The following is a 72089-nucleotide window of genomic DNA, read 5'->3' as shown; positions in this document are numbered from 1 at the left end:
GGAGAGCAGGCTTCCCTGGTGGCTCAGACAGGAAGGAACCTGCCTGCAGTGTGAGCGACCCGGGTCCGATCCCTGGGTGGGGAAGATCCCCTGGAGAAGGGCATGGCAACCCACTCCCGTATCCTTGCCTGGAGGATCCCATGGACAGAGGAGCCTGGCGGGCTACAGTCCACAGGGTTGCAAAAAGTAAGACAGGACTGAGTGACTAACACTTTCACTTTAGGAAAGCTGGAAGGCAGAGCAGGGCCCACTCACAGTCCGAGAGGCCCTTTCAGTGGTGGTCAGATCTGGTTTTTGTTTTGGGAACTGTAGTCCATTCTTCAGAAATGTTCTTTAGACAGAGCAGATGCAGAAGCTGTGTTTCTGATTGAAGAAGGGGGCTGCAGGAAGGAGAGGTCCTCCCCGTGGGATTCCGTCGTTTGCCCTTTGATGACCCCTCCGGGCCAACCCCAGCATTCCCGAGGGTTAGTTTGACAACCCCTGTGACCGATGCCAGCTCTCTCATCTTACAGGTGAGAGACCTACGCCAGCAGGAGCGCAGGGTTTTATCTGTGTGACACGAATCAATATTTATTTGGCAGGAACCAAGTTACTTTCATTGTCCTTTGCCAGAGGTTGCCAAACCTCTTCTGAAAAGGGCCAGATAGGAAACAAATTTTGTGGGGCATCTGGTCTGTGGGGATTCTTCATCTCTGCTGTTGTAGCGCGAAAGCAGACAGACAATACATCACCAAATGGGCTGGTTGTGCTCCGATAAAATGCTATTTATGGAAACAAATTTGCATTTTATATAATTTTCGTATGTCCCCAAATGTATTCTTATAGTCTCTTAAAAAAAAAAATCAAAGAAGTACAGATCATTTTTGACTCCTGGGGCTGTACCAGAATAGATGCCATGCTAAATTTGGCTAACAGGCCATAATTTGCCAGCCCCTGCACTATACCATCTCTTTATCCAACTTAACTGGTACTTCTCAGGCACTACCTTAAAACAGTTTAGACATTTTTTGGGTTCGTAAAGTGCCATTATTTCCCATTGATGTCTTCCATCCAACTGCTCTGAGGCCCTGATCTGGTCATCCTTTGCCTTCCCTCCTCTGCCCACATCTTACAGTCTCACCTGCGAGTTAAGAGTTTACTGAAATACTGGGATGCTCATGACTGTTTTCCCACTGAACATGTGAATGCCTATGCAATCAAAATCAAAGCCAAACTTGGTTTGACTTCCTGTCTGTATCCAGCCTCCCAGTTTCCGTGATGCTGCGTGAGGAGACCTGGCTCCCGCCCTCTCAGGCCGCGTGGGGCTATTGAAAGATGCACTGTGCTTCCTCTTCTCAGCTGTTCTCCTGAGCTAGATTCTTCTAAATTGATGAAAGTCAGTAACATCAGAAGCAGCAACATTTATAAGACTAATAAATAATAACTAACATTTTTCCAGCAGTCATTATGAGATACAAAATAATGATAGTTAACGGTGTATAATCTATTTTCAAACCTAGGATAATCCCAGCTCTGCCGCTTTGATCTGTGTGATGTTGGGCAACTTACTTAAGTTGCCTTGACTTGTTTCATCATATATAAAATGGTAATGACAATAGCAGTATGTTCCTTATAAAGTTTTAGAACCAAAAGATTTAATAAATGAAATTCTTCAAACAGTGCCTGGTAAATGTGAGGTGTTTTAAATATAGCGCCATTCAGTGAGTTAAAATCTAGACATTGTTCATATATATGATGAAAATATTAGTTAAGAATTATTGAATGCTTACCAGAGAAATCAGGCAATACTCTAAAGTCTTTCTACACACTGAATAATTTAATTTTTTTGATAATCCTCTGAGATAGATACTATTAAAATGTATTTAAAGATGAAGGAATTAAGACACAGAGAAATTACTGTAGCTAGCCCAAGGTCACATACCTGGTAAATGGTAGAGTCATTCTTAAAAGCAAAATAATTGAAAGTCAGTGCTGAACAGATGTAGGTTTAAAGTTCATATGATCCTATAACTGAAGTCCAAGTGTCAGGTGAGTCCAGGCTCTGATAGTTCCTGGAATATTAAATATAAGAGACATCTCTTGAAACCTAGAAGAGTGCGTTATAAAAAATGACAAGAAAGTACTGCTTCACACAGTGAGCAGGAAATCCAGGGAATTTATTACCTTAGGAAGCTCCAGAGGCATCTAGAAACCTGACCTAACCAGGTAGGATTGTTCTTTGGGGAGGAGGGAGAGAATATATCTCCCCTGCTGCACATATTACTTGATAGGTTAAAGAATGATGGCTTAAACAAAATATTAGATGGGTTTAGAATAGTAATCTTATATCATTCTTGCCTTAGTAAGTTTTATTTTCCATTTGTTAAAACTTTCTCCCCCGTGTGTGTGTGTCTGTGTGTGTGTTAAATCGCTTCAGTCATGTCCAAGTCTTTGTGATCCCATGGACTGTAGCCGCCAGGCTCCTCTGTCCATGGGATTCTCTAGGCAAGAATATTGGAGTGGGCTGCCATGCCCTTCTCCAGGGGATCTTCCCAACTCAGGGATCAAACCCACGTCGCTTATGCATCCTGCATTGACAGATAGGTTCTTTACCACTAGCACCACCTGGGAAGCCTTGCTTACAGTCTAATCAAGTGGGTGGCTCCAAGGGCATCAGGAGGTGGGCAGACACCTGCAGATACGCTGGATCCCAGCTCAGCAGCCTCTGTTGAATTAACCTCAGGCAGGAGCCTCTGCTCCCATGTCCCCAGTGCTTTTGATCAAGAGCCAGCCTCAGAAGATTGACAATTAACTCAGGGTCTGAAGGGATTGTTTTGAGAGCATCTACAGAAATTTGAACACCCCAATGGGACAACTACAAGCATTTTACGCAATCATGAGTTTGAAATCTGGGGGCACATCATTATGCTATTTGGCTCAAAATGTTTCCCACTATGTTTTCTTGCAGTCTGTGAAGACTGAAAGTTCAAAAGACATTAATTAATTGCTGACAGTTTTACCAGCATGCAGTGGGAGAAAATGAACAAACAAAAGATAAAACAATTTTGGCTAAATAATTGTGCTGTTGGAAAACACTTTCTTTCACCTTTAGGCAGAAAGCGTTTCATTATAGCATTTTCAGATATTCCCAAGGGTTTACACATATTTCAGGCTACAAAAGCTCAATTTTCTTATTTTCCTCTTTGCCCAATTATCTTCTCCTTTACCATTAAAGTTGGGTAAAAATAATATCTTGATGTAATAATTGGTTGTGAATTAGTCATTTCAGTGAGCTATCTTGCGCCACAAACCTGTTTTACTTTTGTGGTTCCTACTTTAATAAATAATATCACTGAAGCTAGAAACCTTAGAATCCACTCAGAATTACCCATAGTCTCCCAAACCCACACTGGCAAGTGGATCCTACTTTGGGGATATGTATCTAATACCACCACAGCCACTGAGCTTACCAATGTCTTGCAACAGATACCAATATCTATTGTTTTTTTTTTTAATTTTTCTTTCTTTATTTTTTGGCTGTGCCACACATCATGTGGGACCTTAGTTCCGCAACTAGGGATCAAAACCACACCCCCTGCACTGAAAGGGTGAAGTCATAACCGCTGCACCACCAGGGAAGTCTCTACCATAATTTTTAAAGACTGTCTCCATGCCACTTTTCAAAAACCTCCTTTAAGCCATTAAAGTAGAATTATTTACTCCTTCACTTGTACTTTTATTTTCATATAATAGCATATTAAAATATTAAAACAAAGATGTGAACAGTCATTGGAAACAGGAGTTTGAATCTTAGCTCTGTCACCTAACCAAAACAGGAGATATAACTTCTCTGAGCCTCAAAAGATATCTGTAAAATATAGACCCAGGAGGTTTTTGTAAAGATGGAATGAGCCAGCATAGTGGTAAGCATATTATCAATGATCAATAAATATTCGTTTTCTTCCCAATATTTACTGCTGCTGCTGCTGCTGCTAAGTCGCTTCAGTCGTGTCCGACTCTGTGCAACCCCCGTAGACGGCAGCCCACTAGGCCCCTCTGTCCCTGGGATTCTCCAGGCAAGAACACTGGAGCGGGTTGCCATTTCCTTCTCCAATACTTATTGCAACCTCCGTCAACTATGATATAACTGGTCACGACTGTGTGTGACTGTGTGTATATGTGTGTATTTTGTGTGAACTTCTTGAAGATAGTAAAGATAGGAGCCTTCCAGCACACAATAAGTCTCAGTAAACATTCATCATGTTGAATTAGGTCCTAGGTCTACGTCTTTCCTTCAGTTATATTAGTAACACTGTAGTCAATAAAATTATTTTTTATTTAAATGGAGAAGTTGAATGACTTTATTAATTTTTGTATTTTCCTTGTTATTTTTTTCTCCAAAAATTTGATGGGTAAATCAATATGTGATTATCTGAGTTATAGCCATTAAAATAATAAAAATGAAACCAACAAATAAAAACATTGAAAACAATATCAGTATTAGGTTTCTTTTTTTAAGTCAGGTATTTGACATCATAGAAGCTATGTATATTAATATATATGTGTGTGTGTGTAATATAAAACTACATTTTCTTAAGGACAGGTATTTCATATTTGAAAATATGGGCCTTAATGTTAAAATTATAGCTGAAAGGGCTAAGAGCCCAGATCCATTAATATTAGAAACGAGTGGTAGAATCTAATATCAGGAACTAATGGCTCCATAATATAAGGAACATATTTTAATTAAGAGTAAAATCCGCAGCCTATTTGAGATTAGTCTTTTAATGGCTGCCACCCAGGAGCAGGAGGAGGAGCAAGTGAAGAGAGCCCTTTCAGCATAACTGAACTCCTCCAGTCTAAGCCAGTGGACTTTAACAGGCCAAGCCAACTTTACTGGAAAGAAATCCCGTTTCCCAGAACGCGGACCTTCTTCCTGGGAGTGACTCTCCCTTTCTCTAGTAGCTCCCCAACAAAATACAGTTTCTGGAGGGTTAATATCATCTTCTACCGTGTGGCTTACTGCGTCTTGGCCAGGCTGCATATTTCCTGAGCTCCAACAGCTGCTTTGAAAAATCATGGTTTCTCCTCTGTGTCTTTCCGTTACTTCATCTTGACTCCGTGAACGGGCCTGTGTCTCCCGGTGCCTAGGCTTGATTAAAGCAGTATGTCTCCCTCTGATTGTCCATAGGACACCACATGGATGGCTGCATTCCTATAGGATTTCTGATTTCTGAGGAAAAGAAACCAATTTGTGTCTCTTGTAAGCAAGAGCATCTTGTGATAATTTATTATCCATTATATATTTTGGCAGCTTTTTATTTTGGTACCATTTTTCACTTGCACAAAAGTTGCGAGATTAGTAAGAGGAATTCCTATATACCTTTTCCCCAGATTCAGCAGCAGTTTTTACTTCTTGTTCTGTTAGCTCCGTCTGTGTTTACACATCTATGTAGTCAGTCATGCATCTATATCCGTATGTGTGTGTGTATCATGTATCCGTCCACAGTGGATTCTTGTTATTTTCAGTAGTTATATTTTATAACAACTCTGGCAGGAGCACTGAATTAGTGAATACTGCATATTTGACCTTAGAAGAAATACAGGATTATACTCCTCTGAATCTGTGGTCACAACTATTTTTAATCAAGTGAGCAACACATAACTTTGTATTATGCGTGTACTGTTTAAAGACAGCTTATTTGATATATAAATATTTTTATTTAAAACATTTATTGATTTATTAACAGTATAATCAATATAATCAACAATGTCGATTCATTAACATTGAACTTTTGACCAAGGGCACCATAACTCACGCCAGAAAGAAGCTCACTTAGGCACGTACTTTCTCTATAAGGCACATTATAGCCTTCTTGAATTTGGGAACGCTAAACACCACTTCTGCACTGTGACTGGAGGTCATTTTAAACATCAAAATCACCAACAAAAAGTAAAAAAATGCCCCCCAAAAGTGGCACTCGACAGAGCTGGCAAAGGACATGTGTTTACAACCTGAGGGCTGAAGCAAGGCCAAGTGTATCCTTGTTCTGCCTCCTCTGGGAACAGGCAAGTCAGGAGACTCAGAGTTTTTGCCACTTTGCCTATGCTTATGAATGATGGCTGAAGTACGGCGATCACTGATTTTTTGAGTCACAAATAAATGTAGTGAGTAAGCAAATTCATGGAACTGGATTCTGTGAATAATGGGGATTAGCTGCATATATGTTTGACCCTTATGTTTATATATTTATGTCTTTTTTTTAACCATATGAGAGAAAGTTGGAGACGTAGCTATCCACCCATGAATGAGGCATTCTCTTACAAAACCAGCGCAGTGATCAAAGTCAGAAAACTTAATGGTGATAAGATGCAGCCTATTTCCACATTCAGAGCCCATCGGCTGCCCTCGTTGTGTCCTCTACAGCTGTTTTCTGTCTCCCCGGGTCTGGGGTTCAGTACAGGAGGCAGGATGCGTCTCCTTCATTTCCACGGCGCTCTCCTCCTGTAGGACAGTTTCTTTGTGTTTGTGCCTTTTGACGTTGATATTCTTAGACAGTTGTTTTGTACCGTGTTCCTCTGTTGGGCTTGTCTGGTGTCTCCATAATGAAATCGGCATGACGCGTTTTGGTAGAGCTATCGCAGAAGTACACTCTACCCTTCCTAGGGCGCTGTCTCGAGGTGTGTGCTACCGTGGTTTAGCTCTTGGGTAAGGCGCTGTCTGCCAAGTTTTTCTACCATTTTCCCTTTGAAATTAATCAGCAATTAATGGAGAGGAAGATACTTTGAAGCCGCATAAACATCCTGGTTCTCATTAAACTTTTACACACTAGTTTAAGCATCCTATGTGTATATATATATATATGTTCTGCTCTAAGGAAGAACTTCTCGATCTATTTATGTACTCTATTTATATCTAAGTGAATGTATGGATCTTTATTTTATTCAATGGGATATACGCCATTTCAATCACTATTTAACATTCAAATGTCCTAAATTTGTCCAGTGGAATCTCTTTCAAACTGGCCTGTATTCTTTGAGTACGCCTCCCGCGTCCCTTCAGCACTTCCTTACTTTATGGTGCAGTAAGAGGTTCCAGGCTTTTCTGAAAAAAGTATCTCTGCTTTATTTCAGCAGAGAATGGTCCTTCGAGACCAAGATTTGGGGGCTGGATATATTCAGCGCTGCTGATGGACCACTGCTCCTAGGCCCTTCCTCAGAGAGCCTAGGAAGTAGATATGTACAGGCGTATGTTAGTACACACACTCACATACGCCAGACATATCAGATACATAGACATCCATATATATACACACACGCACGTACATGTGTGCGTACATATTACATACATAAAGATCTGTATTTCTCTCTCTGTGTGTATATATATATTTATTGGTTTATACGGATATCTCAGGTTCCAATCCAGCACTGCAGAGTGCATTCTGCTCACCCGTCTTTCCGTGCTTGTAACTCCCTCTCCAACAATGAGGAACCTGGCTTTCACTATCCTCAATATAGTTACACTTTCGTTCAAGCTAGAGTATATGGAATGCAGGTTTTAAGCTTCTAACTCATACCACTGTGAAAAAAAGGCAAACCCACAAACTGGAACTCAGGGTCCGTTTAGTGTTTTAGCTTGATGCACATAGAATGGAATGCATGCATCTCCATGTATAATTCAGTGAGTTGTGATGAATGTACCAATACCCCTTGCTCTTTTTGCACATAAAACTGTCATTCATATCATGGTCCCCAAGCTTTTTTCCTGACTGCTTGCACTTTGTAAGTTTAAGAGTGGTTTTCTTTGTATTCATCATTCTTATGCTTTGCTGATCTTCATCAAACTGTAAGTTTATGTTTCAACAAATTTGAGAACTTTTTTGCCACTATTTCCTCAAATATTTTTCTGTCCCCTTTTCTCTCCTTCTGTGACTCTAATGACTCATATGTTAGACTGCTTGATATTGTTCCTCTTGTCACTGAGGATAAATCCTTTTTCTCTCCTCTTCAGATTAGATGATTTCTCCAAGATTAGTGATCTGTCTCCAAGTTCACTGATCCTATGTTTTCCGTATCAAACATTCTGCTAATCTCATCCACTGATTTCATTATGATTGAGATAAAATTGACATGTAACGTAATACTGCTTTCCGGTGTGCGGCATGAGCATTCAATGTTTGTATACACTGCGAAGAAACCGCCACCGTAAGTCTGTCTGCTTACCATCTGTCACTGTCCCAAAGTTACTTTTTTTTCTTTTTGCTTGTGATGAGAACTTTTAAGGTTTACTCTCTTGGCAAATTTTAAGTATGCAATACTCCAATAGCATTGACTGTCATTTCCATGCTTACATATATCCTTGTGGCTTATTGATTTTATAACTAGGTTATAAAAGCTTGTATCTCTTGACCTCTTTTGTTCATTTCTTATACCCTCTACCCACTCCCTTTCTGGCAATCATCAGTCTGTGTTCTGTACCTTTGAAATTTGTTTTGTTTGTTCATTTGGTTGTTAGATTGTATGTATAGAGGGACCAGAGATCAAAATGCTAACATCTGCTGGATCATTGAAATAGCAAGAGAGTTCCAGAAAAACATCTATTTCTGCTTTATTGACTATGCCAAAGCCTTTGACTGTGTGGATTACAAGAAACTGTGGAAAATTCTGAAAGACATGGGAATACCACACCACCTGACCTGCCTCTTGAGAAACCTGTATGCAGGTCAGGAAGCAACAGTTAGAACTGGACATGGAACAACAGACTGGTTCCAAATAGGAAAAGGAGTACGTCCAGGCTGTATATTGTCACCCTGCTTATTTAATTTATATGCAGAATACATCATGAGAAACGCTGGGATGAAGGAAGCACATGCTGGAATCAAGATTGCTGGGAGAAACATCAAGAACCTTAGATATGCAGATAACACTACCCTTATGGCAGAAAGTGAAGAAGAACCTCTTGATAAAAGTGAAAGAGGAGAGTGAAAAAGTTGGCTTAAAGCTCAAGATTCAGAAAACAAAGATCATGGCATTAGGTCCCACCACTTCATGACAAATAGATGGGGAAACAGTGGAAACAGTGTCAGACTTTATTTTTGGGGGCTCCAAAATCACTTCAGATGGTGACTGCAGCCATGAAATAAAAAGATGCTTACTCCTTGGAAGAAAAATTATGACCAATCTAGACAGTATATTAAAAAGCAAAAGCCAACAAAGGTCCGTCTAGTCAAGGCTATGCTTTTTCCAGTGGTCATGTATGAATGTGAGAGTTGGATTATAAAAATAGTTGACTGCCAAAGAATTGATGCTTTTGAACTGCAGTGGTGGAGAAGACTCTTGAGAATCCCTTGGATGGAAAAAAGAGATCCAACCAGTCCATCATAGAGGAAATCGGTCCTGAATGTTCAATGGAAGTACTGATGCTGAAGCTGAAACTCCAATACTTTGGCCATCTGATGAGAAGAGCTGACTCATCTGATAAACACTGATGCTGGGAAAGATTGGGCAGGAGCAGAAGGGAATGACAGAGGATGAGATGGCTGGATGGCATCACTAACTCAATGGACATGAGTTTGAGTGAGTTCCAGGAGTTGGTGACGGACAGGGTGGCCTGGCGTGCTGCAGTCCATGGGGTCTCAAAGAGTCGGACACGACTGAGCGACTGAACTGAACTGATAAATGTGGTCTCATGGTATTTGTCTTCCTCCGTCTGATTTCATTTAGTGAAATACCCTCAAGATCCGTCTATTTGTCCCCAAATGGCAAGATTTCCTTTTTAATGACCAGGATTCCATTTTTAATGTGAGTCACATCTGCTGAGTGGTGCTTCGGTTGCTTCCCTATCTTGACTGCTGTAAATAATGCTGTGATGAACACAGGGGTGCCTTTACCTTTTTGAATTAATGTTTGTTCTCTTTTTTCAGATAAATACCCAAATGTGGAATTGCTAGATCATATGGGAAATCCCAGGGACGGGGGAGCCTGGTGGGCTGCCGTCTACAGGGTCGCACAGAGTCGGACACGACTGAAGCGACTTAGCAGCAGCAGCAGCAGCAGCAGCGTGGTAGTTCTATTTTCTAATTTTTTGAGGTACTTCCATTCTGTTTTTCATGGTGCCTGCACCAATTTACATTCCCTCCAGTAGTGCACAAGTGTTCCCTTTCCTCCATACCCCTGCCAACAACTGTTAGTTATTGCCATCCTAACAAGTGTGAGATGATATTTCATGGTGATTTGGATTTGTGTTTCCCTGATGATTAGTGACACTGAACATCTTTTTGTGCCTGTTGGCCATCTGTATGTTTTCTTTGGAAAGATGTCTATTTAGATACACTGCCCATGCTTTAATTGGATTGTTTGTTTGTTTTTGCTATTGAGTTGTAGGAATTCTTTTCATATTTTAGATATTAATTTCATCATAAATATGGTTTGCAAATAATTTTCTCCCATTCAGTGAGCTGCCCTTACGTTTTGTCGATGGTTTCCTTTGCTGTGTAGAAGCTTGTTAGTTTTCGGTAGTCTAACATGTTCATTTTTGCTTTCATTGCCTTTGCTTTTGGTATCAAATTTAAAAAAAAATGATTGCCAAGATCTTAAGTCAATGAGCTAACTATCAATATTTTCTTTTAGGAGATTTTTGGTTTCAGGTCTTACATTTAAGTATGTAATCCATTTTGAGTTAGTGTTTGTGTATGGTGTAAGATAGTGGCCTAGTTTCATTCTTCTGAATGTGGCTGCCTTCATCCTCTGATTTTTAAAATTTCTCATATTGTACTATTGGGTTTCCATTGTTTGCAGTTTTTATTTCTCTGGTGAAATTCTCTGTTTTTTTGCTCTGTATTTTCCTGAGTCCTCAAAAAATTTATATCTGCTTTATATTCTGACCTCCCTGTATATTTCAGTTGACATCTGATAGCCAATGTGTCACTTCATCGTGAATCATATTTTTCTATGTTTTTCTTATCTTGGAATTTTTGTTTTATAAAAAGAAAACTGTGTATAAAACATTCTAGAGAGTAATTATGTTATCTTCTCCTGGAGAATGTTTGTAATTGCTGTATCAGAGTGAATTTGTCTGGACTCAAACAAGCTTACAGTTGGCAGCAGCTAAAATCTCAGTTCGTCAGGTTTTGTAAGACAGTTAGGAGTCTGAGCTGTTTATAGATCAGAGATCAGCAAAGGGTTTGGGCGATTTTACATGCAGAATCCTGGACTTCCTCATACAATGACTCTTTTCCAGGGTTCCCTTTAATAGATTCTAGGTGCTGTGACAGTCTTGAAACCCAGCCAGTAAGACCCATGCTTTCTGCCTATGGTCCAAACATCTCACACTGTGCAGAGTGAGGACTTCGGCACACGAAACGTTTGATAAAGCTGAAGCTGCCGCGCGAACGCTTATGTTCTAAAGGCTGACTCTCTTTCAGTTTCTTTCTTGCTTCTGACCATTTCTTTTCTCTCATTTTATACAGTGTTTATAACCTTATCTGCAGGAGTTTTCATCCAATACTAACTACTCTGCCATCTCCAGAAGTAAAATTCTATTAACTTTTAATGAGATAATATTTGTTGTTTTTATTTCTTTTTGTTGTTGTTGTTAAGAAAATTTTTGTGGCTTTATTGTATCATGGGGCTTACCAGGTGGTACAGTGGTAAAGACTTTGCCTGGCAATGTAGAAGATGCTGGAGACAGAGGTTCGATCCCTGGGTTGGGAAAATCCCCTGGAGAAGGAAACGGCAACCCACTCCAGAATTCTTGCCTGGAGAATCCCATGGACAGAGGAGCCTGGAGGGTTACAGTCCACTGTGTTGTGAAGAGTTGGACATGACTGAGAATGCACGTTGTATCATGAGGCATTGAAACATCTGATCAAATCAATATCTGGGTGGGGAGGCAGATGCTTTATCCTTCACTTCTTTTGGTTCTAGAGCGACTTATCGGTAGGTTTAAAAAAAGCCCATCTTTCGCACTGCTTAAGTCTTTCCAAGGCATGTGGTGCTTGCATGCATGACGTCGCTCAGTCACGCCGGACTCTTGGCGACCCCGTGGACTGTAGTTTACAAGGCTCCTCTGTCCATGGAATAAGGCATGTGGTAGTACAACCCAAACGTCTGCCAGATGCAACTAGTCTAGCGTCCAGACCTCACGCACACTTCCTTGGTTTCAGGGGCGCTTCCTGGGGGACTAATCCTTGCTGTTTGTCCTCTGCATTTGACGTTATGGAACGGGAGTACAAAAGCGTCCTGACTACTCTAATTGCCTTATATGTCTTTCATTAATTACTTCACTGTAAATATAACTGCGTTCATGCTCAATTATCCTGTGTCATAGGGGCGCTTAGAATCTGGCTATGTATTTTACTATAATTGCTTTGAATCCTCTGAGCTCCATGGTTAATTTATGACTAGGTTCTGTTCACTTTGTTATTTATTTACTTATTTACTTTGGTTCATTTTACTTCCCCTCAGTTAGTTGCCGTTTTTTTTCCTCTTAGGGGGAGTGTACTCTCTTTTTTCCCAAAAGCCTAGCATCAGTTTTCTTCTCCTTTTTATTTTTATCTTAGATTAAAAAAAAAAAAAATTCTGGCAGACTGCCTCTGCTTAGAAGTTACGTTAATGACCCAATTTCAGCAATCTTTCCAATTTACTTTGGGCTTCATGGAAGGTTTAATTAAGTAAAAGAAAATTATGATGAAAATATAACACAGAAGACATCAGAAGGAACAAGCAAATGGGGTTTTGACTAGTCTACAGATCATTCATCAACAAGTGATCCTTGAAGATACAGAAACTCCAAATATCTTGAATTAGAAATTAAAACCTGTCTACTAAATAATAATAGCAAGAAAGGAAAAGTGCTGACCTTATTTTTGCTAGTTCCGCTCTTTCCTTCCTGTGTGCACATCATGGCATTTTTGAAGCGCAACATCCGGATGACCCCGTTAGCTGTTCTTTTTCTCCGCTTGTCTTTCTCTGCTGCTTTTGTCATAGTCCTTTGGTTACTGGATGTTCCAGGGCTAATTCTCTTTACTACCTTTCTTTATTTTAGTCCAGTCCTGAAATTTCCCCCAACAGATGCTTCTCTCCTCCAGCAAAATTACCCCGCATGAACTCTTGATAGCTGTTCCACTGTCTCCCAGTCTTAGGCATCTTCCTGTCCTACAGCTGGAGACTGTCTGCTCACTCGGGGGTCAGAAATTCCATGCCTGAGCAGGAGTGTGAAGATCCACACTGAAGGCACAATATCTGTTTGTTCTCAACAGTTTGTTCTCAGTCTCAGCTGATGGGACAAAATGAACATCAACAGCAGGATTCTGAACAGGATCACATACTTGGCCCACGCCAAAGAATGAGATTTGGTGTAGACGATGCTGAGCCCAAAAGTGGACGTAGGACAGAGGACAGGGTGTGAGGTTTGATGGGCGGCAGAAACGGACCAAGGCGCAGCTGCAGCACAGCAAGTGGCGACGAGAATTTCTGGCTGTGTTGCTGCTAGGCTGTTCGTGGCTGCCTCAGCGAAAACTGTTTGTTAACATGGCTTTTCCTGGTGTCAGACAACCAGAGGGCTCCTCTCAGCTGTCAATTTCTCTAATAAAGAACAGAAGAGCCCGCGCTAGACTTCGGTATTGACTTCTCAGGAACTACTGCAAGCCTCCAGGTGCCCACCTATAAATAGTTTTGAAAACAAGAGGTGAGAGTCCCTTTCCTATTGGTTCTTTTAATCTATTCCCACCAATATCATCCAAGTAAATAGAGCAGAACTTCAGTGGTAAAGCATGCTCTTGACAGTAACAGTCTAAAATTTAACTTTATTTTGCATCTTCATACGGTTTTGCGTGGAAAGTTCTAGAGGATTGCCATGACTGATCAAAATCTTGTCTCTCTGAAATGTTTGATTTATGCAGATTCTTTTCCATAACAATTAAATGATTTTTTAAAATTTAACTGCCCTTCTTTGCCAAGATGATAGCAATCTTTTTTGGTCCATCTTATAATTTGTCTCTAAAATGCCTGTCTTCATAATACGCTGATCATTAGAGTAATGCATATTTGATGAAAACGGGTAATAAATAACATTTCAAAGTCTATTTCTAGGCACTGATTGATGTACGTGTTGTTTTGTCCGCTGTGTTTAATGGCTGTCTTACTTTTTCTAGTTTTTAGCAGCACCCGCTGAGGAGTGAATGAGAACTGACCTGTTTTGCAATCCTCTTCCAGAAATAAAATTCTCCTCCTGTTACTTTTGTGGCTGGGGAGGGAATTTGGCACACATATTGCCATTCATTTGCAAATGCAGCGTCGCCACTTGACAGCCTATTCACTCCAAGGAGGACACAGTCTATCAAACAAGAGCAAGGGTACTTTTTATAGACTCACAAACATCTCTATGTACAAACATAAAAGGAGGTGATAAGAACAGAATCTCCCTCACTGGGAAAAGTCCCCTAAGTAAAAATACCCAGTTCTATGCAATGTATTGATCATAAAGGGGAGGCGCTTTAGCAAAAGAGCCACTAAGCGGCTTGGGTTGAATGGATACACACAGCGCGCGGGCTCGGTACTATCGACAAACTCTCCTGTGCACTCTTTTGGGAGGAACCAGTTCAGGAGAATCTTTAATGAGCACTTTACCCATTCTTATACATCACTTTCATGGAGCCACTGGCTGTTTGCGCAGGGATGGTACAGCCCCAGGAAAGGAGACACTCTGCTCGGGCCTCAGTCCGCCTGCGTTGTCGTAGCGCATGGGCCCAAGTGACGCCGGGGGCGGGACCTGCGCCCCCTCGACCCCACCAGGCCGCAGCTGCAGGTCAGCGCGACGACCAGTAAGTTGTATGTCAGCAAACTGGAAAACGTACAGTCCTATCAATGGTCTGATCCAGTTTTCAATGTTTTGTTTTGTTTTGTTTTTAGCATCAACTACTCACCTTTTCCTTGTAGGAACAGCCTGTGAGTTCCTGTGAGTAAGTGGCTGGGGTCACCTGTTTCTCCTTTTCTTGCCGACTCCCTGTGTTTTGAAACTTAATATATGTCAAATAAAGCACCATTGAGACTGATGGTCAGGAAAGAAGAATAAAAAGGGTAGAAGAGGGAGAGAGTCAAAGCTGGTGGAAATAGATAACAAGAACAGTATATAAATTAAATCTGACAAGTGGTCACCTACATACTGGATTTAAGTGGATCATCTCAGCATTGCTTCCAATTCTAAAATATCTGAAAGTTGCCAAGAATGTTGGTTCTCCTTTAGTTGGCTGCCAACCATGAGATAGGCAGGTAAACTTTTTTCATTTTTCTTTTGGGGAATATGTCCACTTTCTTAAATCTTATTTAATCCCTGTATTAGATAAAGAATGTACTTTGGTGAATAAGATGTTGGATATTATTATTCTGGGATCCTTCCACAAAATTGTTTCCAAACATGAGCAATAATGTCCTTTGGTCTCCCTTTAACCATTAGGTATTCTGTTTTTGCTTCTTGGCCTACAAACCACTAGAGATATCACAGATTCCAAGGACATTTTTCCTTTCAGCCATCCTAATATAATGTTTGAAACAGTCAAATTCACTCTTCATTTGTTAGTATTCATTTATTTGCCAGCTTTTCTCAACCACAGTCAATTTCCATTATTCAACTAATCCCTCAATCAATCAGATTAAAAATTATTTCTTTACTACTAATACATGTCCAATACTAGGAGCTGTAATGAAGTTCAGAAAAATCTAACACTATTCTGGTTTTCAATGGGCATAGTACCACAGTTGACTCTAACCCAGCCACAGAGTTGATTCTCTGTAAATCCTGAGTGTTATACTAGAAATTCACAACCATCAGACCCTATGCACATCCCTAAAGTGTACACTATGAGGATTAAGAAATATGCTTGGGGCTGGTGCATGGGGATGATCCAGAAAGATGTTATGGGGAGGGAGGTGGGAGGGGGGTTCATGTTTGGGAATGCATGTAAGAATTAAAGATTTTAAAATTTAAAAATAAAAACTAAAAAAAAAAGAAAAAGAAATGACTGAAAAACTAAGCATTTGGGCTCAGTGCTGTAATATGCCCCTTAGTATTTAATTTGCATTTTAATTTACGTTCATTGGTCATCAGTGGTGGCTCAGTGGTCAAGAATCCGCTTCAATGCAGGAGACCAGGTTCCACCCCCTGGTCAGGAAGATCCTTTGGAGAAGGGAATGGCAACCCACTCCAGTGTTCTTGCCTGAAGAATCCCATGGACAGAGGAGCCTGGGGGGATACAGTCCATGCGGTCGCAAGTAGTTGGACACAACTGAACAATAACCACTTTCACTTTAAATGTGTACTTATAAATGGCAGTAAAGATGCAGACTGGGCATTTATTAAAATGGACGTTTAGCTTAAATAATGTGAAATTTAAGAAATTGTTAATTCAGTTACTGCAGAAGAGAAGATAGAGGTTTTGGAAAAGTTGGACATCGTCTTTTCTTTTAAATTATACATTGAAAAAAAAAAATTAAAGCCTGAATCACTGAAATTTAAGGCTGAAAGTAGTTAGTTATCTCCAGGGCATAGGACAACCATTTTGACTGAGGAGATTTTGGTGAAACAACCTAATTCAATTCCTAAATAATAATTCTTTCAATTGTATGAGATGCCATTATAATTTACTACTGCTTTGTTACTATTAAGTTAGAAATACCACCTAAAAAATAGCAATTATACTTGGTTACATATATAGCATATATACATACAATTACCAATAGCTCTCTATATATCCATATACATAGCATATATATATAATTTTATCTAGTAAATCTCATGAGGTGGTCCATAGAAGTTGCCCTGTAGAATAATGCAATAGTATTAAAACACAGAAGAAATCATCGTCGTGCCGTCAATCTTGAACACTGATTTGAACTGATGCTTCTTTTCTAGCTTGCTGCTGCTGCAGCTGCTGCTAAGTCGCTTCAGTCGTGTCCGACTCTGTGCAACCCCATAGACAGCAGCCCACCAGGCTCCCCCGTCCCTGGGATTCTCCAGCCAAGAACCCTGGAGTGGGTTGCCATTTCCTTCTCCAATGCGTGAAAGTGAAAAGTGAAAGTCAAGTCGCTCAGTCGTGTCCGACTCTTATCCACCCCATGGACTGCAGCCTACCAGGCTCCTCCGTCCGTGAGATTTTCCAGGCAAGAGCACTGGAGTGGGGTGCCATTGCTTCTAGCCTAAGAAAGTTTATTTTTTTATTGTTGTCACACTTTAAGCATTATTGTTACTTCCGCTGAGATCTTGAGAGAAGTATTTCTTTTCATTACCTTTTGTCTTTAGATCTTGGGATCTGACTTACCTTGAGTGAACTATGAAATTTGAATATGAAACATGAACGTATGGTATATTCACATGTATAAAAATTGCCATCTTTGGTCAGAAAGTACATATCTCAGGACTGTGTTACTGCATACAATGGTTAAACAAGCTAGGATAAGCCATGGAGGGGAAGAACAGAATGCCATCCAACTTGTAATCATCGTCTAGGATAGTAGCTGTCTTAAGTGGTAAAAAATTACTGGCAATGCTTTCTAGAGCCATTAGGCACTTGCCGCACCCTGGAGTGCTGTGAGCCATAAAGGCCGAGTGGGGATAAATACACCCTGGAGTGTCATACGCCGTGAACACAGCTGTGTTCACCCATATTATGATAACCATTGCTTAGAGAAATCCTGTTTTTAGTAAAAGAAGACAAAGAAGGAAAAATGCCTTTTGCTAGTCAATAAAGATCTAGTAATATAATCGCTCAGTTTTAGAGTATGTGGAGCACCTGGACTGGGGGATTTTTTACATATTAGATGCATCATTCCCCTTAGAAGTTCCTAAAGTTATTCTTAAAGTGAACTTTTAAGACCTGACTGTACATGAGGTACAATGACTGAATAAAGGGAACCAAGCTTCAGTGTTTGGGGCTCTAAATAATGATCTCAAGGATAACTATTGCCAGACCTCAGTTACTTTCTACTATGAAGGAAGTAACAGAGTTGCAATGTATTTTTCTCAATATGGACTGGATGCAGGCTAAGATTTTAAAAACAAGCTGAGATCCAGAGGGCATTAGACTTTCAATGAAGTATGTTATTCAGATCAAAAGTATTAATCCGTTTGATTCTTATTATTTTAAAAAAGAAAACGTGCTACTATTACAAGCAAAAAATAAGCTGGGGCAAAATAAGGGAGACTCAGGTGATAGTGGAAGGACAGATGCTGAAGCTGAAACTCCAATACTTTGGCCACCTGATGCGAAGAGCTGACTCATTTGAAAAGACCCTGATGCTGGGAAAGATTGAAGGCAGGAGGAGAAGGGGACAACGGAGGATGAGATGATTGGATGGCATCACCGACTCTAATGGACCTGAGTTTGGGTGGACTCCGGGAGTTGGTGATGGACAGGGAGGCCTGGCATGCTTCGGTTCATGGGGTCGCAAAGAGTCAGACATGACTGAGCAACTGAACTGAACTGAACAGATGATAGCGGTTCTTAATTCTGACCAGTTCTAGAATGTTCTGGTGTTGGAGCAGCTTTCTTCAGATAGTGTGTGCTGGAATTTTTTCTACTTACTTTCTCTCTTTATCCCTTTAGGTTTTACTTCCTGAGCAATGTGGTACTTGCACAGATAAGAGTAACTTTTGCAAATGTGACCACAGATTTTTGTTAAGGGAAATGCGATGGGTTTCAACTTAAAAAGGTGTGTAGAGGACATGGGAAGACTAAAGAAGGGGATAGCAATGGAATAACTACAACATAAGAGGGGAGAAGGGTTCCCAATAACCATAAAGTTCGTATTTGTCTCCCTAATGTACTTAGATAGAAGTATGTCATCTGAGACTAATGTAGCAATGGCCGATGGCCAGAAAATTCTAGAGCAGGCTGTTTAAACTATGCCCCGTGAATCCCCCTGGAGCTATATTACATTTGTTGTTTTTGCTCTTGTTTCCTCATTGTTCTAGAATTAGTTCTACGGGTTTGTTATAGTCTAAAGCGTCTGTGACCCAAAAGTGGTTAAAAACCAGAAGAACTCTGAGACCCGAAGTTTCTGTTGTTTTCCAGGAGAGCACTGTGGAAATGGAAGATAATTCAAGGTAGATTGGAGAAAAGAATTTGGTTGATATTTGAATGATTCATGCTGATCCAGGGTGTACTGCAGTCTCATTTGGTCAAATTCAGAGTAGCCAAAGTACCACCAGACTTGATCAAATTGAGGGTTTATACACTCAAGCTTGCTAAAGTATTAATTTTAAAGGCAGTTTCAGCATCTGTTGGAGACAGTTCAGATCTCTAGCATAGATGCTAATCTCAAAAAGATCCCTACTGGTAGGTGTCAGGTGTATTTCATCTCAGCAGATTGAATATGCACAGACACAGATCCTCAGATCAAAGGATGTGATTATGATGTGGAAGAGCATTTCCAGGTCTTTCGGATATCTCAAATGAAAACAGAAGTGATGCTCATAGAACTCTCCCTAAAACACTTCTGAAAGTTGTTGGCACTGGCAGTGTGCTGCTACTTTAATCAGAGACAAAGTGAGCAAATTTCGTGAGGTAGTCATGGTGAAAATATCAAATTTTATGGTTTGTCACAGATTAATAAGCAAATAATATTAAGGCTATGCAAACTCTTTTTCAATAACTTGAGCGATTATCAAAGATTACACAGGACATGTTTAGCAAAAGAACAAAAACCAATAAATATGAACATCAATCTGTGAGCTGTGCCTCATTAATTCTTTACACACCAGAAAAATTGGAGTAAAGCAAGAAATATTCATTGTATAATAACCAGAGATGTGAGTAGAGAAGCTTTTTAAAGTACAATTTTTCATTAATAATTTAAGAGGATAAATGAAATTGCTATGTCAGTAAAGTCCATTGGCATTGTCTGGACTTGGCACTTAAAATAGTGCCATGTTATATAGAATTCACCTTACCCGAAGAGAGTTCTGGCCTTTGCCCTGGGCTGCTCACCCCAGGTGACCTCTGGTTTCCTGCATGTAGGAGTATCCTTTTTGGCCTAAGATTTTGGTCACAGAACAGACAATGGTTCACGATGAGGGGTTTGGGCCACATCATATCATTCTCTTTGGAAATTAGGTATTTAGTCAGGAGAAGAAGGGCTTCCTGATAGCTGAGTTGGTAAAGAATCCGCCTGCAAAGCAGGAGACCCCGGTTCCATTTCTGGGTCTGGAAGATCCGCTGGAGAAGGGATAGGCTACCCACCTCAGTATTCCTGGGCTTCCCTTGTGGCTTAGCTGGTAAAGGATCCACCTGCAGTGCAGGAGACCTGAGTTCGATCCCTGGGTTGGGAAGATCCCCCGGAGAAAGGGAAAGGCCACCCACTCCAGTATTCTGGCCTGGAGAATTCCATGGACTATCCATGGGGTTGCAAAGAGTCGGAATGACTCAGCAACTTTCCCTTTCACTTTCTAGGGGTTTCCCATGTAGCTCAGTGGTGGAGAATCCACCTGCCGATGCAGGAGTCAGGGTTTGACCCTTGGGTCAGGAAGGGCCCCTGGAGAAGGAAGTGGTAACTAACCTGAAAGAACCTTCCAGTGTTCTTGCCTGAAAAATCCCATGGACAGAGGAGCCTGGCGGGCTACAGTCCATGGCGTCATAAAAAGTGGGACACAACTTAGCTGCTAAACAGCAGCAACAGGAGATTAAAGGTGTTAGCCTGAACTCTGGGAGGACTGGAGGCTAACGGTCAGCCACTTGATGTATGTACTCAAGACCCTCTGGACTTTGAAGACAGTCCTTGAGGTTCCAAAGAGCCTGGCACGACTGAGTGATTAAGCCCAGCACCGCTAGCTTGCAATTAGTGTCAGACTGAAGGCAGGCTTGTGGAGCATGTCTCCTTTGACCTTCCGGTTTGGGTTAACTCTGGATAATTAACTGCCTAAAACCAAATATGTAGCACTCAAACAACTAGAAAAATAATAAAATTAAATGCATAGCACACTTTCCCACGTGCATATACGCATAAGAATAATAAAATGTGTGTGCTGATGTGTGGTGCACGTTAACAAACATGTTGTACGAATGTCATTTTTTGTTTGCCCCAAATCACTTGCCCATTTTTCTGATAACAGAATTTCTTTCCATAATGGTTATCCATTCTGTCCCTATCTATCTTCCATTCCCTTGACCCAGTCTTGGTTAATCTATATCTTCCTTGGGGTCCTCCCGTCCATAATAAAATTATTGTTTTGCATGAACAAGCTCGACCAATCAAATTCTTCTCTGAGATTGTCTGCTATAGCTATTAAGGGGAAAAGTCTTTCTTTGTCTAGAGGTGGGTTTTTTTTTGTTTTTGTTTTTTTCCCCCTGCTCTGTCTCTGACCCGGCCCAATGCCACAACCCTGGGATGGGGAGCTCGCTGTCTCACCCAAGCCCCTCCATCAGGGAACATTCTCCAGGGAATGTTCTCCCATCTTGAACACACAACATCAGGGGACACCTGTGGTGCTGCTCCTGGAAGGTGGAATGTGAGGTTTCCCAGGAAGGCAGGCAGGGTGCAGAGTGGGCTGTGGGGCTGTGTGGGAGGAATAAGTGTTGGTCCTGATAGAAGGCAGGGGAAGGATAGGATGGGATTTACTGAGCATTAGGGTTAGAGGTGGGAGAAGGCAATGGCACCCTACTCCAGTACTCTTGCCTGGAAAATCCCATGGATGGAGGAGCCTGGTGGGCTGCAGTCCATGGGGTCGCAAAGAGTTAGACACGACTGAGCGACTTCACTTTCACTTTTCACTTTCATACATTGGAGAAGGAAATGGCAACCCACTCCAGTGTTCTTGTCTGGAGAATCCCAGGGATCGGGGAGCCTGGTGGGCTGCCGTCTATGGGGTCACACAGAGTCAGACATGAATGAAGCGACTTAGCAGCAGCAGCAGGGTTAGAGGTGCCTAGAGAATGGAAGAATCGGGCTCAAAGCTCTGTTGCTGTGACAAATTTTGTGAGATCTCAGGAATTCTAGGAGGCCTAGCAGGGGAGGACTGGGATGAGAAAGACCTACAAGCCCCAAGTGCAGAGGCCCCTCATCCCAGACTTGTCAGCAAGGAGTCTTACTCCTGCCGTCTATCAAGCAAACCCCGATCTTCATGGGCACCTTGCCTCACCCCCTCAACTCAGAGTCAGAATGTGGTCCCAGGGGCCTTGCCAAGTGTGTGAGTGTGGGCTCTGACCCGAAGGATGTGCCAGGTTAGGACTTGCCAAGGCCAGAATAGAAAGCGAACTACAAATGCAGTGTATAGAGAGCAGAATAGTATATATTTGGAATTGCTGGTAGCCATGTAAGCATCTCAGCTACAGTGTAAAGTGGTGCTTCTTTTCAGAGTGAAGTCCTCACAGAGGAAGGAAATGTCGAGAAATAAGGATAGATACAGTGACATGATTTGACTTCTTGGGTCCTGTACTCGTTTTGTTTCCTAATACGTGAGCCTATATGTTTCTGATTTTTTTCCAGAGTAGGTTGAGCTTTTCTTTTTTATCACAGACTTTTACTGGACACTTTATATATATGTACAAGCTTTACAGTAAGTTTTGAACTTGAGTAGCTTCAATCCGCCAACTTCATTCATTTCTTTCAATATTGTGTTGGTTGCATCTTCTGGTTCTCCATATAAAATTTAGAATCAGTTTGATGATACTACTACTAAGTCACTTCAGTCGTGTCCGACTCTGTGCGACCCCATAGACGGCAGCCCACCAGGCTCCCCCTTCCCTGGGATTCTCCAGGCAAGAACACTGGAGTGGGTTGCCATTTCCTTCTCCAGTTTGATGATATCCATAAAATAATTTGCTGAATTTGTATTTGTATTGTACTGAATCTGTCAGTCAAGTTGGGAAGAATTAACCACTGAATGATACTGTGTTCCTATCCATGAACATGGAATATCTCTCCATTTATTTCATTCTTTCATTTTGCCCTTCAGAGTTTTGTTGTTTTATTCACGTAGCTATTTTACACATTTTGTAAATTTGTATCTAAGTATTGTATTTTAGGAGATTTTAACATAAATTGTATTGTGTTTTTCATTTAAAATTCTTTTGTTCATGGTTGGTATATAGGTAAGCAAATGTATACTCACCTTGTACACTACAACCTTGCTGCCGTCACTTAGCTTCAGGAGTGTTTTTGTAAATTCTTTCAGATTTTCTACTTGGATGATCATATCATCTGTGGCAGGGTTGGGGGGTGGGGACAGTTTGTAAGTAAGTATACAATTTTTTCTCCTCTTGCCTTATTGCATTAGCAAGTATGATGTTGAAAGGAGTGGTGACAGGAAGTTTTCTTTCCTTGTAACTGATCTTAGTGGAAAGCTTTGATTTTTCCATTATTAAATATGATATTAGTTGTAGATTCTTTTCAGATAGGCTTTATCCAGTTCAAAAAGTTCCTATTTCTAGTTTAATGAGAGTGTTTACCATGAATGAGTTCAGTTCAGTTCAGGTCAGTCACTCAGTCGTGTCTGACTCTTTGCGTCCCCATGAATCGCAGCACACCAGGCCTCCCTGTCCATCACCATCTCCTGGAGTTCACTCAGACTCACATCCATCAAGTCAGTGATGCCATCCAGCCAGCTCATCCTCTGTCGTCCCCTTCTTCTCCTGTCCCCAATATCTCCCAGTATCAAAGTTATTTTCCAATGAGTCAACTCTTCGCATGAGGTGGCCAAAGTACTGGAGTTTCAGCTTTAGCATCATTCCTTCCAAAGAAATCCCAGAGTTGATCTCCTTCAGAATGGACAGGTTGGATCTCCTTGCAGTCCAAGGGACCCTCAAGAGGCTTCTCCAACACCACAGTTCAAATGCATCAATTCTTAGGCTCTCAGCCTTCTTCACAGTCCAACTCTTACATCCATACATGACTACTAGAAAAACCATAGCCTTGACTAGATGGACCTTAGTCGGCAAAGTAATGTCTCTGCTTTTGAATATGCTATCTAGGTTGGTCATAACTTTTCTTCCAAGGAGTAAGCGTCTTTTAATTTCATGGCTGCAATCACCATCTGCAGTGATTTTGGAGCCCCCCAAAATAAAGTCTGACACTGTTTCCACTGTTTCCCCATCTATTTCCCATGAAGTGATGGGACCAGATGCCATGATCTTCGTTTTCTGAATGTTGAGCTTTAAGCCAACTTTTTCACTCTCCTCTTTCACTTTGATCAAGAGGCTTTTTAGCTCCTCTTCACTTTCTGCCAAAAGGGTGGTGTCATCTGCATATCTGAGGTTCTTGATATTTCTCCCGGCAATCTTGATTCCAGCTTGTGTTTCTTCCACTCCAGCGTTTCTCATGATGTACTCTGCATAGAAGTTAAAGAAGCAGGGTGACAATATACAGCCTTGATGTACTCCTTTTCCAATTTGGAACCAGTCTGTTGTTCCATGTCCAGTTCTAATTGTTGCTTCCTGACCTGCATACAGAGTTCTCAAGAGGCAGGTTAGGTGCTTTGGTATTCCCATCTCTTTCAGAATTTTTCACAGTTTATTGTGATCCACACAGTCAAAGGCTTTGGCATAGTCAATAAAGCAGAAAGAGATGTTTTTGTGGAACTCTCTTGCTTTTTCCATGATCCAGCAGATGTTGGCAATTTGATCTCTGGTTCCTCTGCCTTTTCTAAAACCAGCTTGAACATCAGGGAGTTCACGGTTCACATATTGCTAAAGCCTGGCTTGGAGAATTTTGAGCATTACTTTACTAGCATGTGAGATGAGTGCAATTGTGCGGTAGTTTGAGCATTCTTTGGCATTGCCTTTCTTTGGAATTGGAATGAAAACTGACCATTGCTGAGTTTTCCAAACTTGCTGGCATATTGAGTGCAGCACTTTCACAGCATCATCTTTCAGGATTTGAAACAGCTCAACTGGAATTCCATCACCTCCACTAGCTTTGTTTGTAGTGATGCTTTCCAAGGCCCACTTGACTTCACATTCCAGGATGTCTGGCTCTAGGTGAGTGATCACATCATCGTGATTATCTGGGTCATGAAGATCTTTTTTGTATAGTTCTTCTGTGTATTCTTGCCACCTCTTCTTAATATCTTCTGCTTCTGTTAGGTCCATACCATTTCTGTCCTTTATCGAGCCCATCTTTGCATGAAATGTTCCCTTGGTATCTCTAATTTTCTTGAAGAGATCTCTAGTCTTTCCCATTCTGTTCTTTTCCTCTATTTCTTTGCATTGATCAGTGAGGAAGGCTTTCTTATCTCTTGTTGCTATTCTTTGGAACTCTGCATTCAGATGCTTATATCTTTCCTTTTCTCCTTTGCTTTTCACCTCTCTTGTTTTCACAGCTATTTGTAAGCCCTCCCGAGACAGCCATTTTGCTTTTTGCATTTCTTTTCCATGGGGATGGTCTTGATCCCTGTCTCCTGTACAGTGTCACGAACCTCTGTCCATAGTTCATCAGGCACTCTATCTATCAGATCTAGACCCTTAAATCTATTTCTCACTTCCACTGTATAATCATAAGGGGTTTGATTTAGGCCATACCTGAATGCTCTAGCGGTTTTCCCTACTTTCTTCAATTTGAGTCTGAATTTGGTGATAAGGAGTTCATGATCTGAGCCACAGTCAGCTCCTGGTCTTGTTTTTGTTGACTGTATAGAGCTTCTCCATCTTTGGCTCCAAAGAATAGAATCAGTCTGATTTCAGTGTTGACCATCTGGTGATGTCCATGTGTAGAGTCTTCTCTTGTGTTGTTGGAAGAGGGTGTTTGCTATGACCAGTGCATTTTCTTGGCAAAACTCTATTAGTCTTTGCCCTGCTTCATTCTGCATTCCAAGGCCAAATTTGCCTGTTACTCCAGGTGTTTCTTGACTTCCCACTTTTGCATTCCAGGCCCCTATAATGAAAAGGACATCTTTTTTGGGTGTTATTTCTAAAAGGTCTTATAGGTCTTCATAAAACCATTCAACTTCAGTTTCTTCAGCGTTGCTGTTTGGGGCATAGACTTGGATAACTGTGATATTGAATGGTTTGCCTTGGAGACAAACAGAGATAATTCTGTTGTTTTTGAGATTGCATCCAAGTACTGCATTTCAGACTCTTTTGTTGACCATGATGGCTACTCCATTTCTTCTGAGGGATTCCTGCCCACAGTAGTAGATATAATGGTCATCTGAGTTAAATTCACCCATTCCAGTCCATTTTAGTTCGCTGATTCCTAGAATGTCGACGTTCACCCTTGCCATCTCTTGTTTGACCACTTCCAATTTGCCTTGATTCATGGACCTGACATTCCAGGTTCCTATGCAATATTGCTCTTTACAGCATCGGATCTTGCTTCTATCACCAGTCACATCCACAGCTGGGTATTGTTTTTGCTTTGGCTCCATCCCTTCATTCTTTCTGGAGTTATTTCTCCACTGATCTCCAGGAGCATATTGGGCACCTACTGACCTGGGGAGTTCCTCTTTTGGTATCCTATCATTTTGCCTTTTCATACTGTGCATGGGGTTCTCAAGGCAAGAATACTGAAGTGGCTTGCCATTCCCTTCTCCAGTGGACCACATTCTGTCAGATCTCTCCACCATGACCCGCCCGTCTTGGGTTGCCCCGCAGGCATGGCGGCCAGGAGGAGCAACCGAAGGAGCGGTGGCTGAGCAGGCACAGGAGGGCCTAGAGGAGCTATCCCATGCTGAAGGTCAGGAACGGTGGCGGTAAGGAGATACCCCTCGTCCAAGGTAAGGAGCAGTGGCTGTGCTTTGCTGGAGCAGCCGTGAAGAGATACCCCACGCCCAAGGTAAGAGAAACCCAAGTAAGATGGTAGGTGTTGCAAGAGGGCATCAGAGGGCAGACACACTGAAACCATACTCACAGAAAACTAGTCAATTTAATCACACTGGGACCACAGCCTTGTCTAACTCAATGAATGAGTTAGATTTTGTCAAATGTTTTTTCTGCAATTCTTGATATGATCATGTGTGTGTGTTCAAAGAATACTTCGCTGAGAGATTGAAAAGTCAAGCAAAACCTTTTCCCCTTGTTCTTGTAGAGGCAGTGATGCCACAAGTAGGAATTTTAGGTGGCTTTGGTCTTTTCCCCCTTTAGTATCTTCCTACCAAGTTTCCCCAAATAAATGAAATATTTGTGCTCTTGTAAACTCAGCTTCGGAGAAGGCAATGGCACCCCACTCCAGTACTCTTGCCTGGAAAGTCCCATGGATGGAGGACTCCTAAATCACTAATCATTATTCATCGCTTTGCTAAAACCCCATTACCAAGAATTTTTGAAGCTAATTGTGATTAATATGAATGATAAATTTTTCATAAACATTTCTAAAATTTGGTTTTCCCCTATATTATAGTTGTAAATGTAAGGGTTTGTGAAATTTATGGGCGATGGGGATGTTTTCTTCCTAGAGATATTGGGAGATTTCATGGGATTGGCAAACCTCTAGCTGAGTCTTCAGGAATTGGTATGAGTTTGGAGACTAGGGGATTTGATAAGGGAGAATTGCATAGATAAAGCCATGGAGATAAGAAATGCCAGCCATATTTGGGAGCATCCAGTTATTAAGAACTTGGAATGTTACCAGGAAGACAGTAGAAAGATGAACTGAACAACTGAGTTACGGCCAAGTTACGGTGAACACTAAATGTCAAACCGAGAAATCAAATTTAGTCTGCAGGGCATGTGGATACGTTGAAATATTTTCCGTACAGTGATGACATGATCAGGACTGTGCTTTTAGAAGATTAATTTTGCAGTACTTTGTAGCATGAAAGATAGAGACAAAATACAGGCGGTAGAGACGTCTCTGTCACATCTGGTAATATATCTTTGAAATTCCTTTTTCCTTTAAATGTCACACAGCAACTCTGAGAACTACACTTGAGACTGTGATTCCGCTGTCAGCAGTGACATTCACTTCTCATTTTCTCTTCTGATGAATGACGGGAGCCAGCGTCAGCCGACAATGAGAAGAATCACTAAATACAGTCAACATGGAATTCAGTTAATGAAGAGGGCAATCGCTTCTGTTCTGTATATGATCATAATATCTTCTGGCTATAGGTTACCTGTAATAAGAAATAGTAGAAAGAGAAGAAACGGAAGAAGGGTGGGAGAAAAGAAAGTGAGGAGAGGAGGAGAGAAAAGCAGAGAGGATACGACAGGGGAAGATAAGTTTCTGTCAGGTGCGTCTCATGGTACGGTCTCTGAGAGTTTACTTAGATTAAAAAAAAACTTTATATTTTCTATTTATCAAAGTAATAATTTGGGAGCTCTTATATATCAGTGTGAAAGATATGAGACAGTCATCAGTGTGAAAATATGAGACAGTCATCAGTTCTCAGTTTGCTGAGAACGAGGTAGGATTATACTTCCTGGCCCCTTGGGTTAGGTGGGGCCATGTGGCAGGTCCAGAACAAGGAGTGCTGAGCGGAAGTTAGGTGCCACTTCTGGGCTGGGGCATTTGAGTGCTGATGTGTGATCCTCCAGGGCTCTCTCCTTCTTTCTGGAACAGATGCTGGCTCTTCCCTCTGTTTGCTTCTCTGAGACAAATTGCTTTTCCCCAAGCCACGTTTACATCAACAACATAAGAGAACACTGGCCTAATTGCACCGTCCACGATATTGACTAACTTAATATTTTTCTGGTTTGGTAATTTCTAGTCTCTGTGAAGAGTAGAGTACCTCTGCTGACCTGTGATGGAAAAGTAGCAGTGAGTAAGAATTAAATGTGAATTTAACATCTTTCAGATTTAACTGTGTTTTCATTTTAATGTAACACTTCCCTTCTGATATTTTATATCAATGTATAATTTATATATACACTTATAAGTAATTTATTAACATATATATTTGATTTTTTCTGTTTTTGTAAAGAACAATTTTTAGAGCAGTTTTAGGTTTTTCAGCAAAATTTAGAGAAAGGTACAGAGATTTCCCATAAGCCCCCTGTCCATACATGCATCGTCACCAGAGTGGTACATTTGTTAAAAGTGATGAACCTATGTTGATATATCATTATTGCCGAAGTCCATGGTTTACATTAGGATTCATTCTAAGTGTTGTGCCTTCTATAGGTTTGGACAAATGTATAATATTCACATTTATAATACCATGCAGAGTATCTTCATTGCCTGAAAAAATTCCTGATGCTCTGCCTGTTTATTCCTCCTCCCTATTCCCTGCAACCACCAATCTTACTGTTTCCGTAGTTCTGCCTTTTCAACTACACGATGTAGCTGAAATCATACAGGATGTCATCTTTTCAAATTTCAAATGCAAACAGAAATACGCATTTAACGTTCTTCCATGTATTTTCATGGCTTGATATCTCACATTTTTGGTGCTCAATGATATTCTATTTTCTGGCAATACCATAGTTTACTTATCCATTTACCTACTAAAGGACATTTGTGTATCTTAAAATTTCGGAAGTTGTGAATAAAACTGCCATAAATATCCATGCAGGTTTTTGTGTGGACAGACATTTTCAATTCTGTGGAATATGATTTCTGGATTGTATGGCCAGATACGTTTAACTTCATGAGAGACCACTGAACTGATTTCCAAAGTTGCTGTACCATTTTGCATCCCCACCAACAGAATACGAGAGTCCCTGTTGCTCCGCATCCTTGCTAGCGTTTACTATTGTCAGTGTTTCTTTTTTTGGGGGGGTGGGGGTGCCATTCTAATAGGTGTGTAGTGGGATTTCTGATGTTTTTATTTCACTTCCCAGATGGCATATGGTTTGGAGCCTCTTTTCATGGGCTTATTTGCCATCTGTATGTCTTCTCTGGTGACGTGTCTATTAAGCTTTTGGTTCTGTTTGTTCATTGGGTGGTTTGTTTTCTTAGTGTTGTTTTTCAGAATTCTTTATATATTTTGGATCATAGTCTTTTCTAAGATGTGTCTTTTGCAAATATTTTCCCCTAGTGGCTTGTCTTTTCGTTTTCTTCACATGTTTTGCAGAGCAGGTGTTTTTAATTGTAATGAAGTCCAGTTTATCAGTTCTTTCCACCATGGGTCATGTCTTTAGTGTCGTATCTAAAATATTATGACCGTGCTCAAGGTCATATACATTTTTAGAGGATGAGATGGTTGGATGGAATCACAGCTCAATGAACATGAGTCAGAGCAAGGAGATGGTAAAAAGGACAAGAAAGCCTGGCATGCTGCAGTCCATGGGGTTGCAAAGAGTCAGACTGAGCTACTGAACAACAATGTTACCTTCTAGGGACTTTATAGTTTCGTGTTTTACATCGAGGTCTATTATTCATTTTGAGTTATTTTGTAAGGAGTGTAAGTTTTTGTAAGTTAATCTTTTTGCATGCAGATGTCCAATTGTTCGAATATCATCTGTTGTAAAGAGTGTCTTTTCTACAGTTTACTGACTTTGCTCCTTTATCAAAGATCAGTCGGCTCTAATTACATGGGTCTGTTTCTGGTTCTCTGTTCTGTTCCATGATCTATTTGTCCAGCATTTTGCCAATGCCACACTGTCTTGGTTATCAGCTTTCTGGTAATTTTTGGCATTGGGTGGTGTCGATTCTCCAACATTGATTTTCTTCAGTATTGTGTTGTCCACTCTGGGTATCTTGCCTCTTCATGTAAACTTGAGTTAGTTTCTTTCTTTCTTTTTATACAGTATTGTACAGGCATTGTTTTTTTATCTCTTGGCAACCTTTTATTTTTAAATGAACTGTAATGTAATTAACCAAACTTCTGAAGATGAATAGTTTTGAAATATTTTCAGGATTTTAATATATACATTTAACTTTTCTTATTCTTCCCCATATCTTTCCAACTTCCTGTATGAACAAACTTGGACAAGAACCAAGGAAGTTACGTGTTCCCCCCAAATAATTTTGGGTGTTTTCAGTGGTTGCCCACTGTTGCTTATGAATCAGCTGGTTTCTGTTTGGTGCTGTCTTGCCTGTTACACTCTTCCATGCCCGCATTTCTGTGGAGCCTTTGCAGTGCACTTGATACCGATGAGGCACTGAACCCTCCACTGAGCCTAATCCAGGTGAGGCCTGAGAAACAGTGAGAGGAACATTGTACTGTGTCCTTTGGTGTATTCTTTGTTGAACTAGTTATGAGACAGTGCTATTATTGTCGACACGGTCGTTTTATGTCCATTGCCTTGAAACTGTGCTTTTTTTTTTTATACAGAGGGATCAGATGTGCAATTTTGAGACGTATTCTCTGAGAGATTGCTCATATGTGATGAATGGCTCTGCAGCCTGTGCCATCAGCCAGCGAACTGAAGCTTGGGTTTGCCCTCTTTTCTGTATATCTTCATCTGCTTGGTGAAACTTATCCAGCATCCTGGTTTTAAATACCATCCCTACACTACCAACTCTGAAGTTGATATCTCTAACCAACATTTCGATATAGCCAACAGCCTAAGGCACACCAGCATGTTCAGCTGGTCTGGGGCATCTGAATAGGACCCAGTCATGTTTCTAAGCTTCTGCCCTTATACTGGCCCTGCTCATTTCAGAAAGAATTCAAGCGCTTCTCACTATCTCACGGCTACCATCTTGGTTCAAGTCGCCATCATCTTTGACCTGGACCTTAGGTGTGGTCTCCTGGCTGGCTTTATTGTCTCTTTTCTCGCCTCTCTTTAAGCTTTTCTCAACAGACCAGCCAGAGGGATCCTGTTCAAATAAAACTCCTATCATGTTACTCCCTGCTCAGTCCCTTCCAAAGGTTTCTCGCCTCACGCAGAGTAAGATCATGCACAAGCCGTCAGCTCAGACGCTCAGCCATGTCCAACTCTTTACGACCCCTCGGACTGCAGCTCGCCATAGGCCGTGATCTGATATAGCGTGCATGAGCCACAGGGCCTCGTATCATCTGGACCCAACCAGCTTCTGCTCGTCACACTCTCCTTCTGCTCCCCTACCCTGGCTTCCTGGCAATCCCACGAGTACCCAGGCCTATACTCCAGCCTGGCATCATTTCAGCCGATGTTCCTTCTGCAGAATTAGATCTTCCTGTGTATCCTCAAGGTTAACTCGCTCACCTCCTATTCCTACTCTTTATTTTTCAATGATATTTATGCTAACAGCATATTTACGATGGCCATCATACTCTCTTTTCATTACTCTTTCAACTTGTTTCACATTATATTTTATCTTGCACAGTACTGATGGCCATTTAATGTATAATATAGTTTGTATATTTATTGTGTCTCTCCTTGGTATTCTGTCTCTCCTTGTTAGAATGTACATTCCAAGAGGCAGTATCCTTGCCCGTGTTGCCCACTGGTGCATCTCACACATCTATAGTAGTGTCTAATTCACTACTGGTCACCTTTGACTAGTAAACAGCTGAATCGCCTGACATCTATTTATTCCTAGGTCTGCCACAACTTATGTGACATTCATTAAATATAGACTCCTTCTGTGCTTGAGCATCTTTAAAAAATTAATATAAAAATGTGAGCTGAGACTATTTGCTGTTCAGTCACTAAGTCATGTCCAACTCTTTGTGACCCCATGGACTACAGCACACCGGCTTCCCTGTCCTTCACTATCTCCCGGAGTCTGCTCAAACTCATGTCCATTGAGTTGATGAGGCCATCCAACCATCGCATCCTCTGCCTTCCCCTTCTCCTCCTGCCTTCCATCTTTCCTAGTATCAGGGTCTTTTTCCAGTGAGTCATCTCTTCACATTAAGTGGACAAAGTATTGAAGCTTCAGCTTCAGACTCAGTGTTTCCAATGAATATTTAGGATTGATTTTCTTTAGGATTGACTGGTTTTATCTCCTTGCTGTCCAAGGGACTCTCAAGAGTCTTTTCCAGCATCACAGTTTGAAAGCATCAGTTCTTCAGTACTCAGCCTTTTTTATGGTCCAACTCTCATTTCTGTACATGACTACTGGAAAAACCACAGCTTTGACTATTCAGACCTTTGTTGGCCAAGTGATGTCTCTGCTTTTTAATATGCTGTCTAGGTTTGTCATAGCTATTCTTCCAAGGAGCAAGCATCCTTTAATTTCATGGCTGCAGTCACCATCCACAGTGATTTTGGAGCCCAAGAAAATAAAATCTATTTTATCATTACTCTTTCTTAAGACCAACATTTGTAAAATTTTCTGTTTCCTGGAATTATGAAATTTAGAGGAATAATACATTTCTGAATGTTATATTTGGCATAGAAATCTATACCTCAGTGAACTGAAAAAAGTGAACTATATTATTTTTGGTGTATAATGGAGAAATGAAATCTGCCTCTTTAACTCCTGAAAAATAAGCTTTGAATAAAGGTTTTGGGCTACTTTGCAGAAAAAAGCATACTTCATAAAATGCAATTTTGAAATAATTTAAAATACATTTTTAGGTATTAGCAAATTTTCCCCACTATCTTCTATTGAAACAATAATTAGCTGAGATAAATTTATTACAAATATCAAATTTAGGTTTATAGTGGTGAATTTTTCCAAAATGCCCACGGGTGAATGCTTTGAGGTGCCTATGTCTGTTTCTACATTCTTTCTAGAAATTTTCATCTAGTTATGAATTCTACAAAAAAGTTTCTTTTTTTTCATTTCAGTTGTTTCAATGAAAAAGCTTGAACATGGTAAACAGAGAGTCATTGCAAAATTCAGCTGACCTGTTATCCAATCTTGCAATTAATACGTTTAGGACTATTGACATTACATATTCATATTAAATTATTATAGTAGAAAGGCTGTAATTTTTCACCGTGTTCTCTTTTGAAATATGACTAAAGCCATGTTCAAAAATTGTTGAATTTAAGTAAAAAACCATTCTTGGTCAAATTCTTAAGGGCAAAATAAACACCACATAAATATCAAGAATAATGTTTCTAAAAATTAGCTTTTATGTAATTTAATAATTTTCACTACTTAAATCAGTTTATCATCCTTGACTGGTTCATCTACAGTCATTTTGTGGGTTAAGCCTAGCTTTTTTATTTCACTTTAGCATGTATCATTGGGTGGTGCTAGTGGTAGAGAGCCCACCTGCCAGTGCAGGGGATGTAAAAGGCACGGGGTCAGTCCCTGGGGTGGGAATGTCCCCTGAAGGAGGAAATGGCAGCCCACCCCAGTACCCTTGCCTGGAGAGTCCCATAGACAGAGGAGCCTGGCGGGCTACCGTCCGTAGAGTCGCACAGAGTCAGACACGACTCAAGTGACTGAGCACACACACATATCACTGTAGGCAAATTAACTATGCATATGTTAGAGAAAATGCTCCTTCTACAAACTGACTCTGTTAAGTATGATTTTGCACTAAGAAATTATACATTCATGTACTAGGAACATAGTATGTAATGATACAGCTTTAAAAATGTGTTGTCGGTCTTAGTGTCAACTTTAGAGACAAAGAAAAATAGAGATTATATATTTAAATAGCTGAAAATCCACCATGATAGGCTGAAAATGATTATAAAATTAAAGTAAAAATTTAAAAAAATTAATGAATTTAAATTAAATTGCCTGGAGAATATGAGACAAGAAAATTAATATTTTAGTTATTATTGCCACTCTAGAAGAGGCTTTGGATAATATAAAATTTATTTAAAGATATTGATCAGATTCTCTTGGTTTATAGAGTATCTTTTTATAAAAAAAAAAACAAACAAACAATGTATGGCATAACCAATACAGTATTGTAAAGTAAAAAAATTTAAAAAAAAAGAAAAAAATAAATACAGTGATCAGGATAAAAATAAATAATAATAAAAATAAAATTAAAAAACCAAACTGAAACAAAACAAAAATACACTTGAAAGGTACGTTAACTGTTTCAGTACATTAGAGTGTTAGTCACTCAGTCGTGGCTGACTCTTTGTGACCCCATAGACTGTAGCCCACCAGGCTCCTCTGTCCGTGGGATTCTCCAGGCAAGGATACTGGAGTAGGTAGCCATGCCCTCTTCCAGGGGATCTTCCTGACCCAGGGATTGATCCCGGGTCTCCTGTGTCTTCTACACTGCAGGTGGATTCTTCACCCACTGAGCTACCTGAGGAGGTCACGTCAGAGTACCCCCCTTGCGATATTAAGGCTGTAGTGTACTAAACACCGTCCCAGTGAAAGTCTTAATGATCTTTAGTGAGTATCTTGCATACGGGGAGAATATGGCACCAAATGCTTTTGATATCTGCTGAGCCTCTTTTAAGGATGAACCTAGATAAGCTTGATATATTTCTCATTTGAATATTCCACATATCATGCATTTATAGTTCCCTCATGTACCACCTTACTGTTAGAGCAGGATTTGTGGATTTCCCAGAACATGTTAGACGTCAGATCTTTCACTGTAATACTTACACCTAATATACTGTGGTGGTGGAGTAACAATTCTAAGAGCTCTTCATCTTAACTGTGCATAGGACAATGCTAAAGAAGAGAAACAACCGAATGCCTCTAGGGTCTATGAATGTTTTCCTAATAGCTTTTGAAACTCAATATACTATGTTTTATTGGTAACTAATTTTAATGGAACTATGTGAAGTGCTGAACTAAATAATCGACAATGTATATATGCTTGTTGTTGTAAATTAAATTTGAAAATAGTTAATAATGGGCTTCATGCATTTAGCATTGCATTAAGACACTTCTAAAATGGGCTTTTAAGATGCTTAGGTATTTAAGACAACATAATGCAGGCGAATAGGGCACAAAAACATGCATAATTGATACATTTGTGTATACTCAGAGTCATATTTTTCTCTGGAAAAATATAGTTCATTTTTGAAAATATTGTTATCCTTGCTTAAATGTGAAAGTAGATATTCTTTGAATAGACTTTTTATTGTTTATTTCCTCTGGATGGCTTTAAGAATAAATTAATTTATTGCTTAAAAAAGGGTATACAGGAGGCGGTCCTAAGATGGTGGAGGAATAGGATGGGAAGACCACTTTCTCCCTCACAAATTCCTCAAAAGAACATTTCAACGCTGAGCAAACTCCACAAAACAACTTCTGAATGCTGGCAGAGGACATCAGGCAACCAGAAAAGCAGACCATTGTCTTCAAAAACAGGTAGGAAAAAATATAAAAGACGAAAAAAGAGACAAAGGAGGTGGGGAGGGAGCTCCATACTGGGAAGGGAAGCCCGTCCCGGGAAGGGAATTTTAAGAAGAGAGGTTTCCAAACACCAGGAAACACTCTCCCTGCCAAATCTGAGGCAAGCCTTGGAAACACAGAGGGCAACATAACAGGAAGGAAAAATAAATAAATAAATAAAACCAACAGATTACAAGCCCAACAGTAACTCCCCCAGCAGAAAAGCAGCACAGACGCCTGCATCCACCACTAGCAAGTGGAGGCAGGGCAGGGAAGCGCGGGAGGCGCAGGCTGCAGTGCTTTGTAAGAATCGGGCAGGAACGCCCCACGCGCAACCAGAACGATCTAACTGGGGCTAGCAAACCAGACTGTGGGAGAGATACCACGCTAAAAGCTCAAACATAGGACACCGCCAGAACCACGCACAGAACAAAGGACGGAACGGAAAAAGCCGGCTGCAGACCATCCCCCGCTGGGGACAGGCAGCCAGAGCCGTAAGGGTTGGAAAGGGGCAATTGCAGCCCTGGAGAGACTCTACCTACCAAACTGCAAGCAGGCTTCTTTGCTAAGACTTCTGAGGGTGCTGGACAGTCACCATCTGCCTCACAAGGGGCGCCAGCGGTACACCCAGAAAACTGAGCAGCAGAGACAGAAAAGGCGACAAGTCGCAGCGACCGCGCTCGCCAAACTCCTGAGCTACTCAGACCTGGGAAGGGCACAAAACGCAGTCCCAACCGAATCTGTGCCTCTGAGGGCTACCTGAGCGCCGAACCTGAGCGGCTTAGACTGGGGAGGTGCACGCAGCCTAGGGCCGGCCTCAGACGGTTCCCCGCTGAGCATTGTAGAGCTGGAGTGGTTTGTGCGCCACCAAAGGGACAGGTCCAGCAGGGCTGAGACACTGTGTGCACACGACAGCGCTATTTGCAGCATCCCCCTCTCCCCACAGCACGACTGAACTAGTGAGCCTAAAAAACCAGCAAACAGAAGAAGTTAAACAGAAGGAACTGCCTTGGAAGTGACCCCACACTGCCCACAACATCAGAGAAGGGCCAGATATATCTTTACTATTTTTACAATCATTCCTTTTTTTTTTTCTTTTTTTTCTAACATTTTTAAAAAAATTGTTGTCTTCTATTTCTCCTCTAATTTTTATTTCTGTAACCTACTATTACTTTTCAAAAAAAAAAGACTCTATTGTTTTAAGGCAAACACCATATGTAGTCTTTGTGTGGTTGTTGTTGGTGTTTTTAATAATTCTTGTGGCTTTTTTTTTCTCCTTTTTTCTTTTTTCCTTCTGCTTCTTTTCTTTAATATTGTATTTTTGAAAATCCAACCTCTACTCTAGATTTTTAATCTTTGCTTTTTGTTTTTTGTTGTCAATTTTGTACATTTAAAACCCAAACTTCACTACCCAGTTTCACCTGAGAGCGAGATTACTGGCTTGACCACTCTCTCCTCCTTTGGACTCTCCTTTTTCTCCACCAGGTGGCCTCTGTCTCTTTCCTCCCCATCTCTTCTCTATCCAACTCTGTGAATCTCTGTGTGTTCCAGATGGTGGAGAACACCTAAGGAACTGGTTACTGGCAGGATTTGTCTCTCTCCTTTTCATTCCTCTCTTTTATCCTCCTGGCCACCTCTGTCTACTTCCTCCCTCTCCTCTTCAGTGTATAACTCCGTAAATATCTCTGAGCAGTCCAGACTATGGAGCGCACATAAGGAAGTGACTACTGGCTAGCTTGCTCTCTCCTCTTTTGATCTCACTGCATCTCATTCCAGTCACCTCTAACTACCCCCTCCCTCTTCTCTTTTCCATGTAACTCAGTGAACCTCTCCGAGTGTCCCTCAATGTGGAGAAACCTTTCATCTTTAACCTAGATGTTTTATCATCAGTTCTGTATAGATGGAGAAGTCTAGAGGCTACTGTAAAAATAAAACTGAAAACCAGAAGCAGGAGGCTTAAGTCCAAAGCCTGAGAACATCAGAGAACTCCTGAATTCAGGGAACATTAAGCAATAGGAGCTCATCAAACACCTCCATACCTACACTGAAACCAAGCACCACCCAAGGGCCAACAAGTTCCAGAGCAAGACATACCATGCAAATTCTCCAGCAACACAGGAACACACCCCTGAGCTTCAATATACAGGCAGCTCAAAGCTACTCCAAAACCTTTGACGTCTCATAACCCATTACTGGTCACTCCACTGCACTCCAGAGAGAAGAAACCCAGCTCCATCCACCAGAACTCCAACACAAGCCTCCCTAACCAGGAAACCTTGACAAGCCACTGATACAACCCCACCCACAGTGAGGAAGCGCCATAATAAAGAGAACTCCACAAATTCCCAGAATATAGAAAGGCCACCCCAAACGCAGCAATATAACCAAAATGAAGAGACAGAGGAATACTCAGCAGGTAAAGGAACAGGGGAGTTGCCCACCAAACCAAACAAAGGAGGAAGAGATAGGGAATCTACCTGAGAAAGAATTCCGAATATTGATAGTGAAAATGATCCAAAATCTTGAAATCAAAATGGAATAACAGATAAATAGCCTAGAGACAAGGATTGAGAAGATGCAAGAAAGGTTTAACAAGGACCTAGAAGAAATATAATGAATAATGCAATAAATGAGATCAGAAACACTCTGGAGGCAACAAATAGTAGAATAACGGAGGCAGAAGATAGGATTAGTGAAATAGAAGATAGAAATAAATGAATCCGAGAGGAAAAAAGAAAAACGAATTAAAAGAAATGAGGACAATCTCAGAGACCTCCAGGACAACATGAAACGCTCCAACATTCGAATTATAAGAGTCCCAGAAGAAGAAGACAAAAGAAAGACCATGAGAAAATCCTTGAGGAGATAATAGTTGAAAACTTCCCTAAAATGGGGAAGGAAATAATCACCCAAGTCCAAGAAACACAGAGAGTTCCAAATAGGATAAACCAAGGTGAAACACCCCAAAACACATATTAATCAAATTAACAAAGATCAAACGCAAAGAACAAATATTAAAAGCAGCAAGGGAAAAACAACAAATAACACACAAGGGGATTCCCATAAGGATAACAGCTGATCTTTCAATAGAAACTCTTCAGGTCAGGAGGGAATGGCAAGACATACTTAAAGTGATGAAAGAAAATGACCTACAGCCCAGATTACTGCACCCAACAAGGATCTCATTCATACACGAAGGAGAAATCAAAAGCTTTACAGACAAGCAAAAGCTGAGAGATTTTAGCACCACCAAACCAGCTCTCCAACAAATTCTAAAGGATCTTCTCTAGACAGGAAACACAAAAGGGTGTATAAACCCGAACCCAAAACAATAAAGTAAATGGTAACGGGATCATACTTATCAATAATTACCTTAAACGTAAATGGGTTGAATGCCCCAACCAAAAGGCAAAGACTGGCCGAATGGATACAAAAACAAGAACCCTCTATATGCTGCTTACAAGAGACCCACCTCAAAACAAGGGACACATACAGACTGAAAGTGAAGGGCTGGAAAAAGATATTCCATGCAAATAGAGACCAAAAGAAAGCAGGAGTGGCAGTACTCATATCCGATAAAATAGACTTTAAAACAAAGGCTGTGAAAAGAGACAAAGAAGGCCACTACATAATGATCAAAGGATCAACCCAAGAATAAGATACAATTATAAATATATATGCACCCAACATAGGAGCACCGCAATATGTAAGACAAATGCTAACAAGTATGAAAGGGGAAATCAACAATAACACAATAATAGCGGGAGACTTTAATACCCCACTCACACCTATGGACAGATCAACTAAACAGAAAATTAACAAAGAAACACAAACTTTAAATGATACATTAGACCAGTTAGACCTAATTGATATCTATAGGAAATTTCACCCCAAAACAATGAATTTCACCTTTTTCTCAAGTGCTCATGGAATCTTCTCCAGGATAGATCACATTCTAGGCCATAAATCTACCCTTGATAAATTTAAAAAAATCGAAATCATTCCAAGCATCTTTTCTGACCATAATACATTAAGATTAGATCTCAATTACAGGAGAAAAACTATTAAAAAGTCCAACATATGGAGGTTGAACAACACACTTCTGAATAACAAACAAATCACAGAAGAAATCAAGAAAGAAATCAAAATATGCATAGAAGCTAATGAAAATGAAAACGCAACAACCCCAAACCTGTGGGACACTATAAAAGCATTGCTAAGAGGAAAGTTCATAGCAATACAGGCATACCTCAAGAAACAAGAAAAAAGTCAAATAAATAACCTAACTCTACACCTAAAGGAAGAATTGGAGAACCCCAGAGTTAGTAGAAGGAAAGAAATCTTAAAAATTAGGGCAGAAATAAATGCAAAAGAAACAAAAGAGACCATAGCAAAAATCAACAAAGCCAAAAGCTGGTTCTTTGAAAGGATAAATAAAATTGACAAACCATTAGCCAGACTCATCAAGAAGCAAAGAGAGAAAAATCAAATCAATAAAATTAGAAATGAAAATGGAGAGATCAAAACAGACCACACAGAAATACAGAGGATCATAAGAGACTACTATCAGCAACTATATGCCAATAAAATGGACAACGTGGAAGAAATGGACAAATTCTTAGAAAAGTACAATTTTCCAAAACTGAACCAGGAAGAAATAGAAAATCTTAACAGACCCATCATAAGCATGGAAATTGAAACTGTAATCAGAAATCTTCCAGCAAACAAAAGCCCAGGTCCAGACGGCTTCACAGCTGAATTCTACCAAAAATTTCAAGAAGAGCTAACACCTATCCTACACAAACTCTTCCAGAAAATTGCAGAGGAAGGTAAACTTCCAAACTCATTCTATGAGGCCACCATCACCCTAATACCAAAACCTGACAAAGACGCCACCAAAAAAGAAAACTACAGGCCAATATCACTGATGAACATAGATGCAAAAATCCTCAACAAAATTCTAGCAATCAGAATCCAACAACACATTAAAAAGATCATACACCATGACCAAGTGGGCTTTATCCCAGTGATGCAAGGATTCTTCAATATCCGCAAATCAATCAATGTAATTCACCACATTAACAAATTGAAAAATAAAAACCATATGATTATCTCAATAGATGCAGAGAAGGAAGGCCTTTGACAAAATTCAACATCCATTTATGATAAAAACTCTCCAGAAAGCAGGAATAGAAGGAACATACCTCAACGTAATAAAAGCTATATATGACAAACCCACAGCAAACATTATCCTCAATGGTGAAAAATTGAAAGCATTTCCCCTAAAGTCAGGAACAAGACAAGAGTGCCCACTTTCACTGCTACTATTCAACATAGTTCTGGAAGTTTTGGCCACAGCAATCAGAGCAGAAAAAGAAATAAAAGGAATCCAAATTGGAAAAGAAGAAGTAAAACTCTCACTGTTTGCAGATGCCATGATCCTCTACATAGAAAACCCTAAAAACTCCACCAGAAAATTACTAGAGCTAATCAACGAATATAGTAAAGTTGCAGGATATAAAATCAACACACAGAAATCCCTTGCATTCCTATACACTAATAATGAGAAAGTAGAAAAAGAAACTAAGGAAACAATTCCATTCACCATTGCAACAACAACAACAAAAAATACTTAGGAATATATCTACTTAAAGAAACTAAAGACCTATATATAGAAAACTATAAAACACTGGTGAAAGAAATCAAAGAGGACACTAATAGATGGAGAAATATACCATGTTCATGGATTGGAAGAATCAATATAGTGAAAATGAGAATACTACCCAAAGCAATCTACAAATTCAATGCAATCCCTATCAAGCTACCAGCCATATTTTTCACAGAACTAGAACAAATAATTTCAAGACTTGTATGGAAGTACAAAAAACCTCGAATAGCCAAAACAATCTTGAGAAAGAAGAATGGAACTGGAGGAATCAACTTGCCTGACTTCAGGCTCTACTACAAAGCCACAGTCATCAAGACAGTATGGTACTGGCACAAAGACAGACATACAGATCAATGGAACAAAATAGAAAGCCCAGAGATAAATCCACACACATATGGACACCTTATCTTTGACAAAGGAGGCAAGAATATACAATGGAGTAAAGACAATCTCTTTAACAAGTGGTGCTGGGAAAACTGCTCAACCACTTGTAAAAGAATGAAACTAGATCACTTTCTAACACCACACACAAAAATAAACTCAAAATGGATTAAAGATCTAAATGTAAGACCAGAAACTATAAAACTCCTAGAGGAGAACATAGGCAAAACACTCTCAGACATAAATCACAGCAGGATCCTCTATGATCCACCTCCCAGAATTCTGGAAATAAAAGCAAAAATAAACAAATGGGATCTAATTAAAATTAAAAGCTTCCTGCACAACAAAGGAAACTATAAGCAAGGTGAAAAGACAGCTTTCTGAATGGGAGAAAATAATAGCAAATGAAGCAACTGACAAACAACTAATCTCAAAAATATACAAGCAACTTATGCAGCTCAATTCCAGAAAAATAAACAACCCAATCAAAAAATGGGCCAAAGAACTAAATATACATTTCTCCAAAGAAGACATACGGATGGCTAACAAACACATGAAAAGATGCTCAACATCACTCATTATCAGAGAAATACAAATCAAAACCACAATGAGGTACCACTTCAAACCAGTCAGAATGTCTGCGATCCAAAAATCTGCAAGCAATAAATGCTGGAGAGGGTGTGGAGAAAAGGGAACCCTCCTACACTATTGGTGGGAATGCAAAGTAGTACAGCCACTATGGAGAACAGTCTGGGGATTCCTTAAAAACTCGCAAATAGAACTGCCTTATGACCCAGCAATCCCACTGCTGGGCATGCACACTGAGGAAACCAGAATTGAAAGAGACACATGTACCCCAATGTTCATCGCAGCACTGTTTATAATAGCCATGGAAACAACCTAGATGTCCATCAGCAGATGAATGGATAAGAAAGCTGTGGGACATATACACAATGGAGTATTACTCAGCCATTAAAAAGAATACATTTGAATCAGTTCTGATGAGATGGATGAAACTGGAGCCGATTATACAGAGTAAAGTAAGCCAGAAAGAAAAACATCAATACAGTATACTAACACATATATATGGAATTTAGAAAGATGGCAATGATGACCCTGTATGCAAGACAGCAAAAAAGACACAGATGTGTATAGCGGACTTTTGGACTCAGAGGGAGAGGGAGAGGGTGGGATGATTGGGAGAATGGCATTGAAACAGGTATACTATCATGTAAGAATCGAATCTCCAGTCTATGTCTGATGCAGGATACAGCATGCTTGGGGCTGGCGCATGGGGATGACCCAGAGAGATGTTATAGGGAGGGAGGTGGGAGGGGGGTTCATGTTTGGGAATGCATGTACACCTGTGGTGGATTTATGTCAATGTATTGCAAAACCAATACAGTATTGTAAAGTAAAATAAAGTAAAAATAAAAATTAAAAAAGAAAATAGAATGAATCAACCTAAAAAAAGGGTATATATATATATGTTAACAGAAAATGTACTTGCCATTTTTTGAAAGTTAAAAAAAAATCATACTAATTAAAATTACTTGAAAAATTGAACTAAAGCTGATTTTCTCAATGGGATACTGAGTTTTCTTAGGTTCTGTTGAATCTTAGTAGTGTTGGGGAATTTTTAATTCACCTCCAGGAAGCTGTATTGTCAGCTATTTCCACTCTTATTACATCACATTTTAGGGGTCTGTATGTAGAAGCGGAGCACAGAGTTGTTGTTTTCCTTGCTGCCTCTTGCCATTGTTCTATGTCGACCCCATCTCTTACATTTGTGAAGATCTACAGCTGTCCCTATCCCGTGCCAGTGTGCCTTCTTTCATAGTTGTGAACTCTGACTCCTCAAGCATGTACCACATAATAAAAGAAGGAAGGCTTACCCGTGTGTGTTGTTGTTAGTCGCTCAGTCAGGTACCCTTTGAGACCCTATGGATGGTGGCGTGCCAGCCTCCTCTGTCCGTGGAATTCTCTAGGCAAGAACACTGGAGTGGGTAGCCGTTCCCTTCTCCAGGGGATCTTCCTGACCTTGAGCCATTAGGGAAGCCCCTGCTTACCTGTGTAAATGACCACTTTTGGTACATCTAGAAAGAGTATTTCTAGCATAAACTTTTCTAAAATAACTCTTCACCGTGTCTTGATTCTTGTGACTTCTCGTGGAGAAAGGCATTCATGGCTGCCTTGCAACCGTGTAACCAGAAGACAGTGAGTGTTCAGAGGTTCATTTCTGTTTTGTCTATTTGCATAACATGTACTATCCAAATAGTATCCTGCTTTGATAGTGAAAAAAAAATCAATTATCTTTAGCACATGGCAGGTTATCCTAAAGGAAAGGCTGAATTTTGGTCCTTTCCAACTGCTTATTTTTTCTTGTAGGGGAAAAAGAGGATTCTGTAAGAATTGGTCATTCTGCCCCCTGATACCTTTCCATCTTGGCCATGGAATATTGGTTTAAGGCACAGACACAAACCCAAACTGTGGACAAATCTTATTTTTAATTTAGTGACTATAGAAAGTGAAAGTGTTAGTTGCTCAGTCGAGGCTGACTCTTAGCCTGCCAGGCTCCTCTGTCCACGGGATTTCCCAGCAAGAATACTGGAGTGGGAAGCCATCCCCTCCTCCACAAGATTGTCCCGACTCAGGGATCAAACCTGGGTCTCCTGCATTGCAGGTAGATTCTTTACCATCTGAGCCACCAGGGAAGCCCTATGTGAGTATAGAACAACATGTCAGTCAGATGAAGTGCACCAGGCTTGTTAGAAACCGGAGCCCAGGAAACCAGTAAACTCAATGACAAACTAAAGGTCAATGCTTATGGATTCACCTTGTATCTTGCTTCTGTTTTTTTTCATGCCTATCAATCAGCCTATTATTTCTCATTTATTCACTCACTCGTCCATTTATCACATATTTGCATGCCATTACTATTGCTTTCAGTTTAGTGCTAGATGGAGATCGTCATAAACTAGAAAAAATAAGAACATTAAATAATTCACTAAAGAGGTTATACATGTTTATAGGGGACATATGCTACATAAGCACACAGCAAGTTCCTAGTACTAGTCCGGAATTACCAGGAATAATCCAGGAGACCAGAACTTAGAGAGCCCTGCAAAAAAAAAGGCCATTTCTTTGCTATTGATTATGAAAAACCACTTAGTTCCTAGTCTTCAAGATCTTTCAAGACCCATAGCTTTCCACTCTTGAAAAAGCAAAAGTGAAATTCGCTCAGTCGTGTCTGACTCTTTGCAACCCCATGGACTATGCAGTCCATGGAATTCTCCAGGCCAGAATACTGGAGTGAGTAGCCTTTCCCTTCTTCAGTGGATCTGCCCAACCCAGGGATTGAACCCAGGTCTCCCACACTGCAGGTGGATTCTTTACCAGCTGAGCTATCAGGGAAGTCCTCTTAGTTAAAATTCTCAAGAAGGAATATGATTGGCTGCTGACAAGTGAATAGATTAAATTTCATTGATTCAATGTGATGTGATTGTAGAAGTACACATAATTCATATAAAATATAAACAGCTATGAAATTTACCCTTCAAAATTGATATGTGTGTAGGCCAGGTCCTATAGAACTGAATTAGAGCTGGATGGGCCCCATTATATTCAACTCCCAGAACTTCTTTGAGAACTTGTCTGACCTTTGTTTCACCCACTGATGAAACTCTTGTGTCGAAACCTGGAAGCCTTCATGAATAGGTTATCAACATATTTTGGTTCAGTATTTAGTATTTAATGACAATTATTTTAATACATTTCATATGAAATTATTTCAAAGACTAGAAATGACATAAAAGTCCATCCCAAATATGCCCCAGGCATTCAACTAGACACATTGAAATCTTTGCTAGCTTCAGACCTCAGATAGGGACAAATAGAAATTATGGAGCCTCCATCCTCAAAAATTTAAAATGCTGATTTCTTCTTAGGAGTGAGAGAGTAAGGGAAAAGCTGAAGAATGGCACTTGAGAAAGAGAATAAGAGATTGCTTGCAATGACTGATATCTACCAGCTTGACTAGGCCAAGGAACATCAGACATTTGGTTATAGACTACTCTGAGTGTGTCTGGTGGGTATTCTTGGATGAGACAAGTCTGTTTAATAAGCTGAGTAAAGCAAATTATCCTCCTTAACATGGGTGGCCTCATCCACTCAACTGAAGGCCTAAAACAAAAAGTTAACCCTTCCATGAGTACCTCCTGCCACATTGCCATCAAGCTGGTACAGTGTTTTTTCCTTGTCATCGAACTTGGAATTGAAATATCAGCTCTTCTTGAGTCTTGATCTGATTCTTGATCTTGCCAGTGTTTGTACTGAAACTATCCCTTTGACCGTACTGGGTATCCAGCTTGCTGACTATAGATATTGCCTTAATTTCCATAATCATATGAGCCAATTCTTTACAATAAATCCCTCTCTCTTTATCTCTTTCTGCACACACACACACACTCACATTCTTTTCCTCCATGGAAACATAAAACACTGCCTTTTGAACATCAAGATTTTGAATTCAAGTATTGAACACCTTAAAGATGTATTTCTGACTTGAAAAAAGTCTTTTGAGAGTGGTATGAAAAATTCCAAAGATGTTTCAATGCAATATTGGCCAATAATTTTCAATGCAATATTGACCAATAACTTTAAATAATTATAAGGTTACAAGCATTTTGTCAAGGCCACCTAAAATTGTACTATTTCCTTAGGTAGCTATATTTTCCCCAGTTTCCTCATAATTGGTCTTATTGATTAATCAGACTGAAATTAACTTATGTATGTATTATTCTAGTTCGTTAAAAAAAAAAAAACAAAAACCTGAATACTGAAGTCGCTCAGTCGTGTCCAGCTCTTTGCAGCCCCATAGACTGTAGCCTACCAGGCTCCTCTGTCCATGGGATTTTCCAGGCAAGAATACTGGAGTGGGTTGCCATTTCCTTCTCCAGGGGATCTTCCCAACCCAGGGATCAAACCCGGGTCTCCTGCATTGCAGGCAGATGCTTTTCTAAGCCACCAAGGAAGTGGTGGAGGTTGCATTCTAACTCTGATGTGATCTGATAGTACTTTGCTTCTTAGACTTGTGGCATCACTGAATGGTATGCACACCCAAATTAAGGCAAGAAGCAAGGCTTACTAAAACCAGACATGGTTTTTGTTTCCTGTCTCCATCCCTGGAATTTTGGATAGTGGCTGAAGTTTGGTGATGACAGATGTTTGTTCAGGACATTCTGTGCATTACGCTCTGTATGAGGTATGAATGTAGGGTCATAAAAATGGACTTGATTTCTGCCTATGAAGAGAAGAAGAATGAGAGAAACTATGGTATCTGGACTATCTACTGTTTTTCTAGGGCTTTACTAAGTGCTTGAAAACATTTCATTTAATTCAGACAACAGTTTTGTGAACTTTGACACTGAAAAAGAATAATTGTTTTCTATTTCTCTCATTTGTGATTTCAAGAGGGAAGGTGATAAAATCTATATTAGTTTATAGCAAACTACATTTTACTGTTGTAGTTTCAATAAGATATAGTTGCTGTATTTGAAAATCTTTCAGAGTTTTACAAAGATAAGAGAATATTAGAAAAGACCACTAGAATCATTCAGTGATACTATGTAATTATAAAGATAAGGACACTGAAATAAAAACCAACTGAACAGGGTGTTACATACATAATATATTACAAAGAGAATATGTCAACTTAATGGTTATCTGTTCTTGGAAAAAAGATATTTTTGATAAGCTTAAAGTTTCTCTTTTTCCACCCAACAATTTCTAGGCTTACTTGTTTACTTTGTAAAATTAATGAGATATGTAGATGGCATAGAATTGCTTTTTTAAAAGGAGGAGAATAATTTATTTCAGTAAATTATATTACTGTAAAATATTTTTCTTTTATTGCAAAATACCTTTTGGTAAAGAGAGTCTAAGCATTGATAACGTGCTAGCTTTGTTTTTTAATGTATAATGACAATGAGGTTGAAATTCAAGTAATTTCACTGAGAAAATTTATTTAAAGTTTTTCTCTTTGATATGTGTATAACAATAATTTTCCTTTTAGAGAGCATAATTTCCATAGTGGCATCTGATTGTTTATAAATGCAAGAGATTTTGGTTAATCACATTTAAAGTTATTAATTACATCCTCTCAGATATTTAAAATGTTGCCTTATTCTAGCAAATCCTGCTGATGTTTGTTTAAAAAATGGAGATGCTCTCAGTTTTGTGAATATATAGGGTTTTTTTTTTTCATTTAAAATTTATCCTACACCTTTGGGGTTTTACTGATAAAATATAAAACCATAGTTTTAAATATAAACTTTGTAGATCACGTAATTTCAGCAGCAGAGGTGAAATCCACAGTCCTGTTGATGCAATGAGTAGGTCCATCAGATTTCTTCGAGTGTATCACGAAGCTTGTGACTATCTTAAAAGCATTCCTTTGAAACTATCAGACATCTGTTTGATAGGGTTTTCTTATGTGTTAAGATGCACAAACTCTATTTTCCTCCGTATTCAGTGTTGAGTACAATGTAGTGTTGACTGGTCTTTGTTTAGATAAGCTGGGGGACCATTCGTTTTCCTTAGGAAGCCATGCACATGCAAAATTAATTGAGGAAACCAACTGATTTCTTTTGTCCCAGCCACAATTCAATTGATTCAGGTGTAATGCAATGCAGTTGAGAAAGTCAAGCCACACAAAGCCCTATGTTAAAAAGTGGCTATGCACAGAATAAAGTATTGATCATTACAGCATTGTCAAGAAAATTAATAATTTTCAAATGGGGGAAAAAAAAATCCTGTTACTGTAGACAGTTGCTCAGCTAACATACCCGGAGTGGAAGCAACCCATTTCAAAATTCTGCATCAGTTTGTTCTCAGTGTGAATCTATTTTCAGGAAAGTTGTTTTCTCAATAATAACGATGGTCATTCTAACAAGCTGAATGGCCATTTTTAACCACAAGGATCGTCCAAATAATACTTTCTTTGCTTTAAAGTGATAGAAAGCAATAAATGTCTAAGAAACATATTTTGGATGAATTAGGTAATTTTTTTTTCTTTCATGAATAATTCATGCTCCACTAATCATCAAAAATGATGTTTTGTCCAAAATCATTGAATTCATTGAATCCTTTATTATATTCAAAATGATATTTTCTTTTGTAAAGTTATTCACATTGTTCATTGAGCCTCAAAATTGTTTTTCATCATCTGAAACGTGGAAGGTCTGTCGGTAATAATTGAATCTCTGCACTTAACTAAGTTCCAAATGATAAGACCTACGCTTATCTCCTTTAACCTTGCTGTGTGTGGATTGTTCTAACAGCACCTACTTGAGGAATCTACTGCCTGAATTAGAAGGCAAACTTGTTCTTTGCTTTCACTGAGTTTGCTCTTCAGTTCTGTTTATTACCATATCACAATTTGTTTTTCAAGTTCCTGAAGATGCAAGGCAATTTTTCATTCAGAATACTATTAATATCATCCTGAGTTAGGTTATGCTTCTTGATGGCTAATCATTCATGCATTTAAAATGGGCATATTCAGTCCATTGTTATTTAGATCAGCATCTTTGTAATGTCCTAACAATTCAGGGGAAAAAAACCAAAGCTTTGTCTGACCTAAAGTTTGGCTACCTTGATCAGTTCAGTCTTTTTGATGATGTTCCGTGATACGTGGTTCTATAGCAGAGTTAAAGACCAATTGCTACACCCTCAGAAACGATTCACCAACACATTTCGAAGACACTGTGGGGACCCCTGGGGGCCTGGTAATCCTGAGGGTAGGGAGATTAGGACACAAATTGAAATCTGGGCTTGTTTAATTTTTGGAAAGAATAGTCAAAGGAGTCCTCTGCCAGAAAACCAGTTGTTTCTCTCTAAAATAACTTGATTTCTGGTGAGAAAATAAATAGAAAAATTGTATTGCTCTGAGAGTTGGTTAAAAGGTGAACTCAGAACCACTGCATACTCCAAGGGAGTGCTTTTAGTGTGGCCCCTTCAAGCCAGCTAATGCATTGAGAAAGGGCCGGGGAAGGAGGGCGCCGGAGGAGACCTGGAGATGGACAGCTGCTGCTGAAGCAGTGCCAAGCTCGAATAATTTACGAGGCAGAGGAGCACGTGACGCCACACCGGAGGCATCAAGGGTGGTGGACGCAGCAGCGGAAGGGCCTCTTTCTTCCTCCTAGAGAAAGCAAAAAAAAAGAAGAAAAATGTACATGAGAGTAGAGGAAAATACATAGGAGCAAAAAATAAAAACACAGTAAAGAGAGGTTGATAGCAGGAATAACAGAGCCCTGGAAGAGATGTCCCAGTGCAAATCAAAGCTCAGATACAAATGGAAATTCCTGGCTGTTAGGCCACTGAAGTAAAGAATCACACACATACATCCACACAAGAGCGTGTGACACAAAGGGGCAGGAGGGAGCCAAAGGAGACCACAGGTACGGAAGTACCGAGACGCTGGTCAGATGGTGTCCTGCAAGATTAGGGCTGGTGGACAACATGAGACACCCAGTGATATGATAGGCTTATAACGTTAAACTATTTGTTAACACAGTAACAGTGTGCATAGTTTGCAATATTTCTTTTTAAAAAGAATGCACAGCTTTAATGAGGTTAAAGGGAGCAAGGCTGCTCAATGTTTCCAACTTACGAAGGGCCTTATCCAGGAACAGCTTGGAACTTTACATCTTTATTCAGAAATTAGCTATGTATAGTCATGGACTGTAGCTCACCAGGCTCCTCTGTCCATCGGCTTCTCCAGGTAAGAATACTGGAACAGGTAGCCATTCCCTTCTATAGAGGATCATCCTGAAGCAGGGATTGAACCCAGGACTCCCACATTGCAGGCAGATTCTTTCCTGTTTGAGCCACCAGGGAAGCCCAGGGGATATAAGTACTACTGTATGCAAAATGTTGGGGAAGGAAATGGCAACCCACTCCAGCGTTCTTGCCTTGAGAATCCCAGGGACGGGAGAGCCTGGTGGGCTGCTGTCTATGGGGTCACACAGAGTCATACACGACTGAAGTGACTTAGTCGTAGTAGTATATACAACATGTACAATTCTGAGACATACAAGAAGCTCAGAAAAGTGGAGGCATCGATGGTGAGTGCTGTTCTTTTAGCTATTGTCTTACTCTGGGTTGCTGTAACAAAATTCTACAGATGGGGTAGCTTATAAGCAGCAGGAATCTATTTCTAGTTTTACAGTCTGGGAGTCTGAGATCAGGATGGCAGCATGGTCAAGGGAGGACCTGCCTCTGAGTTTCAGACTAGTTGTCTCCTCACCTGGCAGTAGGTTCTAGGGTATTCTGTAAGGTCTTTTTTATAGCAGCACTGATTCCACTCATGAAGATTTGACTCTCACGACCCAAGCTGTTCCCAGAGGCCCTCACCTCTAATACCATCACACTGGGCATTAGGGTTTCAACCTATTAATTTTGTTGTTATTCAGTCACTAAGTCATGTCCATCTCTTTGCAACCCTGTGGACTGTAGCATGTCGGACTCCCCGGTCCCTCACTATCTCCTAGAGTTTGCTCAAATTCATGTCCATTGAGTCAGTGATGCTATCTAACCATCTCAACCTCTCCTGCCCACTTCTCTTTGGCCTTTAATCTTTCCCAGATCAGAGTCTTATCCAATGAGTAGCCTCATCACATCAGGTCACCAGAGTATCAGAGCTTTATCTGTAGCATCAGTCCTTGCAATGACTATTCAGGGTTGATTTCCTTTAGGATTGACTGGTTTGCTCTCCTTGCTGTCCGAGGGACTCTGTTGATTTTATGGGATCAAAAACACTCAGACCATAGCAGTTATTGTTACAATTGTTGAAAAGATTATTAAATAATGTGATCATTTATTTAGTAAGACTCAGAGAGAGTGTGTGGAATATGAGGCCATTCTTAGATTATGGTAGGATATAGACTCCTACGGAAGGGAAATCTACCTAGAGAAAGAAACTTTGGAAAAGATGTCGAAGTGGAATTTGTATGGAGAATGTCAGGCAGTGTGGTTCCTTTGGCTGTTTGGAAGCGTGACCGGAGGTCTTTCTCTGAGCTGCAGTGTGCGCGTTTCACTTCTATGCGGACCGCGGGACGGTCAGCTCGGCTGCAGTGCTTATGGTAAGTCTATGGGCTGCATGCTTTATATTCTTGCGGTGATTTTTCATTCTCAGGAATTTGCTGGAAGCAGTATGCAAATGCAGCCTCTTCTGTATTACCAAGGTCTGTCTGCTTCTCACAAATCAGAGTGAAAATCTACATCAAAATATCACTTGACTTCAAACAATAATCGTTTTTTCACTTGTTTGTATCAAGGGACAGTGAACATTTGTGAAGGCTGCTATATTTATTTCCAAAACACAGCTTATACCTAGTTGAAAGAGCTGCCCAAATCCTCTGCATATATTTGCAAAGCTGCAGATAAGCTTAGTACGTTCCAAAATGAGGGTCTTTTGATGGCATGACTTCTGAATTTCAGGTGGAACAGATCCCCCAAAAGGGGACATGGTTTTTCACTAAGTGGGGCAAATTGGCTAAAAGCAAATCTTGGAATTGTGGTGCTCTTGTAAATAGGTGGAACCGAAGCAAGGATTTTGAGATTAGATTAATGCCAGCCTTAGCTGGAATAATTTGTGCTCTTGAGCATCTGCAGCTGTGAAATCACCACAGCATGCTCTAGTTGAGTGTGTTTCTCTTGCCCTGATCCCTGGTTCATTTCAGTTCAGAGATCCATGTATAGAAATGGGTCACTGAGGGGCAGAGCATGCATTTCTGATCTCCTAAAAGGACTCTAGATTTATGCATTAGCAAATGACTTAGGCAGAAAAATATGATATTTCAATAATATTAAGATTATTGACATTTGAGGGAAAATTGCACACATTTTTATTTTTAGCAATCCCTGAAAATAGAGAAACATAAGTGATATCTCTAGTAAATGCCGACATCTGGGCTATTATTTAAAAAAACTTTTAACTGTTAATTATTAGTATTATTTTCTCCTTTGCCATGCCATGAGGCATGTGGGCACTTAGCTTCCTGATGAGGGGTCAGTCTTGTCCTCTGCATTGGAAGTGTGGAGTTTTAACCACTGGACTGCCGAGGAATTCCCTGGTCTATGTATTTTCTTGTCACTTGTCGTCTAGGAGCACAAGAGATAAGAATACAGATCTCAATACATCTTTTACCATTGTGTTAGTCAGTTTGGGCTGCTCAAACAATACTAGAGACTGGCTGGCTTATAAACAACAGAAATTTACTTCTCACTGTTCTGGAGGCTGGAAATTTGAGATCAGGGTGAAGTATAGTCAGCTGCTGATGAGAGCAGGCTCTCTGGTTTGCAGAGGGCCACCTTCATGATGCATCCCAGCATGGTAGAAGGGGCAAGGGGATCTAGAGTTTCTTTTGTTGTTGCTGTAGTTTAGTTGCCCAGTCGTGTCTGATTTTTTTGCAGCCCCATGAACTGTAGCTTGCCAGGCTCCTCTGTCTATGTGATTTCCCAGGCAAGACTACTGGAATGGGTTGCCATTTCCTTTTCCAGGGTGTCTTCTCAATCCAGGGGTAAAAGAATCCATGTCTACTTCTGCATTGGCAGGTGGATTCTTTACCACTGAGCTGCCTGGGAAGCTGAGAAGGTTTTGTGTTTTTTTTGTAAAGAAGATCACCCATCTCATTCACAAGGGCTCCACCCTCATGATCTAATCACTCCCAAAGGCCACCTCCGAATTCCAACACTTCGGGGGCTAGGATTTCAAAACATGAATCTGAAGGGACACAATGTCGAAGATGTCAGCATACATTGGAAAAAAGACACATGTTTAGGTTAACAAGGGCAGGAGCCATCAACCTGTAATGGACGGGCCAAGTGGTATAGACTTTTCTTGACTAAAGATAATCAGCTGAGTTTATGGCAGTGAAATGAGTCATCTGTAGAGTCCTCATTCTTCATTGTCCAATATAAAGCACTTACAAATCCCTGATTTTGAATGGCAACTCTGTGCAACAACGTGTGGATGTCACACCCAGACACAATTCTGAGGTCTCAATACAAAAGAATATATGTTACACATGAAGTTCAAAAGCAGCGGAAACCTAATCCAAGATGTTGGAAGTTAGAAAAAGCGGTTACTCTTAAAAGTTAGAGAAGGCTGAAAGTGAGCGTGCAAGCTGCTCCAGTGAGTCCGACCCTTTGCGACCCCGGTGGACTATTCCAGTCCATGGAACTCTCCAGGCCAGAACACTGGAGTGGGTAGCCTTTCCCTTCTCCAGGGGATCTTCCCAAGCCAGGGATCAGACCCAGGTCTCCTGCACTGCAGGCGGATGCTTTACCAGCTGAGCCCCCAGGAAGCCCTGGAAGGGTACGAAAGAGTGGCATCTGGGGGTACAGATGAAGTTCTGCATCTTGGTCTAAACGCTGATTTTACTTAGGCATCTTCACCTCGTGAAGTATCCATCGAGCAGCACATTTATCGTGCATCCATCTTCCATGTGTTTGTTATACCTCAGTGAAATGGTTTTGAAAAATATAGGTTCTGCAAATCACTGAATAACTCCATCAAGATCTACTTCAACGGTGAATCCAATGACTGTGAGAATATCTCAGTGGTGATGTGGTTCTAACTAAAAATGCACCGCAAGTCCTCCTTATGCCGAAGATGCTTGCCTTTCAAAGGCTCAGGGTCTTCTTACTAGGAGGGAGCCAACGGACATGTTAATGAAGGAAAAGTAGAAAATCGGAAAGTATCCAGAACCAAAGGAAACAGCCACACGGCGAGGTTAGGGGCCGTTTGGGAAATCTTGCCACCTTTCTTTGAAGCCAGAATTGTATGCTTTGTTAAGATTTTCACTACGAAGTAAGTAAACACCCATCTGTATCAGGGGAAACATACAGTTCCATCCTAAAATAAAATAATTATAGTAGTAGCATTATCAGGAGGCATTTTTTCATTCGCTACTGTTTTTGTTGTCAAAATGAAATGGAAACTTATTTTTAACCTAGAAGCATTACATTTGGGGAACTAAAATTGTCCTTGGGAGCCATGGGACATGATTTTGTTTGTGGCCTATCCATTTCTTTACCTAAAGGGACCACTTTGCAGACATCATGATTCACAGATACTGAGAGAACTTCTATGTATAATTCACAACACTGTATACATGTGCAGAGAGTTAAACCAGGTCTCCATTTCACATCGTGAGAGGGTCAAGGACAGCTCCACAGCATAGCACTGGTGCTTTTTCACACTCAGGGAATTTCTCAACTTGGTTAAGAGGGCTATCTTTAATACCAACCAGGCCTGAGTCTAGGTGCTGTTGCTTATTGACCAAAGGAAGTCTGTGGCGTTCTTTTCATAAAACACCATTTTCCTAGCGTTTTTCTGTAAAACTTGTAATGAACGGCTTCAACAGCAGCAGCAAATACTTGTAGAGGCACATGGAGGACTCTGCATAATAGTAGCAATAGTGGTGGATGTGCTTGTATGAGTGAGACTCTTTTTTCCACTTCAAATTAAGAATCATTTACTTTCACGTTCTATTTCACTCAGTTATGTTTCTTTTATATAGACATCTATAAGCCTGGCATGCTGTAGTTCCTGGGGTCACAGAGAGTCAGACACAGCTTGACTGCACAACAACAGCTGTATATAAAACACAGAAATAGATCAATGACTTCAGAATACTCAGCTGACGAAATACCAGTGACGTGGTAATGCACCTTTTCTGGTTTTGAGGCTAGTAATAACTGTAGTAATAACTCAGTATTAGTCACTAGTTACTAGTAACTCTGTCTTAATGATTTCAGTCACTTTTCATTCATCACAAGAGGGGCATGGATGAATCAGCCTAAGTCCTCTTCTCCACCAAAGAACAAATGTCAAATATATCCCTTACTATGGGATAGAAGTCTTTTTATGAGAAAGAAAATGAAAATTTGAAAAGGGTTAAATAATAACACATGTTATCCTTTAGTGCCAGAGAAGACTCTTGTGAGTCCCTTGGACTGCAAGGAGATCCAACCAGTCCATTCTAAAGGAGACCAGTCCTGGGTGTTCTTTGGAAGGAATGATGCTAAAGCTGAAACTCCAGTACTTTGGCCACCTCATGCAAAGAGTTGACTCATTGGAAAAGACCCTGATGCTGGGAGGGATTGGGGGCAGCAGGAGAAGGGAACGACAGAGGATGAGATGGCTGGATGGCATCACTGACTCGATGGACATGAGTCTGAGTGAACTCCGGGAGTTGGTGATGGACAGGGAGGCCTGGCGTGCTGTGATTCATGCGGTTGCAAAGAGTCGAACACAACTGAGTGACTGAACTGAACTGAACTGAACTCTTTAAAACACTTCAACATGAGTTAATTCCTATGATCATCATAGTAATCCTAGGAGATAAACCCTATAGCAAAGATCACTGGATATTGTTTTCCTGTTTTATAGAGGAGAAAATCAGTACTCTGAGATCATGCATGTGTATGTGTGTGCTCAATCATGGCAGGCTCTTCTGGGATCGCCATGGACCATAGCCCGCCAGGCTCCTCCATCCTTGGGGTTTCCCAGGCAAGAATACTGGAGCAGGTTGCCATTTCCTTCTCCAGGGGATCTTCCCAACCCAGGGATCAAACCATGTCTCCCGCATCTCTGTCATGGGCAGACAGACTCTTTACCACTGAGCCACCAGGACAAAAAGTCCTCTGTCAAGTGTCCAAGCTAGAAACACATCAAGGGAGATATAAGCATTATTTCCTGATATTAAGAGCTTTTCGTCTAAAGGATGTATAAATTGCCTCTTGTAGGGCTCTAAAGGGATTTTCCAAGAGTAGGCGGCCCTGAGTGGCCTGCTCTGGGGCTTTCACTTTTCTATCCTGGGCTAGTTCTGTGCTGCTGCTGCTGGTTGAGTTGGCAAGTTGTGTCTGACTCTTGGAACCTCAAGGACTGTAACCTGCCCAGTTCCTCTGTCCATGGGACTCTCCAGGCAAGAACACTGGAGTGGGTCGCCATTTCCTTCTCCAAGTTCTGTAGTCCCCATGGCCAAATCCAATTTTTTTCAGCCTATTGTCACTACCTTTGTTATAAAGGAAAAAAAAAAAAGGAAATATAAATATGCAGTCATTATAAAATGAGTTCTGATGACCTTTTAGTATTTGTTGTGTATGAACCGTAACAGCAGTTAAAGATGAAAAGGAATTGGCATTGAGCCTTCCTAATTATTGTTCCTGTTCAGACCTTTAATATGGCTCTGGCTCTCGCTGACACATCTAAGTGAGGCTTAGGGAGCCTGGAGCTGGGAATCCAGTGCTCATTAATAGAGGAATGACAGGACTGTGGGGTTTTCCATTTTGCCTTTTAAAAAAGAAATCATCTCAGATCTCAAATTTAGAAGTTTTATTTTACATGTAAGTTACCTGCTGATTTGAAATTATTGTGAGTGCAGTCTCCTAAAGAAAAGCCTAGAATGAGATCATGGAAGTGTGGCCAGAGGGAAAATGAAGGCTGTGCTTGGTTAGGCTTTTTGAATCCTGTAAGTCATCACCAGTGTGACTAGTACGGGAACTCAACATGCCACTGTAAACTGTGCTCTCCAAGGAGTGTTAAAAGACAGAGGTTCAGAAGCCAGGCAAATTCCATCAACACAGATACCATGGCGCGACCATCCTTTCTGGCTACAGATCTTTAAAAACTGATCCTCTAACCTTTAGGGTTTTCTCAGTTTTGCGCTTGTGTGTACATCCCTGCTAGATGTGATTTCTAAGAGAGGTAGCTCTTGGCCTGTAATATCCCCCAGATTCTGTTCCTGGTGTCCTGTTTTATAGTGAATTATATATACATTCTTTTTTACTGGTTAAAAATTTCAAATTATGGTGTCAGACCAGTGAAGTCAACCAGTTAATCTCAAAAGGCAAACATCAAATTAGTAGACCTGCTTGGTCTGATGTAGTTGGCATATCTAATGGGCATGATATTTTCATTACTCGACTTTGTGCAAGAACTGTTGTGGCGTCCACATTTCTGATAAAATCTGAAATTTAATTTTTCTGACAAAAAGAAAGTGATTTCTTGTTTCTATTGCATAAGAATGAAAAAGTTTATGACAAGAAACACATAGATGAGAAGTTGAGTTCCAGGGCAAAGCAAATGGAAAAAGACATCGTCACTGAGCTAAAAGTACATGATGGCAGGTACTCAGCCAGTGTTGTAGACAAACTCTTTAAAATAAAATTAACGAAAAACATGCACTAAAAAATCTTAGCTTCGGGCAATTGCAAAGAGAACAAGGATTTTCTGTAATAAAGAGCTTGACATAAGGAAGCAATTATCCCTGTACAGAACCACGTGAAATAAGAAAGGATATGAAGGACCAACAAGATTAAAATAACAGCAATTCAGAACACAGGAAACAGAAGTGATAATTTCTTGACAATGCCTACCTCCTGTTGTTAACCTGCTCTTCAGCTAGAATTGTAGATAGATATTGAAACTATATGGGCTTCCCTGCTAGCTCATCTGGTAAAGAATCTGCCTGCAGTGCAGGAGACCCCAGTTCGATTTCTGGGTTGGGATGACCCCCTGGAGAAAGGATAGGCTACCTACTCCCATATTCTTGGCTCAGATGATAAAGAATCCACCTGTGATGCGGGAGACCTGGGTTCAATTCCTGGGTTGGGAAGATACCCTGGAGGAAGGCTTAGCAACCCACTCCAGTATTCTTGCCTGGAGAATTCTATGGACAGAGGAGCCTAGTGGGCTACAGTCTATAGGGTCACAAAGAGTTGAACACGCCTGAGTGACAAACCACAGCACTGGAACTATATAGTTGTAGTTGTTCTTGTATATAATTGATGCTTAGATTTACTCTATGATTCTTATTTCAGGAATTCTCAACTCATCCTCTAGTTCACATAAAATTCTGAAGATGAATACAGATATGGTTAAAAATAGATATTGTATTCCAGATGTACACTCAATGAACAGAGAAATAAAGCATGCTTCATGCCTGTTACCTTATTAGAGTTCATTTCTGTGTGAGTGAGTTAGATGTTAAAAATACATCTTCAATTTAATATTCTCTTTCTTTCCTGTGTGATTGATTTTATTAAAGGCTCCTCATATCTCAACAGTGTGCCATGGTCTCCTGACACACAAGTGCTCTCACCGTCATACTTGATTCTAACACGATGACCAAGAGAATTAGAAAATGGGAAAATGCTAAAAGAGAATATTCAGTTAGGAGAAACAGTGCTGAATGTAATTTTCCTTTTCCAGAATCTTTCAAATACCTTAAGAAGAAAAAGGTCATTTGCTAATTTGTTCATTGAATAAACAGTTTTTAATGTATGTATCATTTACTTTGCTTAGTCCTATAGGCATTTAGATGAATAGAGTTACTGTCTCCAAACAGTTCAGAGTCTAGTTGGCATCTAGCATGTAAACAAATAATATAGCTCAAGACCTAAGTGCCATAATGAAAAATGTACAGCATATTCTGAGGGGAGATTCATCTAGGGAAGATCAAGAAGGGATTCGTAACCTCTTCAGGAAGAAAATGACCTTGGAGTCTTAAAGGCTAGACTCAGTAAAGGCATTTAGGAATTCAGGGGAACATGATAAAGAGTATGGGTGTGCAACACACACCACACACAGGACAGAAAAACCAAGTGATAGAGTTCTGTAGGAATCCTGGAACATGTAATATCCGTATGCCGTGTGACTTACAGTATATCACCATGTTTTGTCTAAATGGATTGGAGGGTGATAAAGGATGGTGTATAACACTTGACAGAACAAGCACTGGTGGAAAGAAGGAAGCCTTGTGGAATGTACACTCTTCATTTCTAAGGAAAGGGGTTTCCCTGGTGGCTCAGGTAGCAAAGACTCTGCCTGCATTACAGAAGACTCAGGTTCGATCCTTGGGTCGAGAAGATCCCCTGGACAAGGAATTGGCTACCCATTCCAGTCTTCTTGCCTGGAGAACTCGATGGACAGGAGCCAGGCTGGCTACAGTCCATGGGGTCACAAAGAGTCGGACATGCCTGAGAGACTAAAAATAAAGAAAAAGACACGTGTCTCTATGTGACTTTTTATATACTTGTTTGTTTATATTTCTGCAGGCAACTCTAGAATATTGCATAATAATATTTAAAAATATAGTTTAAGACCTTAGTTCTTACTATATTTTATTCTCAAAAAGAAAAACCTCAACCAAGGAGTGAGGACTCTTCCTTTCTCCTTCTTTCTTTCTTTGCTATTGGTGCCCTCTGAAAGAGGTCGAACAGACCACAGAGTGTTTAATTTTAAGAGACATTTAATTATCATTTATAATTGGCATTTTGTGAGCCTAGGTATTTAAGTTTAGAGTGAGTTATAGATTCCAAGATGATTACTCTGAGGGAATACTGGACAGATATAATATTTGTTCTGTTCTAATATGAGCCTGAAATGCCTTCCTAGGTGAAGCTCTATAGGGGATATTTGCTTCATATTTCAAACTTTTTGTTTTAAAAGTTTAATTAAGGAAGAATTTTAGTGGTTGTTGATGAAGAATTGTAGTGATGACGATGATACTGACAATTATGATTCATTGAGTACTTAACATTTTCATAGAACTGTCCAAATAAATTTACATGGGTAAGTTTATTTAACCGTTAGAACAAGCCTATTAATAGCCCCATTCTATAGGTGATGAAACTAATGTATAGAAGGGTGACTTTTTGTCCTCAGCACACTGTGATGGGATAAGGGCAGGAAGCTGAGATTTGGGTTCTCTGAGCCTATCCTCTGAGCTTCTTTGTTATGCTGCCTGTTTTGAACATACCAATCCTATTTTCATTTTTCGTTTTAAGGTATTTGCTATAAATATTTAGAAATTCCTTCAACTTACATTGTTCTTATCTTGAGATCTGTGAAACAAAAATGACAGTCATTTTTCTCGTGCTGTATCTTTGAAAAGCAACAAAGGATAATATTATAATTTCCCCTTTTACACCCAGAGGGACTCTGTCAATTAGCAGGTGATCCTCCTTCCTACTCTCGAAGGAAGTTACTCCGTTGGCCACTTGGCCAAGAAGCTTCTTGCTTTGAATGATTTTTAATAGTAACATGGAGCACTGGGCTTTGGGTACACAGGGCTAAATACTGCTAGTCTCTACTACCATGCTCTTCTAACAGGTAAAATAATTCTAAGCCTAAGAAAGACCATATAGTTTCATAACCCGTAACATGAAAAAGAGAAACAATTTTTGAGTGCTTTGTGAGATTCTTCTTTTTCCTTTGAACAAAAAGCTATACTTACATAATAATATGCTTATTAACACCATTGTAACTAACTTGCTTTATCTATCATTTCATAGTATAGTATATAATAAATGTCTTCCTTGATATAGTGAGTGGTTTAATACCAGTTTACATTGCATAGTAATATCCTTTGGTAGATTACAAAGCAATGATAATATAGCTGTGCAAATACACTTCTGTTATCAGCTGGAATAATTCAACCGGTAGCAAAAGCTACATGTCAGTGCATAGCTTTTACCTTCTCATCCTCTTTCATGGTTTTGTGCTTCTTCGTGATAATAATAAAGGCTAGAAAGAGAATTATCTCTCACTATTTAATACATCATAAATTTTCTATGAAATTGATGCTGTCATTCACAGATGACATGCTTCTTGGTGAGGATTTGTTAGCAAGGCCACCCAGCCTTTGTTTAAATTGTCTTAAATTTAGTTTGTGATGACGAAACCTGCTATTAGCATGAAGACCAATTCTGCAGTGAATATCTTCCGACTTAAGTGTTCTTTTCTTCTTCTTTCTTGGACAACTTGTTTCTCACTTCATTCTTCTCCCTGCCCCTGACTCTCTCCAAAAATACTCATTTACTAGATGGTGAGAGACCTAAAGCTAATTTTTTTAAAGGCCACGTTTTTTAAGTCAAAGTAAAATAAAACAGTGTAAGTTGAAATATAAGAAATCCAAAGATAAAACAGCAAAACCCCAATCATTTGAAAGTTAAAAAGCGAAACAAAGCATGCAGTTCTTTCTCATATAACTCTTGCCTCAAAACAAAATTGCAATTATGGACTCTAGAGACAATGCATTCGAGGGATGCCGGAATGACAGTGTAGGGATCTCCGTGGACACATTCAGACATGAAAAATTAAGGAACAGCAACAAAAGCCACAAGCACGGAACCATTTAAAGTTTCTGGAAAATATCACAGGGTGTACAGCGAATGGAGGTATATGCATTCAAGAAAACGAGTGAACCCCCGTTAGAAGAGTGAGCATCTGCCGCTTTGCGAGGCCCTCTTCCTCCGCGCCCCGCCCTCCACTCCAGCTTCCTCGCTCAGCTCCGACCCTGGAGACTGTCTCGCCCCACAGCTCCCGCCTGGGTCCGTGTTTAACCCCAGGAAGGGCAGACCACGGGTATCCATCATCTCCTACCACAGCCCCGCCTCTGGGTTGTAGAAATCTACTCCAACCAGGCATAACCAAGAGCACTGGGCTCCCTTCTGCCAGCCAGCGAGCTCTCACTGCTAGAGAGAAAGCCCTCTGCAGCCAGCATGTCGGCGGAGGAAGAGAGGACCATGGCTGATTTGTATGGGGCTTCTTCCGAGATGCTGAGAATGCGCTAATATTTTATTACAGGGAAAGTTATAAAGCTATGTAAATATACCGGAAACTATCAAGATGTTTATCATAAAATGAGTGAATTAGGGAACTTCCATGGTGGGTCAGTGGTTAAGACTTGGCGCTTTCGGATGCAAATGAACGGGTTCCGTCCCTGGTTGGGGAGCTAAGATTCTGCATGCCCTGCAGCATGGCCCAGAAAAATATTAATATATAATACTAATAAATACGATTCAATGGGTGAATTATATGGTATGTAAATTATATTTTAATAAACTATTAAAATGCCAACTACAAATATAGTAAATAGATTGTGATTCTTACTTTGTCATTGAATATATTAATTAGAGGCTTCCCAGGTGGTGCTAGTGGTAAAGAAACCGCCTGCCAATGCAGGAGATGTAGGAGACGCGGGCTAGATCCCTGGGTCAGGAAGATCCCCTGGAGGAGGGCATGGCAACCCATTCCAGTATTCTTGCCTGGACGATCCCAAGGACAGGGGAGCCTGGTGGGCTACAGTCCATAGATCGTAAAGAGTCAGATACTCCTAAAGTGACTTAGCATGCACACACGCACATTAATCAGAAACCTATCTGTTTACATATAGTAATAGTCATCATTGGACGTTCCTGAAACAGACTGATTTCCTTTTTTTTTTTTTTTTTTCCACTGAGGTGTGATCTACCTTCTTTTGCTGTCTCTTGACCATGAAAATCCAACCAATTTTCTTCACTGGACTGGACATCAGCTGGGAGTGTGTTTTGGGGGAACATTCAAGGGGTTGAGCTGTTTATACCTGGTATATATCTGGTAATGCCGGGTATTACCAGGTTACACCTGCTTATACCTGATAGCATGATATGCCAACTAGTCCTGCAGGTAGGAACTTAGCGGTTTTGATTTTGGGGAAAAAAAAGTAATAAAATTTTCCCTAGTATTCTAGAGAGTGCAAATGGGCTCTGAAAATATGATCTGTGTATAATCTGAGTGTTACATTGTTCATTTTGCCATTGAAATTTTACAGCGTGAGTTTACTACATGTTCAGTTAGAAAGAGGCAAAATGAAGCAGGAAAATCGGTGGTGTGAGGATTTTGCTCAGTAATTAAATAATTCATATGCACCTGTCGGGAGCCGAGTTAGGCATTACTGACAAAATGGAGGCACGGCCCCAGGCCCCCTCTCCTCATTCCGCAGGCACGAATCCCAGGATGAAGGAGTTAGGCCTTGTAATTCTGACTTGTCTTTTCCTCCCCTCGGCTGAGCTGACTGAAAAGGAATATACTAAATGCAGTGTGGTAGGATGGATCAGTTCCTGAAACAGAAGAACACCATGAGTGGGAGAACTGGTCTCAGTGTTGACAAATGTATGATGCTGAGATGTTAATGACAGGAAACCGGTGAAGGCTGTATGGGAGCTCTCAGTACTATCTTTGCAACTTCTCTGTAAATTTAAATACAAAGTTAATTCAAAAGTAATTATGACTGGTGTTATCCTTGTCATGCTGTTCCTTTCTGAAACTTCCAGATGAGAATTTTAGTGAAGTTTATTTTAGTGAAACTTTTAGTGAAGAGCCAATTTGTGTGAAATTCTAACCACACTGAAGAATCAAACAGTTGGCATATGGTTTATACAAGTGTTAATCTAGTCGCTGCTTATTCTAAGGAGCATTCAGGATGATTTCATACTTCTTGTAGTTGATTGAGTACAGACTGTAAAACGGCAGGATTAAACCTACAGAGGAAAGGAAATCCATCAGTTGACATTGTTAGATTTGACAGGCGCCATCAATGACAAGGGCTTCCCTGGCAGCTCAGCTGATGAAGAATCTGCATGCAATGCAGGAGACCCCAGTTCGATTCCTGGGTCGGGAAGATACCCTGGAGAAAGGATAGGCTACCCCCTTCAGTATTCTTGGGCTTCCCTGGTGGCTCAGATGGTAAAGAATCTGCCTGCAATGCAGGAGAACTAGGTTGGGAGGATCCCTTGGAGGAGGGCATGTCAACCCACTCCAGTATTGTTGCCTAGAAAATTCCATGGACAGAGGAGCCTGGATGGCTATAGTCCATGTGACTGCAAAGAGTCGGACACGACTGAGCAACTCAGCACAGCATAGCACCTCAATTACAAACGAGTTATATATTCGTTCTTTATGATTCACTTGGGGTTCATTTTTCAGCTAGAACTTTCTTCCTCTATTTTTTTATCATGTGTTTCTAAGCAATATTAATTTTCCAGTAATTTTTAATTTAGTGGACAATGATAGCACATGCAGAAAAGTGTGTCTATACAAAGCATTATGTCATGTCCTCTGTGGCACTTTTCCTAAGTTATAACCCAATTCTACCAACAAGATGAAATTTCTAACCTTCATTCTTCCAGTTTATCTACTCTGTAGGTAAACAAATACCTCATAAAACAGCCCAAGGGCGTAATTAGCACTCAGTATTAGAGGGACACCAGAAAGTACTAACATTTTACATTAGATGCATTATTTTATTGTAACTGTAAGTTCACAGTGACCTTTAGGTTTTTGCTAGTATAAGTTATGACTCATACTTGGCATTTGCCAAGAAATGGAAGGGTATTTTATAGTTACATTTGATAAAGCAAGTATAAGGAGATTAACAGATGAGTGAAAGATAATGATACATCAAATGCCACACTTCAATAAAGAATGGACAGTTTAGCAGGTTTCATAGCACAAGATGCTGTTCTAAGTTCAACAGTTGCTGCTGCTAAGTCGTTTCAGTCGTGTCTGACTCTGTGTGACCCCATAGATGGTAGCCCACCAGGCTCCCCCGTCCCTGGGATTCTCCAGGCAAGAACACTGGAGTGGGTTGCCATTTCCTTCTCCAATGCATGAAAGTAAAAAGTGAAAGTGAAGTTGCTCAGTCGTGTCCAACTCTTTAGCGACCCCATGGACTGCAGCCTACCAGGCTCCTCTGTCCATGGGATTTTCCAAGCAAGAGTACTGGAGTGGGGTGCCATTGCCTTCTCTGTACTACCTATTATTTTCAGAATACATAGCGATGCCCTGAGCAGTCTCTAACAGGTGATCCTATGCGGAAGGCTATCTTCCCATTTTCCTATTTGTATAAATAGTTCCCCAAATAATTCTAGGTTACCTGATTGAACTAAAAGCAATCTAAAAGCAAATCACTTGTATTTGTTACACCTTTTTCTTTTCTGAATTATGAAATTCTTGTTTTGAATTAATGTATCCTTACTCTGGAATTTATACTCCAACTATTTTCCTTTACTCTTTGATAACATAGGACTGTTTTGTGGATAAATGAAGTCCTCATTACTCTTACTGCCATAATCAAATGTACTCTTTATGTAGAATCCTTCTCACAATTTTTCCAGGTTAAAAAAAATCAATATCACTATAATCCTTTTATATATCCTGCATTTTTCAATTCATATTAATTATTAAAGTTTTCTGTTTTCACATCGACATTATAATTATAATTAGAATGGGTGAATAATATTACATCGACGGATCTTCTATGCCAAAATTGATTGAACTGCTCATTTACTGGAGAATGTTTCAATTTCTTTCAAAATTGTAGTTAGCATAGCAATTGGCATTCTTATGTAGCTTTATTTTGTATGATTTGTATAATTACTTTCTTAATATAAATTTTCCAGAAGTGAGATGATTGAGCTACATTATAGTTGAGAAATGGAATATTTCCTGCCATGTCAGTAAACAAGAGTGTCCTGGACATCGGCCGCTGCAGCCCTGCTCTGTGTGCCGGGGGGTACTCAGGGAGAATGCCTGTGACCTAGAGGTCCTCAGACTGCAGCCCTCCGCTGTGAGCTGGGGGGTGCTCAGGAAGGAGGTGAGTGCCTGCAACCTAGAGGTCCTCAGATGCAGCCTCTCCCTCCAGAGAGCCCTAGGGGAGCTCAGGATGTGAAAAACATGGGAAACGGGCCTCCATAGCTGAGGTGCACATGAAAGGGACGATTGCAGTGAGCCCAGACTCCTGCATCTTTCCACACATGCAAAAGCGCTAAATTCCTCAACTCGGGAGATCTGGTCTCATCGCCCTTTGTTGCAACTAACCTTCTCCGCAGCCTGGCTCCTCCCTTGGTGTCCATCTCAGGAGCAGGGTTACTCGAGATGTTGTCTCCTGGGCTTGAAGGCCTAAACTGAATGAAACATAACTCCAACTTTTAGGTTAATGTTGTAGCCATGCGTTCCGGGAAACAGACTCACTCAGAAGGACAACGCAGATAGTGGAGTGCAGTGTATTACACCGGCGGGCCCAGGGCAGAGTCTCCTCTTAGCCAAGGACCCCGACCAGCATTTGTGAAAATCTTTTATACCCCATGTGTATGTGTCTGAGCCCACCACTCCAGATTCCTTGAGACTTACATAAACCAAGGAAAATACAATCCCAATAATCCCTCATTCACGCGCTATGTGCTCATGTGCTCAAACAGTCAAACAGTTAGCCAATAATCAATAAGCCCGAGGTTACACTCCGATACAGAAGACTTTATGGCCTGGTTGGAGGAAGGGGTGATTAGTGTATGTTTTCTCTTAGGCGATGAGTAACCTAGATACGACCTTCAAGGTTCCCCAGTCTGGAGGGGGTCTTACCCTTCTGTTGTTGTTTTCATAGGCGCTAAACACAGAGTTCAGAGACCACGGGACAAGTGGCCGAGCATGATCAGCATGAACAGGCCTAAGATGGAGTCCAGGCCCTATGAATTCCTTCTTCATTATAACTGGTTTTTAAGTCACCATAGTTCTTGATGCGTTTCTGTTATTTTCTGAGGTGCGGTATGCCGTTTCGCTGTGCCGCTTGCATGCACAGACATTCAGTCTGTGAGAAGCATTCCATGTGGTAGCAGTGCTCATGTTTTCATTCTAGCCCCCTCCAGAACACCGTTTGGGCAGAGAATATGGGTATGTTTATTTATATTTTTGTTACAGACATTGGTGTGCTTATTTTATTTTTCTTTGAAAAGTAAAATATATCTGCCGATATATCTGCCCGATAAACAAAAGGAGCGACCTTTTCTTTTTTCCTTTCCAGATTTTAAGAATCGCACTGTTGCTGGGTTGCACATTTAATATCAGTATTTGGTAATAGTAAATTTTGCTACTTAACTGTACACAGACTTATATAACGTCTCTTTTTTTCCCTAAGGGAAATCAAGTCTAATTCCACTGTTTGCAGTACTCTTAAGTTTTTAGCTTGTTCATATTTGAATGTTTTATTTAAAAAGTGACATCAGAAGGCTTTTCTGCTAACGTAGTAGTTTTTATTTGCTTATGCAAAGCTGTGTAGGGACATACTGAGTAACAATAAACATTGTCACATAATTAGTTTAAGGAATCAATTCAATTAAAGTAGATTATAATCATAAAACATTCACAACCACCCTTCTTAGTATCAGTGAAGCAATTACAGAAACTGTGGATGCTGGATTAGCCTGATCCTTGAAAATTAAAATGCTTAGATTTGCTTCCATTATTATTAGATAATAATACATTGATGCTGATTAATGAGCTGTGAACAATGCAATGATATAGAAAAAGTATGACAAGACCGGATAAATGAAAGGATCTATTTTAATTAGAATAATATACTCACTGATACACTCTCAAGGTGTGCTTGCTTTCTTTTAACTGACCTTCTGTCTCAGCATTTCTGTGCTAATTGGGATGACCTTATTCTCAGAGAAAATAATACGTGAGGAGAGGGTGGATTTCTGCTCTCAGCTGGGTACTGTAGAGGATGTCACTGAACCATTTCTTTGTGTATAAATTTGCCAGTTCTAAAATTCTATAATCATATGATGAGGAGTGTTAGTGTGAAATTATGATCATGGAAAAATTTAGAAATGGGTGAAGGCTCACCATTTTCTTGAGGGACACAAACAAAATATTACAAAACAGCTTTCTTTGTGGAGTAATTTTGAGGATATGCTCAGGTGTAATTTGACCTGTTTTCTCAGAAGACTACTCTCTAATCTTTGGATAGATTTCATAATTACCTATGTAATCACTGGTTGTCTTTATTTTGCTTGTTTGTTGATAGCAAAGATTAACATTCATATGCTAGTCCTAAGTGGTTTGCCCCTCAATTTTTATACACTGTATAGGACTTCCGGGGTGGAGTACAATCAAAACATTTCTCAGGGAAATTAACCCTCTTCTTGCCAGCAAACTAATCTAAGGAGGGCTCTAATAAATCCACCTGGACTGAAACTTCCTTCAAATAACGTAATTGTGTACAATAAACAACTAAAACTTCATTTGAGATTAAACTGTCCACGATAGAAATTTCTTGACGAACACTCCTTCTTGCCAACCCCCTTCCAGTATTTCTACCAAAGTCTGCCCCTGGAAAGAAGAGTGAGGTGATGCTGGAAAAAAGTGAGGGATAGGTAAATTTGCTTCTAAAGCACTTGCTTTCTCAGTGATGACCTTAATATCACCCCTTTCAGTTTTTTTTGTGAGCTGGAAACGACAGAAAACTGAGTTTGGATTCAGAAAATTTAATCCTACCCTGAATTAACATGTATTTGGTTAATTTATTTGCTCAGTACAATGCAGTTGAGTAGTTAATATGTCATGTGGATGGAGTGGAACGGGCTAGATAGACTTGTATGGACTTGTCCCAGATGAAGTCAGAGGTTGCAGTACATTCTGGTCAGGATTTTTGCCCTCAAGCAAGGTGGCACAGCTGGAAGGAAAGACTTCAGTGTCTTGTCTTATAGGCCTAAGGGAGACCCCATGAACTTTCTGTGGCACGAAAGCACGTTGAAGAGCTTCTGGGCTGCTAAGAATGATGAGGTTCCTTATTATAAGATGGAGAATTGATATGCGAATTCAGTGAGTAGACAAATATAGAATATTCCAAGCTTAGAATAGTGCTTGTCATATAGCAAGGGATTGATGCGTATGTAGTGCTAGTTTAGAATATGGAAACATTGAACTGAAATCTACCCCAACTCCACCTTACTATAGGCATTGCAGGATAGGATAGATTATCAGCTAACACCAAGCCTGCATATTAATTATAAATATCTCCATATATTTTTGTGTTGTGGGTATATGTGCAAGCACACTTTCAGTTCACTTCAAAGATCAAAAGTAGCTTTTTGCCAATACTTTTTAGACAGATCTCGTAGTTGTATAATCTACTTAATTATATTTAAATATAAGTACCCACAATGGGTCTACGCTTCTGATAGTACAACCACTAATTTCATATAGGTTCCCAAAGTCTTATTCAATTGATACCCTAACAGAAAGCCCCAAAAAGGCTTAATTGGACATTACTTAATTTCTCTTTCGATTGATGGAGAAGAATACAGACTCACTGTCCTTTTTTAGTGGATTCCTTCTTCCAAGTAGAGGTGTGAATATTATCCCCTGGCTATGAATTAATTACTACTAATAGATAACTGTACATTCCTATTAAATATCTCTTGAAACATACCACAAAGTATCTCTTGGTCTACAATTTTTTCTGGAAAAGAAAATTGTGGCATGCATTTAAACTGTAAGGTCAATTTAGGGGGGTTAAATATGCAAAGTTAGTGAAGTGAAGTCGCTCAGTCGTGTCCGACTCTTTGTGACCTGTGGACTGTAGCCCACCAAGCTCCTCTGTCCATGGGATTCTCCAGGCAAGAATACCGGAGTGGGTTACCATTTCCTTCTCCAGGGGGTCTTCCCGACCCAGGGATCGAACCCAGGTCTCCCACATCGCAGGCATACGCTTTACCCTCTGCACCACCAGGGAAGCCCATGCAAAGTTATGCGTGTCAGAGAAAGAAGAGTGGTTTATGATCTGGAATGCCCTGATCTCTTTATTCCCGAAGACCTCATATTAGTGTCGTTCACTTTCATGCATTTCTCAAAGTGTGAAAATCTAGTGACCAGAATGCCTCTAGTCTAATCTTTGTCTTTGACCTTAGCAATGTGTTCTGTTCGGAGATGCAAAGTGAGATACATTAATGGGGAGTCAGGATCAAGGCTCAGCTTCCACTGCACAAAATGGCCAAGAGAGGAGCCTGTCTGTGAGTGAAGGCAGAGGACGGTTGTGGATGTCATGTTGACAACAGAGTAGATAGTCCGGCTGTTCAAAAACAGAAATTCCTCATTGTGGGGCTGTGGGACATTTGGGTCGGAAAGAACTCTGGAGGGAGAAAACAATTTGAGTACCAATAGGAGGAATGAGGAATTTCATTGGTGGTCATGGGATAAAGACTATAGTAGAAATCTCAAGAATTTGAGGAAATAATTAGTAGTGTGATCTGGATTTACCCACTGAGCATTTCTGTGATGGGCAATTGCGAAGCTCTAACTATGAGGAAATCAAGCTTGAATATTCTTTGGATGCTGAAGCTGAAGCTCCAATACTTTGGCCACCTGATGTGAAGAGCTGTCTCACTAGAAAAGACCCTGCTGCTGGGGAAGATTGAAGGCAGGAGGAGAAGGGGATGACAGAGGATGAGATGGCTGGATGGCATCACTGACCCAATGAACATGAGTTTGAGCAAGCTCCCGGGGATGGTGACACACAGGGAGGCCTGGCGTGCTGCAGTCCATGGGGTCGTAAAGAGCCGGACAAGACTGAGCAACTGAACAACACCAAATATGAGGGAAAAGTAATCTATATGAAAAAATTCAGCTGTAGATTCAGGGAACTCAGCACTATTTAGTACAGCATCGAAAAGGAAATAAACATGAAACAGAAACAAAGACCCTTGATGCACGAGACAGCACGCCAGCTATTTTCAGATCTCTCAATATTTGCCGAAGAGATAGAGGAACATCAGGGACCAATACCTAGTATGTTGCCCTCAAAGGACCATAACATGTATTGGCCTGCGCTCTGCTCAGAAATGAGAAAGAGAACAGCCATTTGCAAAAATAAGGTGTTATAAATATGCCTCTGGTTGAAGAGGAGGAGAATCATGCGGACCACCATTGCTCCAGGCCTGTGGCTAACCATATCGTTCTCTGAATCCCTGGGTCACATCTCTTGTAAACCAATGACATTTATCTAATGGGCTCATGCAAGGGCAAATTGCTGTTTCAGGTAACGCTGCTCGACTGCAATGAAGAGGGTCAACTGAACTGCCCCTTACTTAGTTGCTACTTCTAACTTCCTCGCCATGATGCTAGAAATTTCTCTGTTTTTTCTTTTGTGTTCTGGAGACAACAATGTATTAGGTGGCTCTGTAAATGTTTAAATGCTTACAATGTTGGTTGTTCATAAAACGAAGGAAGCAGTGGGGAGCAAAAATCAGGGAAAAGAGGGAAAGAGTGCCATATATTGCATAGTGCATAGCTCTAAGGAGTCAGTGACGATGAGGGCATTTGTTTTAGAGTTTCAGGGGTAATGCACTTTTATTTGATAAATTTCCTATTTTAAAATAATTG

This window comes from Ovis aries, chromosome 23 (assembly GCF_016772045.2).
Source record: "Ovis aries strain OAR_USU_Benz2616 breed Rambouillet chromosome 23, ARS-UI_Ramb_v3.0, whole genome shotgun sequence".
Classification (NCBI taxonomy): domain Eukaryota; kingdom Metazoa; phylum Chordata; class Mammalia; order Artiodactyla; family Bovidae; genus Ovis; species Ovis aries.
Note: the sequence above shows the minus strand (reverse complement) of the source record.